Source organism: Aquila chrysaetos, chromosome 18 (genome assembly GCF_900496995.4).
Source record: "Aquila chrysaetos chrysaetos chromosome 18, bAquChr1.4, whole genome shotgun sequence".
In the NCBI taxonomy this organism is placed as follows: Eukaryota; Metazoa; Chordata; class Aves; order Accipitriformes; family Accipitridae; genus Aquila; species Aquila chrysaetos.
In genome coordinates this window covers 18,678,545-18,749,872 of record NC_044021.1, presented here as the reverse complement: position 1 = coordinate 18,749,872, position 71,328 = coordinate 18,678,545, and the positions used below count along the sequence as shown (strand labels likewise).

The 71,328-nt window shown below is 44.0% G+C and overlaps 1 protein-coding gene and 3 long non-coding RNA genes across 7 annotated transcripts in view; 1 reads left to right on the top strand and 3 right to left on the bottom strand.

Annotated features, from left to right (window-relative positions):
- Positions 1 to 21,163: 21,163 nt before the first annotated feature.
- LOC115353099 (androgen dependent TFPI regulating protein) lies at positions 21,164 to 54,019 on the top strand. 3 transcript variants are annotated; one of them, XM_030042079.2, is made up of 6 exons: positions 21,166 to 21,518; positions 28,980 to 29,114; positions 30,574 to 30,675; positions 42,115 to 42,230; positions 47,163 to 47,314; positions 53,619 to 54,019. In XM_030042079.2, the coding sequence occupies exons 1-6, from the start codon at positions 21,366 to 21,368 to the stop codon at positions 53,660 to 53,662; spliced, it is 702 nt and encodes a 233-aa protein (XP_029897939.1). In that variant the 5' UTR covers positions 21,166 to 21,365; the 3' UTR covers positions 53,663 to 54,019. The 3 variants fall into 3 exon arrangements, with proteins under 3 accessions (XP_029897941.1, XP_029897940.1, XP_029897939.1); XM_030042081.2 differs by lacking the exon at positions 28,980 to 29,114 and having other exon boundaries at positions 21,164 to 21,518; XM_030042080.2 differs by lacking the exon at positions 47,163 to 47,314 and having other exon boundaries at positions 21,165 to 21,518.
- On the bottom strand, positions 33,300 to 39,066 carry LOC115353101. Its single transcript, XR_003927420.2, has 2 exons — positions 36,002 to 39,066; positions 33,300 to 35,279 (listed from the first exon to the last, which is right to left on the bottom strand). It is a non-coding gene; the product is annotated as an uncharacterized LOC115353101 (long non-coding RNA).
- Positions 47,682 to 58,097, bottom strand: LOC115353100. Its single transcript, XR_003927419.2, has 3 exons — positions 55,794 to 58,097; positions 50,246 to 51,191; positions 47,682 to 49,703 (listed from the first exon to the last, which is right to left on the bottom strand). It is a non-coding gene; the product is annotated as an uncharacterized LOC115353100 (long non-coding RNA).
- A 4,091-nt stretch (positions 58,098 to 62,188) lies between these two features.
- The window catches only part of LOC115353102, a 13,725-nt gene continuing 4,585 nt past the window's right edge, over positions 62,189 to 71,328 (bottom strand). For both annotated transcript variants that reach the window (XR_003927421.2, XR_003927422.2), the window contains exons 2-4: positions 68,020 to 68,135; positions 66,544 to 66,634; positions 62,189 to 63,989 (exon numbers count right to left, since the gene is read on the bottom strand). This is a non-coding gene — a long non-coding RNA (uncharacterized LOC115353102). The remainder of the gene's footprint in view (positions 63,990 to 66,543; positions 66,635 to 68,019; positions 68,136 to 71,328) is intronic.

Sequence of the window (71,328 nt, the reverse complement as noted above, 5' to 3'; positions counted from 1 at the left end):
CCCTTATGTAGGAAACCTTCTTCATCATATGCACAACAATGTATTTTTTGGAATCTAGCACAGATTCCCCAGAACTTTCTCACTTTCCTGTTAGGTGCAATAATATCCCTGCCCCAGCTGAAATATTTCCCCAGTTGAAATAATTAGGAGCCATCTCTCTGGGCTTCAACAGGCTGAGAATGAAACCTCCAATTTGCTGTGTGAGACTTTCTGTAAAAGCATGCCACGACGAGCTGCCCTGCGGTGTGAGCAAGTCTTATTCAAGAAGGTAGCTGGGGCAGCAGGAGACTGAAATTGCAAGTTTCTCTTGCAGGACTGAAGCCTCCCGCTCTTATCTCTAGCAGGAAGATCTAGTACTGGGGCACTGCAGTGCCTCCACTTTTTAAACAATTTTGTCTTGTATTATAGGTTTGTTTATCCCAATTGTTACCATACTTAATTCTTCATTAGAAAGAAGGTGTGGCTTTAACAGCCCAAATAAATGGGCTAATAATAAACTGACTTGCTCAGGTTGGTAATTGAAAGTCCTATTAATAAAATTAAAAAAAAGCAAAAAGAAAAGCATGATCCATTTGGCTTGTGTCAGCTTATACTTTTTTTTTTTTTTAAATCTCAGGTTGGATAATCAAGTTGATTTCATTTTATTTACAGTTAAGTTTCACTGGTAGATTCAATTGCAAAGGCTGAAGCAGGGAGGGGACAAAGCCCTGTATGAAAACCAGCTGTTGACATCGGAATTTTTTTTTTTTTTTTTTTTGAAAGAGAGACATTTTCTGCATTTCTTTGCCTATCATTGCCTAATTTGTGGCAAATCACAAACACATTCCTATGGATGCAGATGATGACAATGTCAGAAGACTCTCATTGTTCTGGAGTTCACAGGAAGTTGATGGCAATGGGAGGACCCGGGGTCCCCCTGCAAAGAGATTTCTAGCATTTTTAGGATCTGTCCTTAACAGAAATCTAGGGTGAAATTTAATTTGGCAAAACTACTTCAAATTAATGTTCCGACAAAGATATCGTATATGTTATCATTCCCACCATATACATTTGATTGCTGTGTCAGGTTGTTTTCAGGCTTTTTCCACAAACACAAATTGTGCCGAAATACAAAATTCTCAATTAACTGTGCAGTCTATCATGTAAGCTATCCAAGTCCAAAACACACCATTACTCTTGTGCTTATCCCTATAAAATGCATTAGAAAGTCTGAATTCACATGTTTCAAATTAGCTTATACCCTAGATGGGCTTGGGCTGTGATACGTTGGTATCGCATACAAAACATCCCTCCTACGTGATGCCACCCAGCCAAGGAGCACGAGCAAAGAAGACGACAGCCATGCACGTGCGGTAAACAAGGGAATCGCAGTAAGGGGCAGGTGCAGAATTCGCCTGCTTCTACTGGGAACAAACGCTATCTACAAGCAAATCTCAGGGGTGCTAAAATGCTTCGCTCCAAGGAAAGGCCAGGACATCCCAGGGAAGGGCACCAGTCAGCCAGACTCCGTTAAAACACAGCTTGCCCAGTTTGCACAACGCAGTGAGAGCACCTCAGCCACACTTTAAAAAAAAAAACAAAAAAAAAAGCACCTTTTAACCCGACCGGCCTATGCCCTGGGTGCAGCACCATACTGTTTGCATCTTTTTTCCTGAGGACTTACATAGTGCTTTCATATTCACACTTGCTCCGTCATTCACTACTTAATTGACTCGGTTTCACATGCTGATGAAGTCCTGCATTTTACCAGCTCTTAAACTCACTCTGATTTCTCTAATCAGGCCATTGCTTCTCTCTGATTCAGCAAGCCGGTTTCTAATTCCTAGTTCCACTTGATTAACCAACAGTGTTACACAGTTAACGCTGTTTGGTTTGTTCCTGTAGGTCCGGGATGCCAATGACATTTTCGCTAGCCCTGCCTACCTCACCGGGCTGGAGTCGGCAGGAACGCGAGAAGGAGATGCAAGACACAAGCAGACCAAATAGGCCGTAGCTATGCAGCTCCTCGGAAGAACCTTTGCAACGTAGCAGCAGATACCACCTTCTGATGCCTTAGCTTCGAAGGCAGATGTGTCCCCCATAAACGTTACCCAGTAAGAACTCAGTCATACATCAACAGATACTCCGAAAAATTAAAAATTGTAGATCTTGGAATCAAACTCTGAAGTGAATAAGCTATTTATAGGAAATTATATCGTGTATTCCTTCACACCCCTCTCTTCCTCTGCTTGCAGATTGTCCACCAGCATATCCCAACTTTTAGACGTATGTGTTGTCTGACATAATTTGTCAAATAACTTAATCTACATGACAAAAGTTATGCAGATAACTTGTGAGCAGACTCCACAAGCATTTAATATTCAAAATTCAAGCTGTGGTGATTAGTCTTGATTGAACACACAAATCAGCCAGTGTCTTGCTGTAGTTGAATGATTAACTCCATTTCTTGGGGGGGAAAAAACCCCACTCATGTTTATGATGAACTCAGAATCTGCTTTTTTGGGATTACTCTGAAATTTGCTTGGGTTCCCCCCCCCCCCCTTTTTTTTTTTTTTTAATTCCACAGCACTCTCACCAGTAAATCTATTTGCAGAAAGTAAACAGAAAAGGTAGATGTATTGCAGGAGATTCTTGTAGAAATTTGGAATTTACTTTTGTAAAAGTTTTCTGCAACACTTTCTCTGACCCCTGATTTTTCAGACAAATAATGAATTCATGCTGATGAACAGTGGACAATTTGCTGACACCAAGTCAAAAGTGCTTTAGAATTACTTTCTTCCTCCTGCTCTGTCTTTCTTACCTAGGCTCAGATCAATGGATGTGCGAGACCATAGACTGGGTGTCTTCCACTTAACTATTTTCAGAGGAACACCTTGAAAGTTTCCTTTCTCCCTCTTAAGATGAAAAGTCCTTTTGAAGTCCATTGTCACTTCAGCACCAGTAATGAGATCAAAATGAAGGCTTTCTTACCCCCCCCCCCCCTCAGTGTACACCTGGAAGAATATCAGAGGCTGTCTGAATATCTGCCACGTTTCCTCTGGTGGCAGATGTTCTCTTCATCCTTGGACACTGCTGTCCTTTACCACACTTATAAGCCCAGAGCCAAGGAAGAATGCTCTAGAACAAAAAATTCAACTACTAGAATGTAAACATCAGTATAAATATCCTATTACTAGCCTCATTTGTAATCAACTGTATTATACTGTTACAGCAAAATACACAAATCGCCTACACGTGGGAGATGACTGAAGTCTCCAGTAAAGGAAAACCACCATGGGAAGAGCACAAGTTCCGTTGGAAAACAGCCTTCCAGCAAAGTCACAGAAGCATGAAGTCATGCCAAGACATCAAGTTTCACTGACATTTTGTTTTGGAAATAACATCAAAAAAGTAAATGTTGTCACTACCAAAAAGGAATCCGATAGTAGTATTTACAGTTTCAGTGTGCTAAAATTAAGTTGTTTAACTTCATTTCAAAACCACCTTTGCTTCAGTTTTCAGTCAGTCAGGTACAATTGGTCATTAGGTACAATCCCTACCCTATGCCCTCAGGAAAAAGAGTGGGCTGGAAATGCATCAGTTACTCTGAAGCATGCTGGGAGGAGGATTTGGGGTCATTTTTATTATTGTAATTATTTTGGTCAAGAATAGTGCAATTTGGGGATGTTATTTTGAATCAGCATGAAATCATACCTGGAAAAAAAATCAGAAGTGATGGTGAAAGAGCACCTCTATCCTGTACCCAGCCCCTGGTGCGACAGCAAGGGGCGAGTTGTTCAGATGCCACACGTGTTCGAGCTCTTTCCTTTGCCTGGCAGGGAAGGTCTAAGGATCTTATGGGTTTTGCAGCTTCTGCCCAAGGGGGAAGGAGATGCTCAACCTCCTACTGCCAGCAACAGAGCGACCTCGGGGCAGGGACTTCTACAACAGAAACCTCAAGGCGGCAGAAAGGGTAGCAGGAAAGTTGGTGGGTATGTGGGAGACAAAAGGGCAAACAGGGCAGCTGCTTCTGGGGATAGGGCAAAGGTGTTTTACCAAGGTTTCTGCAGGAGGGAATTCCCCAGCAGCTATTTATTGCCATTTCTGAAAAAAAAAAAAAAAAAAAAAAAAAAAAAAAAAAAGAAGGACTTGGGGAAATTCAGCACACGGGTAAATGGCACTGAGAAATACCCAACTCTCCATCTCCCATTTCGGCTTCAGATGAGGAAACTAACCGAAGCCTGCTTCTGCTCTTCAAAGCAGCTGCATCACACGTACACTTTACATGCACCTTTTCGTGTGCCCAGGAGGAGGGCAGGGTGAGGGGAGCGGTTCCATTTACAGAGACAGAAAGCCTGGATTTGTTTCCCAAGAGCAGCAAGGCAAGGTCAGACAAGGTGCAAGCTGGCAGAGCTGTGCCTGTTTATGCTGCGGGTTATTTTTGGCAGCTCCGAGGGGGAATCCCAGTTTCAAAGCGAGCCTTGTCCTACAAACAGGAGCTATCTTCTGACGAGGAGCCCATTTCACAGGCACTTGTAGGGAAGAGAGATGCCTCCAAAACCCGGGGAGGTGGGAGGAGAAGGGGGGGATTCTCTGCTTCATCTTGAGGGTTCCTGCAGGCACACGGGCTGTGGTCTACCACAGAGGACAGCTGCCTGGGAGCCACTGGTGACAGGGTACAACACGCCGAGCGACCACAACTCCAGCCTTCTCCCAGCCCCGTGGAAACACCCCAACACAGCCCAGCCATCGGAGCCCTCCCTTACCTAGAAACACACGGCCACGACGAGGACCGACCACCCACCCACCACGAGCGGGCATGGATGGGACCCTGCGCTGCCTTAAAGGACGGTGCCCAGCAGCGTTTTTAGGTTGCCAAATCCCAAACCAGCAACTTTTCACCTCCCTCAGAGGGAGGGGGCTATGCTGTGGCCAGGGATGGGGATGGGGGGCTCTCTCCCACACCAAAGCCGGACCCTTTCTCCCAGGACAGGGTCATTTCACACGCCAGATGGCAAAGCTCAAATGTTGTGCTAGCCTGTTTCAGGAAAAAAAAAAAACCCAACCCAAGACAAAACTGGCAGAGCAGGGGGAATGTACCACATGAACACATGCACCCACTCACCAAAACACAGCTGGCTGGAGTTATTTTTAGACCCACTTTGACAGGGTCCCTTTAAATTTCACTAGCTTTTGTCAGTTTGTATCACAGAGCTAACGTTGTTTAAACAGAGCACATTATTTTTGGCCGGTGAATCACAGGACTCGCTCAGCAGCCTTTTCATGCAAACCATGGAGAGGCCTCTGTTTTCTCTGTGCCAGATTATTGCAAAAAAACCCCCCTTAATCACCAGGTAGAGTGATTGGCTTCAAAGATCTGCAAATTAGGAGTAAGCTATCAAATAGCTTCCTAGGGGCTGTAAGCCACACAAATCTCATTGCCGTTAACAAGGGCTTATGCCTCTAAATAATATCTTTTCTATACACTCACATACATATATATATACACGCACACAGAGTGTATAGCGCCTTTCAGCTGACGGCACGCCTGGCTGGTTTACCCCCGTAGAGGAGCCACGTGGGATTTCCCCAGCACAGCATCCTCACTAAACCAGCAGGCAAGCGGGGAGGTCTCCGCGGGACCCCTCGCCGGGACCATCCTCTGGGAACCAGCGCCCTGGGAGCAGCGGCGGTAATTGCTCGGCTGTGGTTTTAAGGGAGATGCTGGCAGAGGAGCTGTGGGAGTGTTACGAGGGAGGGCGAAGCACCAGGGGACTTCTAAGCGTTGCAGGAGAAGGAAAAAAAAAAAAAAAAAAAGAAAAAAAAAAGGGAAGGCAGTTTGTTTTTCAGCTGTATTCCCAAAGACCTCTGTAAATACGTACGCCTCGCGCCTAACCGCTGTCAGCGGTGACGGGGATCTTCCCGGCTGGAGGAGGAACATCCCCAGCCCCGAGCTCAGCGCCTACGTAGAGCGTGGTTCCCCGGCCAGGCTGGGCTGTGGGCAGCCCTCCTCCTGCCCTGGAGCATCACCAGCACCCTGACTCACAAGCTGCCGGGGCTCGGCGCCTCGGCCAGCAGACCGCGGAACGCTTGGGGAAAGCAAAACAAAAACAAGCCACGCGCTCCCCTCCGCTCCGTCCCGGAGTTCGCCGTCCCGAGGACGGATTTACGAGAGGATTTGCAGCTGTTGCACAAGACCGTCGACCTTCGGAGGCATCAGCCCCTTCGCAGCGACGAGGGCAAAGGAAAAGCAAAGCCCGGAGGAGGGCACAGCTCTGGGAAACCCAGCTCTCCCGCTGAACCGTCCCAGTTGTTACTGGCTTTCCTCAGCTTGTGCACAGTCAAAACCACTATTTTAGAACGGCAGGAATATCCAAATCATGACATATGTGTGAAAACGAAAGGAATGCAAATGTTTGGGTTTTTTCACTTGGATCTGGAGATTCTCTTCTGCTCTAAATAAAAAATAGAGAAGGAAAAGAAAAAAAGCACATAGCTTGCGTTTCCCAGGTTGAAACAAAATAATGTGTTTGCTTTTGCAGTGGGGATTTCCAGGCTCTTCCTTCCTCCATGAGGGCCAGCCCCTCGGCACTGCCGGTCTCCCCGGCACAGCTGGAGCCTGTGGCAGGGCCCGGGCAAAGGGCAGGGCACAAGCGGGCTGTCTCCAAAATAAGACTCAGCTGCGGCCACGTTTCCTCCTCACCACCCTTTATGTGACAAGTCAAGAGCCTTGCCCAATCCTGTCTAGCCTGATTTTTCTTAGCCAAGGCAAGCTGTACTGCAGTTCGTCCGAAAGGGATAAAGAGAAGGCAGTGGGTAGGGCTGCAACAGAGCCCGAAAACCCAAGGAGGTTCGGAGGGATAAGAAGCAGGATTGAAAGAGCAACAATCTCCCAGAATAAAAATGGTAAATCCCGAGAAATGATGGCTTGGAGAGACTCCAGGCAGATGCAACACTCAAAACTTCATATTTCTATATTAAAAAAAACCACCACCACCACCAACAACAACAAAAAAAAAAACAGAAAAGAAAAACAGAAGGAGAAGCCCTGCCTAGCCCTCTCCATTTTAAAGACCACTTTCCCAACGTGGCAGCAGCAGTCGTTGCCTTCGCTGGCTGCGCAGCCCCATGGAGCGGGCACTTAACATCATGCCCCACGTCCAGGCACAGCTCCTCTCCTCCTGCATTTTCAATCAACACCATCATTTGAGCATCCCAAATTCACCCATCCCAGAAGAGCCCGAGAGGTGTGGCAGCACCTCAGCAATACCTGGGGTGGGACGCTCGGGACAGGGTGGCATCGCCGCTGCGACGTGGGGAGCCAGAGGTTGCAGGTGGGCCGCTGGCCCCGCCGCACACAGGTCGCATCACCTCGCCTTTCCTCGCCCTCCCCACCACAAATGGTGAGCAAAATAAATGCATTCAAGTCTCAGAGGAAAGTCTGTAACAAGTACTTGACAAGGGCTCGAAGCTGCAGTAAGAAGAGGTGCGTGGACACGAGGTCAAATGGTTGTTTCTCTCCCCCAGGCAAACATTTCCATTTTGTTCACCCTCCGATGACACTTTCTCACTTTGTGAGGCAATCTTGGCCCACTTCAGCATCTTCTTTGCAAGACATATCATCATCTGGGACTTGTGGATAACTTATCCACTTAAAAAATACATATTACGTACAATTACCAGTGTTGCTTAATAGGGAATGTATTCTCTCCAAAATAAACATATTGGGCCAGTGAACTCCAAGTGACTTTCAAACAAGGCTTACCAAGACAGAAGCAAAACAAATGTGAAAAACCATGCCTACTTTCTGCCCCCCCAGAAATAAAACGTGTTTGTCACCGATGGAAGATTCCACCAGAAGTAGAGGAGATACAGGATTACCTGGAGAGAACAAAGCCTCCTTCATTAGGGAGGGAATTTATTTCTATTAAGAAAGAGGAAGAGTCTGATTACTACTAGCTGCTATTTCACGTCAACAGCTGAGCGACAACAAGAAGGGAAATGAGTTACTTTTGCGATTGAGGACACACAGACCTTAGCAGGTCCCAGGGAGTAGTAACAGGAGAGATTCCCATGAGGTCCCTGAGACAAAACCGCAGCAAGTGAGGGATAAGGAATTATCACCTTAATATAGAGCAAGTGTCCGCAGAGGAAACTGCTAGGATCACCTGATTTTGGGGGCAGGTCAGGAGGTGACAGGTCAGTTCAGTGACTGGCATGGTAATCCTTTACACCGTATGTCATCCCTAAGGAGCCCAGATCCTTTCCTTCCAGTGTTTCACTTGAAATTAAAGTTGCTGGGCTATGCCTCCATTCCTTCACAGGAGACAACCAGCATTGGAAACTTCTCCCTCCTACCCCAAAAAACTAACTGGGTAGAAGATGAACAAGGTGAGAGGAAGGAGAAGGTCTGCTAATGATCTCCCACAACTTTTTGACAAAATAGCCCACACCAGCAGTGGGCAGACACCCAGCTGCAGAGGACACGTTGTGCACCAGTGGAGAAGGGATGCGTGAAATCAGTCTCCTCTACTGGTTTCCTTGAAGCACACCATTTCTGCAAGAATTGTGTAACACTAAAAAGCTGAACTACCAGAGAAAGGGCAAGACTTTGCATCACTTCCATTTAACCAGCATAAAGCATCTGTAGTTGTTAAGAGCTGCCAAACCCAACGGTTACCCCCTTCAGATAAAACTGTTTGCTGACCACATGTGCACATGGTTAGATGAACTCTGGCCACTGAAACATTGAAAGTGGGAAAAGAAGAAGAGATATTTGGGGGCCACGGGGTGGGAAACAAAAACCAGAACACAAGAAGTCTCCTTTTTAAGTAGCTCTGAGGCTGCTGAGTGATCTCAACACCAACCCGGGGGGCTGTGCAGCCCTGTTCCCCCCCCCTGCAAACTGGGGCAGCCCCAAGAGTTTCCTCTAACAGGTGGCAGCAGTGGGGCACATGGTGCTAGAGGTGAACTGGAGATCTCAGCCCGAGTCCAGCCCCAGCCTAGCATCTCTTGAGAATGGTCCTCTCCAGGTCACAGCTGTGATGCGGCCCAAAGCATCCCCAGGGAAGGGGATGAACTGGGCAGAAATGACTGTGCTTGGCTGGGTGCAGAGCCCACGGCAGCCCAGGTGGGGGGAAAAAAGAAACAGGGTGAGGGCCAGGTGACACAGACTGATTTTCATGAGGCTAGTGTATTGCCCCTGGACAAGGATGCAACTTTCTACAAACAAGAGCATGTTCGATCAATGCATCTCCTCAGCTAGAAGCAGCATGTGGCCTCAGCGGGGACTTTCAGCTGGTTCTATACGAGTCTGCTGTGGGCAGCAGAAACTCGACCAGGGCGGCTGCAACCCCAGTTCTTGTGCATTGCTTCTCTGCACATTTTGGGTGCCCTCATCTTAGTTTAAACCAGTTGCTGAAGTCACCTAGGGCCCTGGGTTTGGGGATGAGGCTGATAGACATTGATGAAAATGACAAAGCATGCACCTAAGAGCTACCAGTTACAGCTACAGATACTGAACAGCACACTGGAAATATACTGGATTTACTTAAGCTTTCAATTCATCCTGCTTTAGGTAGAGGCTTAATCACAGAATAAGCAACCTACAAGTTAAATGTGACTTCTGGCTGAAGAGTGGTTAACACACACCATGGTCTCATACAGAAGTCCAATCCAGAGACTCCTCCTTCCATCAGAGCGCTGTTCAGACAGAAACAAAGCAACCCATGTAAGGCCATTCAGCATGTTGTCACAATCATTTTACATATATATATATATATATACATATATATATATAAAAATGCACACAAACATTATATATAAATAAATACTGGGAATCCAGAAGGCAGAATCCTCCTCCCTGTGTCACCAAGCCGTTTTTTTACTCTAAAGCAACAGCCTTAGCAGTATATCCTCCTTGAAGGAATCAATACCCAAAGGTAACAAGGCCACTCCAAACTGCTGCTCCTGACATAGCTGTCTACTTGCACAGGTGATCTTCTACATTTGAAAAGCAAAGCAGTTCAAAAGAATCATACTCCTGCTTCCTGGAGACTGTTTGCTGTTTCCTCTTTCCATTCCTTTAGGCCACTTTCCCCCTTGCCCTCCTACATTCTTCCTGTAGTTCTCATGATATTTTTCATTTCTTTACCTTTTTTGCCTGCCAAACTTCTCTCCATGGCCTAAATGCAAAGCTAACCACTGAGGCTCATTCAAAGGGAAGGTGCACTCAGCGAGACCAATTACACCCAACAGAGGGCTTTTTTCTCCACTGCAGAAATACACTTCAAATAAATTTTTTAAGAGTCCATACGTGTCCCACAGAATTATGTGGCTAGCTTCAGATTTGCAACAGCAATCCTCAAACCCATCATCTAAAGATGCCCAGACCACTGTGCTACTGAGTCGGCTCAAAGAGCTCGCTTAAATGTATATTCTACATGTTTCCACATGGCGTTTCTGGCATTATTCCATATTTTGGCTATATATCTAGAACAAAAGACCAAAGAGTAAACAAGATATCCCATTTGCTGTTAACTGTGTGTATTCAAAGTCCCTGTACGTTGAAGCGCAAGGCTCCTGTTGCAGACCTAAAGAAGGGCTTTTGTTCTCAGAGCTTGTCTGCTTCTCCCCACTGTACGAGGCTTGCTGATGAAATCTGTTACCTTTTCTCTCCTGTAAGCTGGAGTCAGTATTGGAGTGGCTTCTGCAAGTCCATCCAGCATAGCCATGAATTCTGTGGAGTCACTGGGGAGCCACAAAAACTAGTTTTGGGGAAGAAACAAACTTGGGATTTTAAATGTCATGCAGCTAAGATATTGGGGGGGGGTTTAATTAACTGATTACTCCCCACAGATGTTTTCAATAATCTATAGCAAAGCCCTTCCACGCCCTGACTTTTCTGTTGTTGCAAACAAGCTCCTATCTCATGAAGGTGCAAGTCAGATCTGCTCAATATTTTCCACATTAATTTCACTCTGCTCAAAAAGATCTCCTCTGCAACAGGCTTCCAGCAAAGCAATGCAAAGCTGCACTAGCAAATCCCTCTGCCAGCTTCGGGTCCTAAACCTGCAAGCTGTCCTGGGCAGGAGCCCTTCTGGTCCTTTGCAGGACCTCTCCTAATTGACTTTTGCTGTGCTCGTGGAAACCATCTCTTGCATGATCCAGCCCTTGCTACTTCACAGGTCGTGGTCTGTCTGTTTTGTGTGCGCACACACACCATCACGCTGCATTTTCTGGCTCCACTGGAAGGAGACCGAGGCGTGCGGCCGGAGGGAAGTTCCACAGCAAACCTCATCTGGGCAGCCGGGGGAGCAGGGCTGTGGGGTGCACCACAGCTTCTACCTCCCACGCAGTACAGATGCGGCCCAGGTGGCTTACAGAGTCTTTATTACTGCACTGGTGGAGAAGCTTGAAGGAATGCAGCTTTGGACAGTCTGGAAGTCATTATCCCATGGCGCTGTGTTTGGAGTAGCTATTCTGCCTTGAACAAGGCTCTCTGAAAATGTACACAGCCTAACTTTTATGCTTTAATAAGAGAAATACAGCTTTACTTGAAAATAGCTGCCAGGGTATATAGATCGCTCTTTGAGAGGAATATGCATTTGCTAAACTAGAAGAACTGCCGTGGAAAGCAAAGATGCTCTGCTCAAGGTTGTTGCTAAATATCTGCAAAGAACCACAGAGGCCCGACTTCATTCAGCACAGACTTTTGCTGTGCTGTACAGTCAGCAATATTCACACGTGATACTTGGCCTTCCTGAACTGCATGCTTTACAGCTCAATTTAAAAAAAAACAGGCAAAAAAGGCAGTTCAAAGCATCCTCAGCATGTGCTGCAGTCACGTGCCACATCCTAGCTACAGCTAGGGGGATTGAACTAGACATTTTCAGCAGACAGTAGTTTGATCCAATCACTGGTATTCTCAGCAAAGCCTTTCTTCTAGCGTAGCATCAGCTTGCTTCAGCTCCAACACCAGGCTGGCTAGCGGATTACAAAGCTTCCAACCTTTTATATGGCAAGAGTATACTTCTCTGTTTCCCAGTCACATGCAAAGTAAAACTTGTTTTCCCTTTAAATGTCCTAAAATAACGTTAGCTTTTGAGCTTGGAAATTTACATCCCAACAGAGAGGAGAGCAAGACTGACAGAGAAAAGGGTGAGAAAGCAAAATAAGTGAAACTGGGAATGATCATCCTTTTAATGTGGCAGTCTCTGTCCCTCCCATTCTGGTGTGAACTTTAGGTCCCTTCCTTTAACTACATTTGTTATTTGGCTATTCCTTAGTTTTCGTTCATTACTACAGACAGCCTGGATTCTCCTCCATTTTGCTCCTGGTTTCATCACGAAGCATGCATAAAATACTCTCCAGCATCACCTTTCATTGCAACCACGGTAGGCTGAACAAGGGTGGTTTATTGACAGTGACTACACGTTTAATTAGAAGAGCAGTGGCGTCTGGATTCACACTTATTGCATCACCCCATCGGCAGACATAAGGAAAGAAACACAGACTGTGCTTATGTACATCTGTGGAAGTGACAGCTTCTGCCACCGAAGTCAGTGGAATAACACCAAGCTAAACCCAAGGGCACCCGCAAGCTCCAGGCTCTTAGTACCAGCGCAGGATCACCTACTTTTTCCCCTGTGCTTTCTGCATACGTGCTGGGCTGAACTCCAGGGATTAATTTACCACCCACTGCGCAGTTTTGCAGAGGAGGAAGGGATCAAACGCCGGTTCAACACCACGAAGCTGTCGCTAATGACGCAGAGGCCGATATTTCCTCTTGGCAGCCCAGGGTGCAGAGAGAGATGGTGCTGGCACCTCATTAGGTGCCACCAGCACCCCTCTCCATGCCAGAGGGGCACTGCTGGAAGGCAGCGCTACCCAGCCCCGGATACATCTGGCTGCAAGGAAAGCTTCAGGCTTTGCATCCCAGCAAGACTCCAGCTCAACTTACAGGAGGCTGGTGCTGATGGTACCCAGGAAAAGGCTCATCCAGGTCTGAGGTCCTTTCGATTGGTTTTCCACTCTTGCCCTTTTTTCCCCCATGTATTTTCCTACCTTGGTCACCAGCACTGAAAGAAGCCATCATAAGTCAGACTCCCCCTCGCAGCCACCTGCAGCGGCACCACTCAGCATCAGTGTATGTTATCGTGGGCAACGCCATTACTGTGTGAAAAATTTGGGAAGAAACAGGACTCTCTGAACTCCAAACTGTTTTTTATCTTTTCACCAACTTCCATCTAATGTATTGGGACCAGCACCCCTGCACAGCTCCTCTAGAAGCTCATGTTTCCTTCTTCAAAGTACGGGCGATGATACCCTCCCTTTTTAAAGGGTCTTGAAACTTGAAAGTAGAAAGCAGCACTGCAGATAGCAGCTGAGCGTTACAATTAAACAACAGCAGAAAGCTTCTGATGAAAACAAGCAGGCAGCGCTGTCCGGCACGCTGCAGATGAACTCGAGCTCGCTGCCAAACACAAACAGTTGTTTAGCTGTGTGAACAGTAAACAGTAGAATTAGCTGATAACCAGCATCTTGAATTTGGCAAGGGCAGGTTTCTTTTCCACCCCCACTTTTCGGAAGCAAGAACGCAAGAGAACTCCAAGCCTTCGAGATGGGCAGCTAACAGCAAACACTGCCTCCCCCCACCAGCTGATCCCAGAAGCATAAAGGTATACAAACCACCTATGTTTTCGCTAAGCAGCTAAAGCACATGACTGAGAAAGTTCAGACCCCTCAAATGCATTTAGCATTAATAAAACACACCATGTTTTCAGAGGGCAGTGAGAAGGAGGAGGTCAGCACAAGAGTTTTGTAGCAGATAGCCTTATTCCAAACTCAAATTCCTCACAAATACGTCTGATTATCTGACCAATAACCAAATGAAGTGTTGCAAAAGGTGGAGGCACTTTTCCTCACCACTGAAAATAGCTGTAAGGAAAGGAAACGTGCCAATGCGCGTCATGTAATGGAACAAACAGTGGCAGAAGGAAAGTTAAGGTGGATTTCGTCAAGAAGGATGAAAAGGATGTTGAGGGTTTTGTGGTTTTGGTTTTGTTGGGGTTTACCCCCCACCCCTTCCTTTCACCCAAGTTCATTTCTACATAGGATAACTTTTGAGGGATGACTTTTTGTTATAGGAGATAGCCTGTCTTGTAAGCAGCTATGGCAAAACACTCTGCGAGAAGCCACCACTATATCAACCCAGTCCACGAGATCGCGACCTGCTACATCAAGTAAAGAGACCCTGGCTGCAGATGCAAAGGTAAACCACAGCTGCTGCAGGAACAGCATCTCACTCCCTGGCAGAGGGCAAGCTGAAGCTGTGCCCCGAGGACAGCCTGCAAACAGAGAGAGCAGGGCTGGGGAACAGACAGAAAGTTCTCTTAATGCCCCGTCCATCACCTATAGCACTGCTACAGCACACGCAGATTGCAGATAGGTGCTATGTGTCAGAACTGGGTACTACCCAGCACAGCTGTTTGGGTAATACATGCTTTACCACAGTACCTTGGGGAGGTAGGAAAAGCCACCCAGACACGAAGGTCTGTGCAAATTAAGAACTACAGTGAGCAGGTACACACGTGAGAGCTAAGAGGAAGCTGGGGGAAGCAGACTGACCCCCTCAAAAAGATGTTGGTGTCGGGAAACATCTTTATGTGGGGGCCAGTCCTGGCGATCAGGCTAAGAAGAAATGGAGGGGAGGCAGTAGGCCACTTCAGCTTGAGGATGCAGGGCGTGATGTACACAGAGTCTTGCTCTGAACATGACCCTTTCCGATCCTATCTTCAAGAAAGGGGCAATAAAATTCAGACGTCTTCCCATGGCGAAGGGGCTGGGCGATAGGGAGCAATTTGCCAGCTCTTCACAGTGGCAGTACTCACACACTGCTGCTGAAGAACTGTAGCTGAGACACTGAGATATCACTGGTATCCCACGCAGCTCCTGCTGCAGGATTTGCTTTTCTTGTTTGAGAAGGAGATGAAAAGCAGCATTCACTTGGTAAACTGGACACTTGCCTGCTGACAGTGCCCCATTAGAGCCTGATCGCCCAGGCGATGCCTCACCCCCAGGGCTGTGCAGGCTGCACTCAGAGTCTGAGCAGCCCTCCCAGCAACCCCTGTTCCAGTAAGGAACCACCGGCAGCTGACTGCTTCTTACACAAGTAGGGTCCAGAGCCACGAGCTGTGTCAGACTCTACTGATATGTGAAGACCGTGGCAATGGTGTGACTGCTCTTAGGTAGGAAATCCACTTGTTGTCCCCATTGCTAGACAGGTAGTCTGACCAAACCACTGGTTCAAGCTTCATTGTGTTGTTGGCATCATGTTGTTAACATCACTAAAACATTGGAATCTTTGCTTTACCGTTGCCTTTGACAGACTGAAAAATTTACTTTGTTCTTCAGTGTCTAGCAGTGAGCAGGAACTGGACATTGGTTTGGTGTACAACGGCTATTAGTGCCCCCAGGGAGAGGAGATCCTTGCACTTGCCGCTCCGGCCAACTTGCAAGATCCCCAGAATCTAGCAGGGTTTGGGAGGCCCTTGGGGTTGTGGCATGTTTTATAACCTGTTGAGTCATCTGTCAAGATGATACCAGTGGTAGGGAGCGAACCAGCACCTCTTCAACATCTCTTGCAGAATTACATCCTTTCGACTTCAGGAGAACGATCATTAATTTGCATTTCAACAGAGGCTTTCAATGTGACCTTGGACGCACCATTTCACTGCTTTGGGTTGCACTTCTCCACTCATACAGTGGGGATAAGCATTTCCTTCCTCTGCCCAGCATTTGTTGCAATCTAAGTACCAAAGGTTGTGACAACAGATTTAGGTACTACACTAATACAGGCTATAGATAGGCCTTCATTATCTAATACCCATTTGTAACAATATCTGCTTTTTAAGGTAGATTTGCACATAAACTACACCATTTCAGCAAGCACTGACTGGTGGGGTCAGCGTTGGATGATTCTCTAGTGTCTCATATATGGAATAGTTATTTGTGATTATACATAGACCACAGAAAGTCAAGAATAACATGCACTAGATGTGCTAATCTTCTGAACAGCAAGTGGAAAAAAGCCACGAGTGATGACTTCTTATAATCATGAAAGAAGAGTGACTTCCCTGATTTTCCTGCTCTGCCACCTGCAATTCTTACCCCATCAGACCAGCAAGGTGCTCTCTACATCATAAATCTTTATGAAACTCTTCTGTCAAAGAGTTATTTTGTCCTGCCCTAGAAGTTGCTGAGTTTCAGTAGTAGGTGAAGAAACCCCACACAAATCAAAACATTTTGTTATGCAGTATGTTAACAAACACACATCTATTTGCAAGACCAGTTGGTACATTTTTGGCCCCCTCTAGAAAGGGCAAAGGAAAAAAATAATTAACAAACAGATTTCTTAGCTTGCCCACCACAGTTATCAGGCAGGAAGGAGTCTAATGAGAACCAGTCACACCTTGTGTATCCAAGATCTAAAAAAAAATACCCTGGCATTTCTTCCCTAGTACGCTGTGGTTTAAGTGCTTGTTTTACTCTGAACTTCAGGTTGTTTGTGCACAATCTTTCTAAATGGACAAAGATTAATTTTGCATCTCTGACAGAAAAGGGAAAAGGTGAAATTGAGAAGCAATATTATATATCTCTTCAACAAGTATATAAGTTTTTGGAAGCTGTTGAGAATCAATGAAAAACATACCTTTTATTTCTAAGCAAAATTCACCTTGCCAAGAGAGAAGACATTATTGGGGTTTGGTGATAAGGCAAACAATTCCTAGTTTCCACTACAGGTTGAAGATAATGAGACAGGCAAGCATTTTTCCAATCAAATGTTTCTTAATTTCAACATACCTACTTTTAGAACCCAAGTTGTTAGCTGAAAAGGTTTTGTTTTGATTAATGTCATCATTTTAATTCATTTAAAAGAGTCAGAAATGTCAAATCATTGTTACACAGGAAGTTTTGTTTCTGGATCAAAGTGACATTTCATTTAGCAGTCTGAATAAACATATAGTTTAAAAGCCAATAGAACTCAATGGGAAGGAGAAACTCTGAAATCTGAGCAAGTACTTCCAACTACTGAATCCAGTTTCTGCTTGTACACCAGTCATCACTCTGAGACTGAAAAATCCCTCTGAATTTTGGCATTTTGGAACAACTTTTTAAAAGCAATTCAGAACAAACATATTAAGATAAGATAAATCACTTCCTGTTTTCTCCTTAAAAATATATATTAAAAAAAAAAATCTTACACAAGATAAAGAGGAGAGGCTCATGCAGGAGGATACATAAGCTATCTTTCAACTCTCTAACTTTCCTGCTTGCCATACACAGCAAGGAGATGTTGCAGCATTGCCTGTTCTCAGATTTTTAGTGAAGTATCTCAGGATATTTTTATCGATCTTCATTAGCTGTCACTATCACTGCTGTGTCACTGGGCAAGGCCCTCAGCTTTTATTAGCAGTTAAAACATTTCTACACTTGTTGCTCACACAGCTGTGAAGAAGAGTTGGAAAACTCAGACCCCTAGGAGCTACTAAAGCCCAAGACAAATAAAACCAGAGAGAATTAAATCTTGTGAATTACAGTAACCACATGATTTTGGGGAGTTTGCCTCAGGATTTGAGGATGCCTGGAGCAGACTATGCCAGGCTTGCAATTTTGTCAATTATGTTTCATTTCATACATCAGGACCATCACAGAACGAATCGTTATTACAGACGTCCCCGAGGACATAGAGCTCAGGCAGCCTCGCACTACATGCTAAAAAGCTTTCTTGGCTAATGCTTATCAGAAAATGCTTCTTCCGCACAGACCTCTGCATTACCTGCAACTAAACCAGAACGTAGCAGAGATGGAGTCTGTTAACTGTGGACACGCTCCCATAGCGCACAGAGGATGTTGAACAAGAACAGCCCCAGGCGCTGCTTTCAAGGAATGCCACCCTTAATGCAAGCCAGCTTACAATAGCAGTAAATTAAAGATAAATAAATTATGAAATCCACGCATGAGATAATAGAACTGCATTGAGAATAGAAACAAGTGTCAGGAAACTAGAAGAAAAACATACTTACCCAGCTCCTCATATTTTCTTCACCCTGTGAAATCCCTCTGACAGACACAAGTCCCAGTTGCGCATCAGCCCCTTGTTCTTAGATTGTGCCTAGGAAAGAGAACCAGGCGCAAAGACCCAGTTTTGCTTTTGAGGCCCCCGAACTCTTTCCTGGGGCTTTGCTTGGCTTTGAATCCTTTCCTCCCACCTGGCCCTAACTGCTGTCACCTGCCAGTAATTTCCTGCGCTGCTCTCGCTTGTTCTGCCACCGCTGGATGCTGCCCTGGCAGAGAGGAAACTTTGCCAGTGCAAAAATATTGAAGAATATTTGAAAGGCGCCTAACTGGTCTCTAAACGAATTGTCAGCCCATGAGGAAGCAGGAATATTTGTTTCTACCAGCTGCCTCATTAGCAACAGGCTGAGGTTGTAACTAAACACTGTATGGTAACGACGGACTTACGGGGGAGTGCTTGATAGCCTGGAAATACCATGCCCATCAGCGGAGACACACAGTGACATTACAAACAGACATGTTGGTCTAAGATATTACCGGTTTACACTGTTTGCTGTCATCTCTGTACCTGAACCATACTAATAATATGAGTGAGTCAAGCCCATTTCGGTGCAAAGTCAGGCAAGCTGGCGTAACTCACTCCTGTAGAAGAGGGCATGAGCAGAGGACATTTTGTGTGTAGAGCGTGATTTACAGCTCCAGTTACTCGTTACTATTCTTCAGCTGACCCATGTTAATGGACTAAGTGGGAGCTCCCAGTTTGCTTCAGTACAAAGTCAGCTGTCGCTGCTCAAATCAGACGAGCCCCCGAAGCAGACTGGGAGCGTTGGCAGAGTGCGTGAATGTGGCTCAGTGCCAGGGGAGAAGCAGATGTGAGCTGGGGTGTGATACCAAGCAGACGGAAAAATGGTATTTCCCTAAACCATCCCGCTAAATCTGCAGCGGCACATCTGCCTGTGCTTCGATGTGCTCCTTCTTTCTTCCTCCTCTCCACCCCTTGCAAAAACTTTGGGGCTGAATTTCCTGTTCCACTGAACCTTGAGTAGATGTTCATACCCATGGAGAGAAGGTGTAAGATACGAGCTTTCCAGTGTATTTGCTCACTGCAGTGAAATAAGAAAGACTCCATGAACTGTGGGGTATTAGCCTTCAGATCCTATCTGGTTCTCATCCTTTCTTTGCCATTTTTCTACATCTGAACTTCATCCCTTATCTAGGCTAAAGGATAAGTATCTTGCTTCTTATATATGGGAAAACAAAGCAGATGGTCTCAGTCTGTTGGACAGGTGTCCACATCAGAAAACTGTCACCGTACTTGACACCTTCCCAGCCATACTGGCCAAGATCCTCCAGAAAAGCAAAAACATACTTTGTCATTTTCCATACATTTACATTCATTTGCATGCGTTCGGGCACCTACCGAGCAGAAGCACATGCCTTCCCATTTTTAAAGTTGCTCTACAGCAAAACCTCAGAAAGGCTGGTGTGAAGATAACTTGTTAAGTGCTGACTGCTTGGTGTCTTTGATATGCAAATCGCTAATAAAAAGGGCCCTTCCATGCCATGGTCCTATTCTGTTCCTGCCTTTTGTCACAGGGATGAGTCTTAACAAGGAGGAGCAGAGGAAGAACAGCTCATGACAGCACTGCCTCTCCCCAGAAAGTTTGTAAAGGCAACTGAAAACTATGTTTTGCTGGATTTCCTAGGAAAAGACTGGTGACATTGTCAGAGTCCAAAAAACATATTCCCATCTTTTTTTTTTTTTTTCTTTTTCTGGCAAGGGGTTTTCTCCTGCAAACTCAAACAACCACAAAAGTATCTACATCTTTATTTTTCCTAACTGAGGCAGAAATATTTCACTGGGATTGTGATGGCTGGAATGCCTGGCGAATCTGGATGCGGGTAATCTCAATTAGGGGAGAAGTCAATGAAACACAGGAGGATATTGAAGTGCCTTAGTGCAAGGGCTGTTTCCCAACATGCATCCACATTGCTGTCTGAGTTCATAGGAAATCATCCCACATGGAGCCTTATGTCTGGTACCAGGGGGAAAAAAAAATGCAAGAGAAAAACCAAAACAAACCAAAACACAGCAGATTGCTCAATGCTGCCTGTAGGCCAGTGAGAGGGGCAAAAAAAAAGAGATCCTTTAATGCAGTCTGCTTGGCCGAAGCCCAGCCCTGCCCACGGGGACAGCCTCCGCAGGGGCGAGAAGAGCATCCCCCTCTCCCCATCCTGCATGGGCAAGGTCCAGGCATGGGCTGGGGCACGGTACCCGCTCTGCAATTATGGAGACTCTGGCCCAAATAGCAAATGCCGGGTGTGTTTTCCAGTGCTAATTAGGGAGGGAAAAATGAGCATTTCCATGGGAACTTTTTTGATCGCTTCATTTTAGGGTCATTGCATGAGCATCGGCTCTTCTCTTTACCCCAGCCCCGACGGTGCGATAATGTCGCGCCAGGGAAGAGGGGCTGTCTGAAAGTGGATGGCAGCACGTAAAGAAGCAGGTAGGCGAGACGCCCTGCTCAGTGCTTAGGGTTTGTCACCCAAGGCCTTTGCCCCGTGTCTCCATCCCTGCCAGAGCTTCAGAGCGACTCGGGGTTTGGCCGACCTGCCGTGCACGGTGGTGACGGATCCCAGCTGCGTGGAGCGGCGTAAAGGCGGTGGAGCCTTTTCCCACAAAAAAATGTCAACGCTCGCACTGATTTTCAACCCCAAGGACCTTTGCCTACGAATCCTCTCAGCTTCCTTGCCACCTCCATAGCCTATCAACAAATCAACTCGTTTTTTTCTTTCACAGACCGATATGTTTCCCACTTCTTCCTTTGGCACAAGGGAAAAACAGTCACAGAGGCTTCCCAGGCTGAGCTGGAGAAATGGCTGCACCCACCACTATGAGTGAGGAAAATGCCACTCGTTTTCACTTGCTACCCAAAGCGTGACAGCCCGTTACACAAAATCAGCAGCAAAGCTCCCCCCATTTTTGCAAAAAAAAAACCCCAAAACTTATATAACTCTGCAACTAATCCGCTAATCTTGAGCAAAGCATTTAAATCTGGGGAATAAGCCTATTCTTCTTGCCCCCCCCCCCCGCCCCCAGCCTATCTGTACAGTGAAAAGGGAAACAAATAGAAGCAAAGTTCGCAGCCTTGTGATTATTTCTTTTGACGAGAGCAAAGCGGCAACGACGTGTCCCGAGTCTCCTCCGAAGTACACCCTCCTGCCCTGCCGTTTCCCATGCACAGCGACCGAGGACCTTAAGAGAAAAGCTGCTTTTGTCCCGATTATCACTTGCTCTTAGCTAAAGCATGGAAATCTCTACTCTCGCAACGTACCATTGCCTTGCTTTTGTCTGGTATTTTTTTGTTGCCTATTCAATCACACACGTAAGAACAGAAGAGCGGCCATCTGAAGTGTTTCTTTACGGTGGGCAGTGGAAATATTTGACAGTCCTCAATCTGGTAAGCAAATCATGTTGTACAGTGATACCAATTTGTCTATTTGTTTGTCTGCCATCTGTGCCTCAAGACATATGCAGCTGGTATATTTGCTGCTGTTAAACTGCTTCCTTTAACGGTTTATACCCCAAAGGAAACTAAGTAGGGATCCATGCTTGTGCTGTGAAACGTATTCACAGGTTTTATGCAGAAAGAATATTGGCTGGTGGGCTACTTGGCTTTCAGAAAGTCCTCTGAAGCTAGCTGCCTCCTTGTAAAAGAGACAAGCTACCAGTGAGGAGGTAGCATACGTCCAGCCAGGACATGTGCAAGTCTGATGCATGTTATCTAACCCTTAATTCAATACACATTATAATGCTGCTTGAAGTTTTACTTCAGTTTTTTAATAGGCTTTTCTGTCCTGTAAATTACAGAAAAAGGTAAAACAAAGCATAGCACGGTACTAATTTAGCCATTCAGAGTACATGCTTAGCTTGACAATCAGCTGAGAGCACGAGGGAAAGAAATTCCAGCCTGCAGAGAGAGGCGATTGTGACATTAGTACATGTGTTTTAACAGTGCTCTCAGCTGCTTGCTGCATTTCCTAACAGTACACAGAAAAACACAGACCGTAATGTGTTCTGCTTCGCCTAATATGCTAACATTTCACAAGACAGAAATCAAAATGAAAGCACGTGAGATACCCTGGGGGAGAAGGCTTGTTCACAGCCCGAGCGGTTCCTCACTGACTGGTGGCAGCGGGGTGGAAAGACCAGGCGTGTGGAGAGGGTTCCTACACGGGACAAAGTTCAGGGGCACTTGCTAATCTGAAGGATGACCGCAGGGACCTCCGTAGCCTTTCGTCCATTCTGTGTGACCGTCAAGAGTTAAATATCAGTGGGAGGTCTGGCCCGGGGTGTGTTTGTCTCTACTTTTACTCTTTAGAAGGAGACACCCCATGGTGGAGTTCCATGGAAATTTAAAGGCTCCCCAGCTCCAAGTGGGGCCTTTGGAGACCCTCAAGAGGCTGGGAAATTTAGGTCCCTTCCAACCTCAACCATTCTGTGACTCTGTGAAATATTTGCAACTAGGAGGCAGCGAATGGCATGTGAGGTGGCTACAACAGCCTGGGCTTCAGGGAGCCACGGTGCCCTTCTAAGTGGCCAAGCCGGCTGTGGAAGGATGAGGGCACATATATCGCTGCAGTCAGGATGGCACATGTATGGTTTGTTGCTATGTTGTCTTTGTATCAGTACATCTAGGCTTTTTGTGATGGTTTAAAAATTAATTTTTCTGAAATGCCAGCGATCAAATGGTCAGGATTCACAACCTTAAGGATATTCAGTTTGTCCTGCTGGGACATATGTCAGTAGACTAAAACACCACCAGCCAAGTCCGAGGCAAGAGGCTGTGTGCCCAGCTCCTCTCCTCTGTTTTTTGGGGGAGCTGGCCCCATTAAAGTATCAGCCATACTTTCAGGCAAAACAGCAGCTCCACCCCCATCCCCTGGCACCATTATAATGAGATCTATCACGCAGTGTATGACACAACTCTAAAGCATGAGATCAAGAGGAGAAAGCAAATAACCCATCTCCCAGTATTTTGGCATGCAGAAATACTCATTGAAATTATCATTCATCTTCCCTTAGCGACCAGCAGTGGATGATGAGGGAAAGGCTGCACAAGACAAGAGCACGTGTAAGTGTATAATGAACTTTCCGTGACTCTACCCTCACGCTGGCATACCGATGTGCCCAGTCAGAAGAGGAATCCAGAGGTAGCTAATACCCATTCAAAGCCTTCCCTTCATCTATCTAAAGGAAAAACATACCTGTTCATACTTTTGGTACCTTCCCTACCCTGTGGCAGTGAGTGCCATAAGGCAAGTGTGCCTTGTGTGAAAGAGCAGTTCATTTTGTTGGTGTAAACCGGCTTCCTGACAACTGAATTTGATGCCTCTTTAGTTCTGTGTTATAATTTAATTGTCCGCCCCTGTTCGCTTTTTCTTTGCCACTCATTAGAGACCTCCACCAGATTTTCCCCTCGGTTATTCTCTTCTGCAAGCTGGAAGTCCAAGCCTTTTTCATCTCTCTTCACAAAGGGCTGCTTCTTTCATTAAAGCATCCTTGTCACACTTTGCAGTAGTTTTTCTAGTTTCAGAAAGGGGTGAGTAGGGCAGGCTGCAGTGGTCGAGCTATGAGCACAGCACGGATTTATACAGTGGCCTAAAGGTGTTTCCTCTTCTGTTGTTTATTTCTTAACAATTCTTAACTCTCTATTTGTCTTTTTTGATTACTGGTGAGCAAGCAGCTGGCAATTTGAGAGCGCTATCCACAGTGATTTCTTTCCTGGATGGCGATAGTTAATTTAGAACCCACTGTTGAAAAATATATAATTGAAGTTGCTTTTTTTTTCTGAAATGCATTGCATTGCACTTACCAACACTGATTTTCACCTGCTATTTGATCTCTCAGGAACTCAGCATCCTGAGATTCTCTGGCAATTTTGCAGTCAGGCTTTGCTTTGACAGAGAAAAAAAAAAAAAAAAAAAGATTTACAAAGCTTTACCACCTCGGTGTTTGCTCCCTTCCCCAGCTCATTTACGGATCTGCTGAACAGCTCAGGTCTCATTAAATCTCCGTGAACAGGAGCCCTTGCTCCACTTCTCCAGTCCTTTGTCTCCCATATTTTAACCACTTATTAATCCAATCCCGACGCTAAAACAGTGCTGTCAGCCAACAGGGACATGGTTTGGGCTGAAGATGTTGCCTATCTCTCACACAGAAAATGTGGCAATGGGGCAGCATGTGCAAAATCACTCCTTCATGGCCAGTAGTCCTTCTTCTACAGAGACGTCGTTTTTTTCAAGAAAGGATCGCCAAAAAGGGAGAGGGGCACGGGGAGAGAAATGCCCTCCTGCCCCCTTCTCCCGCTGATTTGGACAGCGTTTGTTGGTATCTCCAGGTGGCAAAATTTTCCTGAGCCGCTGTCTAAGGGAGGAAGAGGGTGAGAAGACAAGGTGGTCCAGGGGACCGCGGAGCTCCCTGTGGGGCTCCCCAGGACCTAGAAGAGTCGTCCCACGGTTTGGCATTAAACCACTCCCTGCTGCTGCTGAGGGACACGAAGGGACGAGAGGCGGCTGTCAACCGCAGCCGTCCGTCAGTGCACACCCGACGCGTTACGTTTCTGTGCCTCTGGACGTAGTCCCAGGAGGCGCCTCGGGATGCCGGGAGGTACGCTCCTGGGGAAGAAGATGGGGCAAAAGCTTCTCGCTGGGCTGTGCTGGTTCGGTGGAGCCGCCGTGCCGGGCAGGGCTGGGCCGTGCCTTGGAGGCTTCCCCAGAGCCAGGCACGCAGAGCGCTTGCCCGGCTCTTCTGCCTGTCTCCTGCCGGGCTGTGACTGCCTGGCTTCTGGCACCAGCTGACTGAATCACTTGGAAATTTTCCCCCCAAAATTCCTCTTAGCTCTTTGGAATTGCATTTGAAAACTTCCTTCTGTGGAAAGCTGCTGTGGCCAGCTTGCTCTCATCCAAAATGGAAATACTGGGAAATGTGACATTTTCCGGGGATGGAAATGCAGCCTGACTCCTAGCTCTGCTGGAGGGATGCTGGAAGAATTTTTTCTAGATATGACCCTCTTTTATCACCTCATTCAATTCCTCGCTAGTCATGCAGCTCTCCCAAGAGAGCTACAGCTCTGACGTTACTTCAGATTCATTTATCTAGTTAATGATCATAGCAATCAAGATTCAGAAAGGAAATATTTTTGTAGGGGAAAAAAAAAAAGAGATAAGTGGGGTTTGTACCAGAGGAGTTCATTGACCGATTATTGAACAAGCAGAAATGACAGATAAAAACAGTTTTGTATCCATTTGTCTGTGACACAAAACAGTACAAGCTGAATCATTCATTGCCTGAAATATCCAAGCTCGTAAAAATCTGCTCACTGCTGTAAATCTATTAGTAAATCATTGCATAATGAGCACACTGCACCTTTAAAAACTATTAATTGCATTCCTGCCCCATTTTATTCCTTATGCCTTTGTCTCTCATAATTGAAATACTTTTCAATTCTCTTGAAAGCTGTTTTTTATTTATTTCAGAATAGACCCAGTATTTAGTATACATATTTTCCAGGTCTCTATCATGTGAATGGATGTGTGTCTACACTAAAAGTTGACTGTTATGTCTAATAGCCTATTTGGAATATTGGATTTATGCCCCCTTAAGGGCAGAGCTTGGAGCCCGATTTATTTGTACTAGTTGGAGATTTCAATATACACATATGGCTAGATCTTATACACGAAAGTAAATCATGTCAGGTTAGTTAAACAGAAACACCCCTTTGATCACTGCAGCAGATAAAAATTAAGGTTTGTCTTTGTCACTATGACTCTCAGTTTGGAAAATCGATCTGGCCAAATTTAGCATTTCTATAGCACCTAGTGCCATGGAGTGTTGTGGGTCTAGAGAGGAAAGCGGCATCTCTCCAACAGGGATAATCATATCCATATTCTCTTCTTTGGGTTAATTGTTAGCTTTCTGAACGCTTCCAGTCTTCCTTCTGTTTGTGTGGGAATACTTTAGGGGATCCTCTTTATTTACAGCCAGCAGATTTATATTCCATGAGTGGCTGCAATGGATTTGTGAGCGCCAGCACTGCTGTTTGGGAAACTCACAGGACATCTGGAATAATTTGATGTTTTCATGTAATTTTTTTTTTTTTTTTAATGTCAACATTTTCCCATAGTGAAGGGCTGCGAGATTTGGATGCACCTTTCTTACAGGAATAAAGCCTGGAAGAGCACGGGTTTGGAGCTCTGACTCCAGTCTACTGGTAGCGCACCCTGCCAGACTGAGCATTACTAGGGATGGTTTTAGCTAGGTTCGGTTTTCTGCCTTGAAAATTACTTGTATATTCTTCCATTGCTCCTGGAAATACAGGGTGATCACAAACTGACTGAAACGCCTTTGAACCCACAGTGACGGACAAGGGTAGAGCTATGAGCAGGGCAAAAACAAGCTCCTGAGACTGAGTTCAAACTTCTTCAGGAGTTGTTCTTCTCCATATTCAGCCAGAGAAATGGGTCAGGCTACACACTCAGATAAGCATTTTCCATACAGAAGATAACATTGTCCTCCCCTGCATATGACAGAATATTTACCAGGCTGAGAATGTGGCTGTTTTAGGACTGCTTCTTTTCAGAAATGTTTGTTTTAGTTAATTTTGAAAGTGGGGGGAAGAAGTAGCCTATCCCTGTCCCATGATTAATGTAAGGCTGACCATGAGCAAGATAATAATAGCCCCATCCTCTGGGAACCAGGCCTCTCCCTAATTGCTTTATTGGCAATTAGTCACCATGTGTCACCAGACTGTCACCATCCCCATGTTCATTTTTCATGCTTTTTACAGAAAGTTACTGTTGACTCTACAGGGTGTTACAAGAGCTTCTGTTTATTACCAGGTTTTTCTTAGTTCTTCAGGGACTTGGTTTTGGTGTCCTGGGGAGGCCGGGGACTGGGGCAGATGTTTGGGTTGAACACGCGCTTGGGTCGAAGCACGCTGCGCCCCAGTACGGACTTTTCTGAACTGGACCCGTGCCTCGGAGGTCTGAATCCCTACTGACTGAAATTGTGCCTGCAGTTACAGAGGCTAATTGTGATAATGGGGAGAGAGAGAGAGAGAGAAAACCGCATTTGAAAGAGCCGGTTTGGGTGCCTCAGAATTGAACAAAACCATATGTGGGTTCTGATGAAGCTGCTTGGGTTGTTTTTATGTAAAAACGCGGCTGTTCACCCCACGCTCTCGAGAGGAAACACGGGGCTTTGCAGCCGAACCGGGTGGTGCGCGACCTCTGATACCTCGTCCTGGGTGTCCCTGGGCCAGTCACCCAGCCCGTGCCAGCACCTCCCTGCCCCCGCCGCTGCGGGCCTGCGCCGGGGGGGCACCCGCCAGGGGCACCCCGCTGCAGTCTGCGGTGGCTGCCATCCGGACCGCAGAAAGGATAGGGAAGGAGGGATGTATCTTTCCCCTTTGCCGGGAAGCCGCAAAATGGACGGGGATGCTTGCGGATAACTGCAAGGATACTTCGGCCGTGCAAACTACGCTCATTTTGCTCCCCAGGAAGAGTCAGTCTCTGCAAACTAAAGCTTGCAGAAACCCTTGTTTGACAACGGGCACGGTGAAATCATAGTCCCCTCCTTCCCTCAGATATTTTGATGATAAAGGAATTTCTGATGGAAAAGCATTGCACTAATTCTGTCCCCTCCCAAGCACCACCCTTCTCGGCTCCTTCAGAAACCGATGAAGTAACTGGCCACAACTTCAGACGCTTTGCTCTAAATAAATATCCAGTTCAGAGTAAGATCATGGCAAAAGAGATCTCATCCTGAAAGCTGTAACGCAGCCTCTTTCCATTTAAGCATCGCTAGCTGGTCCAGCGTTTGCAGTACGCTGCATTTCCCATATTGCATCACTCTGGGACAACCTAGCCTTAAAAAGAAGAGGCCGCGCCGTGAGTTAACAGAACTGAACTAGACTCAGTGCTGAATGCAAGGTAACGGGAGAAATACTTTTCTGCAAGGCTTTGCCTTTGTGCATCTGACAAATCTCGTTTAACAAGATCCCCTGTGCAGTGTTAGGAGAGAAAATGAAGTAATCAGAAAAGCAATATTCGTTTAAACCACAATATTGTGGCAATTTCATACACAGTTTGCAGAATCCTGTTTTGTCACTGTGGACTTACCTAATTCTTTACCAAATCCTCCCAGCGCCCTCCCCAAACAACCCCATCCTCATTACTTGTAAATGATTTAAGGAAAGAAAAAAAAACCCAACCCAAAACAACACACACAGAGAGCTCCAAAATTCAATAGTTATAAATAGTTTAACTTACTCAGTTTTAGTTACTGAAGTCTGGATTTCTGCTTCTAAGCACTTGAAATCCTTTCCTGAATCCCTCTGAGTTCAGCAAAAGAGGTTCTGGTTTTGATAACTTCCACACCTAATTCTCACGTTAGAGCATTTTGAGCTACTTGACACTGAGATCAACCGCGCTGTGAGTCCCTGGAAAGAAGGCCCTGTGTTGGCTAAATGGTGGGAGAAGCTATCTAGCAATTGCTTTACAGGAAACATTTCCTGGCATATTTTGTTCTCTCCTGTTCCTACACAGATAAATTGAACATAACAATTAACATAGGAAGTGTGAAGGAGCTGGCTTTCAACATGTCCTGCCACCTCTCCCATCTGAATCACATCACACATCTCTGTTTAGTCTATTAAATAAGATACTGTTAAAGTTACCTCCCGAACAACTTTCTTTAATCAGTTTCCATTAGTAAAAAAGATTTAGCCAACAGCTATTTCCCTCACGCAGGCTTGCATCTCAGGAACAAAACAGCTCCCTGAAGAGCAAGAACAGAGTTCATTGAGGAACGTGCTAATGAAAGCTGGATGAGTTTCCCTCATTAGGTGTAATTACTTTAGGTTTTGCAGGCTGTCTTCTATGGGGTGTCCTTCCTGGCTGATGTTTTGAGACTAATTAAGAAACTGCGATGTGCTAAGTGCATAATTTCCAGCAGAGACCTTCTTTTCAGTGTCCTGGCTTTCCCAGTGTCCACAGTAAGTAACCTCTGTATGTACAAATAATGTTTGCATAAATGATGAGGGGTGTATAGCGGCATAACATACACATGTATAAAATAGATAAGAACTGTAGGCTCTCTTTTACCATTTGAAAATGGATTTGGAGCATTTAGAAGAAGAAACAGTGCTGAGCTTGTCATGGTTGAATGCAAAGCCTGTTGCACAAACTTTAGGGTTGCTGTCCCCAAGTGAATACAGGTTGACCCCAAAGGGTGAATGAGGTGTAACCTCTTCGTTAATCTCATAGTCCAAATAGCTGTGGGTTTATCGATTCAGGGCATTTCTCTAAAGGGCAGCACGGGCCAGGAGGACACGAGAGGGTACCTAAGAGGCAGCAGAATCTCCCATCTCCTTCTCTGACTCCAGTGTGGCTTTAAATAAGCGCTGGAGAGAAACAGATTCACAGGAAAATAACTGTAGTCACAGTGTATGTCAGATTCACCACGGATCACCTACTCCCTCACAGACAATGCTGTTTAGTGAAAGGCTGTTTATCTGGTCCTGTGGGTTGGACAGGAACCGGTGGGTTATATATGTAGGTACGGCTCTGCGTGAGTGAAGCCTGCAGCCACCTCTGAATCTCAAAGGACTGAGAAGTGCTGCTTAAATCTGGTCCACAAGGAGCTCAGCCAGCTAGCTCACTAAAAAAGTCCTGCCAGGGATGGAGACAGAGAGACTGCCTAATTTATCTTCCCTGCACAGCAGTATTCACGATGCTGCTGTCATATTCCCCCCAGGGATCCTCACCATGCCCGCAGGACAGAGGCACAGGGTAGTCTTATTCTTCCAGCATCTCACGTCCCTGATTTCCAACCGCAAGCACAAAGTGTGCTCAAATACAAAGCCAGACCAAAAAAGTGCAAATCAGCTTCTAGGTATCAGTAACCGATACCAGGGTTCATCTCCTGCAGTTAAGTTCTCCCACCGTAAATCCTTCTCTGTTGGGAAAAAGATGGGTGCCCACAGTGCGGCTTGCACCTGCAGTTTAGGAATTAGCCTTATGAATTCTGACGATAAGGGTAAGTTTTATGTGAACTGTCTTACCGAGATCTGTTTTTACTTTGTTACTGAGCAGAACAAATGCTGTGGCTTGACAGTCAATCCCTCGAGGAGAACTTCTGGACCATCAAAAGATCCCATCTGCAAAGGAGGCGGCGGGGGGTGGAAGTTTAAAGCTAGTATTCCACAGAAAATGTCAGTGTTGGTAGTTTATAAAGGAGGTTTTTCTCGCACTATCAACACAGAACACTGCACCTCAGAGTAAATTCCTTTCTTTATGTTGTAACATGTGAGATATGTGAGTTTATCTGGCAATATCACCACATTTCATGTAGGAGATGTTTTGCCTTCTTAGAAATGAAAGCACTAGCCAAATCCCATCAGTTAGGTTTGCCTTTCATTTTGAAATTTCTTTCATTTTGTATTTTGGTTCCAGTTTGTGTCTATATCCTTTTGGACACTCTATACCTACAATCGAGAGCTGGTTTACCCCAAAAGCCTTGATGGAATCATCCCACTCTGGTTAAATCACGCTATGGTGAGTAAGAAACACCCCTGCCTCTCACAGAGAAGAGAGACTTTGCAATGCGTGTCCCACCATTGCATTGTGTCTCTTTCCAGAAGAGTTTCACGGCTTCTTCTTTCTCACCTCCTCCTTCCTACTTATCTGAATCTGATGTTGAGCTGTACGCAGCAAACAGATGCATGTGCTTGAAGTCACCTCAAGAAGCCTTTTAGCACACAAGCAATGTCAGTGAATCGGTGCTTGTCAAACCTCTGAAGTCAATGAAGTGATGTGTAGTCATAAGGAAAAAAAAATCTCTTCTCGGTTATTGTAGCTCAAAAAGAAATTGTTTCTGCAAACAGAAGCCTATGAAATACACAATGGCTGGGAGTATAACAAAGCAGTTCTTAATTTTTAAAAAAGGTAAAAGAACCAAAGAACATCTAACGGCTCTACAGCTAACAAGCTAATGTGTGCACAGCTTTGAATAGCTGAATTGCAATGATTGTTTACAGATTTTCTATAAATACTTTCCAGATTTCTCCTTCATTTGCTCTGGCTGTTTTTATGATGTGTTGAATAATCACATATTTCTCATCAGTCAAGTGTAAGGAGGCTGACAGTAACATGGAAACCGTGGGTGGATTGTAAGGTCAGGGAGGCCTCATGGGGCTAATGGGAAGGGGGAGAGAAGGGAGAGGTTCAGCGCTAGACTGAATCAGAGAAGCCAAAAAGTATGAAATAATTGCACAGAAGACTCATTTCTCTCCAGACTTCACTTCTTAAGTACAACGCTTTGCAACCCACTGCGGCAGTTCCCGATGCGTGTTGAAGGTAAACGCGGGAGGCTTCGGGGTTTCTGGCTGAGGACACTTGCTAAAGGTTTTGAGCAGCCGCTTGATTTAGACAGGCGTATTCAGATACGTGTGCCTGGAATCCAAACACACATAGGCACGTCCGCATTACTGATATCCGAGTGATAAAACTGCAGCCATCGTGCACTTTTAACCTTATCACCTGCTCTCTGCCCACCAATTCGTCTCCACCGGGGCCTTTGTGTGGCTGTCCAAACCTCTGCACAGAAGCAAACGGGCACCACTCTCTCTCAAAACCATCGTCCACCAAAAAGAAAGATTCCTCGTGTCCTCAGCATCACGCTGGTTTCAGGTCCGGGATTTGCTATGGGCGACTGGTTGAAGCTTAAAATCCTCGTGGTAGTGGAGGTGCTGGGGACAGGGAGGGCACAGGGTGGAGCTGAGAGGAGATGGGCTTTGCTGCTTGTTTTAATCCCGGCACACAGCTGAGAATTTGCCCTTTCCATTTCCACATTTGTTTATGACATGGGAAGGTCGAGATGTGCTAGAACGTACATTTTTATTTCATGTGCAAGAGCTCTTCGCAGGAATCCCTCAAACGTATTCGTTATAACTTCTTTCTTGCCCTACCTACATCTACATTTCATAACAGAGTCATTTTGACAACAACAAAAAGCTTTTCCATTTCAGAAATGTCAAAAACAGGTGTTAAAAAAGGAAAACAATTCTTCCTCAAAATTATTTTGACGAGAGAGAAGCTTCACATAAAGCAAACCTCTACCACAACCTAGTATTTTATTCTAAAGCTCTTAATACACTGCAGACATCTTGTGCTTGACAGTTCCTGGGTGGGAAATTTTCCTTCCAGTCACTATTGAGCATAAAACATCTGCCACCAGCGCAGACCGATCCCCGCTATTGACAATCCCCACATTTTGGGACACCTTCCAACAGGTGCCTTCAGGCTTAGCTGAGGCATTTCTTTCTTTCAACCCAAAATATCCGCTGGGAACACTAGGAAGATCCAGGCAGCTACCGACGCTTTAAGGGACAATCTCCAAGTTCTGATTGCCAAGCTTTTTCTTTGGGTTCATTTCCTTGCACATTGCTATACTTTATGGCTCTGAGATTACAGACTTTTCATGGCAGATTGAGGCAGCATCTAGCTGGCTTTGGTGGGAAAAGACATCGGTGTATCAGTAGTAGACGTCAGTGCCATATCATTCGCAGTGGGAGTATATTTTTTTTTATCTCGGTCTATTTTAACATTGTAAATAGGGAAAGCATATGTTGTTATGTAACTGAAGAGTGAACCTAAAAAATAATCATGCAAAAACACTTCAGGAATACCAAGCTCCTTGCGTTCGCAGTGATGCTGCAGCACCTTCCTTGCAAAAATGAACTAGCCATTTATTTTTCTCACATTTACTGCTCTTACAGTGGGAAAGTGTCGTTGCCCACCTGGTAGCCCAGAGTTGTAGAGAGAGCATTACATTTTAGGCATGTTTTTGCACTCCGAGCAGGAACATTTTCTGTTTCGCAGAAAGGATGGCTAATGCAGAAAGGAATCTTGCTAATATTTGAAGGAGGCCAAATACTCCAGACTACCTGGGTTTCTCTCTTTGCCTTTCTACTGAGTTTAACCCAAGGGCTATGCCTCGGTTTCCTCTTCTGTTTGCCTGGGATAATTATGTTTTACCGTCTTTATACAAAGCTTTGAGCTGCATGGGTGAACACGCCACCCCTCCCCTCCCCCCCTTATGTCTCAAGCACAATTATTTTATTTGAACAAGACTTTCAAAGTGGAATATGGCTGAGACAAAAGATACACTGGCCAATTCGTCAAGTGAAATTGTTTATTTCTTTCCCAGCCATCTCTTTTCAAGCAACACCTGGACACTTTCCAGAAGGCGACTAACTGCAGGAGACAGCTTGGATTAAATCATATGCATGTATTATTCAACGTAATGGCAGCTTAGGCGAACACTACATTTTGAAGGGGCTGACAGAATTGAACGCTAAACAAAGAGGAGCAATGGTGGGTCAGAAGAGATTACTCAAAAACATTTTAGTCTGTAACAAAAAGAAAAGATACACATCAACATTGACCAGATGTGTTCACAAAAATGGTAATGGTACAATTGTCTTTTTGTAAAGGAGGTTTGTATTTTCAGTCTGTAAGGCACAGTTCTTGTAAAACGCAAATTTTCTTCAATAAGCGCGATTTTCTTTATTTTCAGGCTGCAGCTAAGTTTAGTTTAGCCGTCTCTTTTCCTAATTTATTCTGTAGCCATGTTACCCTCTCATCTTGACAAAAATCAGCATTTTAGTGTCCTGGGAACTTTACTGACACATAGTTATGAACTGTGCGTGTTCTGAAGACCTTGTAAGCTAAATAACTAAGAATAAAAAATGAGGGATGGTAAATGGAGGCACAGAAGAAAAATTACTTACCTGGCAGACTTTCAGCAAAGATGACAACAGACCCCACATGGCCTGAGCCTCTCAAGCTCCTTTGCTCTTTGCCCTGGTGTAGCTAAGCAGTACCTGAATGTAAGAAGAAAATGCAAGGGAGTGAAAGAACAACCTGGGTGCATACAAGTAATTTTCCTTCACTGAAGCAAGCCATTGATGCCCTGACAGTAAGAATACCAGCAAGACTTGTCATGTCTTCTCTCATCTTGGAGCTTCTTGGTATCTACAAGCTGCTTGTGCTCTGCCCACCTAGCTAAACCATTACCTTCCCTAGTGTGGACACAACTACATCAACAGAAATGTTATTTTGGATCAGTGTGATTTAGTTCCATCCGGAAAAGAAAGTAAGTTATATGAACACAAATTACTCTTACTCCTATGTGAGGGCATCTGTGTGAAGGATTGTATCTTCCTACAGCTTTTTTAGGAAGCTGCTGCAACACTAACTGACCAAGGGGGTGCAAAATCAGTGTGTGGAACAGAACCCGCTTGTCCAGGCCACTCTAACGGGACTCCTGCTCCAGGTTTGTGCGCAAGAGCCACCTCAGGTTCATCTTTGACCATCTTAAACGATTCTCCTTGCAATTGGTATTTAATGCTTAATAATTCTTGCATATTTACACAAGAGAGAAACATTTCCATTTGTTTGCATTTCACAGTATCTCAATTTTAAGCTGTCTGGCAACTATGGACATTCATAGGCTTCCAATTACATTCAGCTTTTGGCAAAGAAGAAGAATGTGTGTGTGAGGGATATGGCACATGAAATTAATCACCCCGCACATTTAAGAGCAAAGATGCTTAGCTTTTCCCAGCACTCCATATATATTTTTTTGAAGTTTCCATTTTTGTTGACATAAGCCCATTTCCTCAGGGAGAAAGTATGTGTTTCACAGACAAATGTTATGGCAGGGAATCCTCCCTGGCTGCTGCTACCCCGGCGCGCACAGGTGCCGTCTCTGTAACCCACCCTGCGAAGGCACAGCTGGAGACAAATATTCCACAGCGAAGGATGTGTCACTTCAGTCTCATGTCAGCTTCCAGCTGCAGTGCAACATCAGTTTCTTAGACTACGTATCTAATGTCAGGGAGAAATGCAATTAAAATTCTGGCATTGACATGGAGACAAAACATTTGCTAGTAAGCAATAGGATATTCAGCCAGGGCCTTATTTCCAAAAATGCATGCGTGCACGCAGGAAACGTTATCTCTGAAGCTCTTTTACCTTTGATCATACAATTGGTCTGACGTTTCATCCGTTTTTCACAGTAACGCTCCCAAACTACCTACACATCTCAGAAAAAGCAGGGGAAAAAAATGTTGCTTCTCAGATGAGCATGAACGGACCTGGAAAGGGCAGAAACGGATAGTAGCTGACAGTTCAGAGGGGAGTGCTGCTGGAGTTAAATTGAGCAATAGCTTCCTGACTAATTTGTCACCACACCTGCTCAGTAACAGGACTCCTTGTGCCTCCTCCTCTTTCCATAAAATAAACCTGTGGTTCCCTGAAAATGTACTGATGGCTGAGAATATAAAAGACAGGTAGTAACTCTAAGAGAGAATTATTTCTTTAACTAGATATGGCAATGTACTAGTTAAAGAAATAAAATGAACAATAATGCTTAAGCCCCTCCCACTCCAAAAACTAAAAAGAGGTTAAGAGAGGAAGCAAAATGTGTACAGACAGATTACAAAAGAAAATTTTAAAGGAGGCATTTGAATGAAAGCAGTATCATAGCAAAATAAATCAAAAGAGGGAATTTGCTCCAAAATGAAGCCAAGAAAGGAGAAAGCATACAGAGATTCAGAAAATTATGGGGAGTATAAAACTAAATAGAGGTTATAGTGACAGGAAGCCGTTTAGTTTTATTATGCTCAGATAACACGGGCTGTAATTGTTTATGAAAGCATCCAACCCAAGGAAATTTCCATAGGCAAGAGGACGTTTCCCAACCAAGAGCTGAATAACTGAGTAAACACCTCAAGGGTCAACCAATGAACGCTGGCTTCATGAGCCTCCTAAGACAGCACCAAAGTGGGTTTTTACTTTTTTCGTTGCAGTAACATACCGATGGAGAAGATACAAGCATGAGTATCGGCCACGAGTGATTGTCAGCACACAAGCTCTGCGGGGAGTTTGTCTGAAAGGAGAAACACGGGCAGTTTTTCAAAAGCACTTGATGGTGTCCAACTGTGCCCAGTGGAGTTTAGTTTGGCCAGTGGTAACTGTTTGTGAAAAATCCCCCGCTAAAGTCTCACATGTTAATGAAAAGCAGACACGGAGGGTATGTAAATGCAGACGAATTAGAAACAAACAGCTATGGTCAACCGAGGCATCATTTCCTTCACTCTGGAGTCAAACGGGGTCAAACCGAGTCAAACTGCGACACACGCGTTAGGCGTACGAGTGATCTCAGCAGCTCTGGGGAGATTATTCATGGGCTTAAAACTCAGCCTAGGCTGGAGCCTGCAGCTGAACACAAACTCTACCCAACCCTGTCTTCTCAGCCCCAGGAAACTGGCTTTTACTTACATTCTCAACAGCAAAACGAGGATATAACATTGAATAAATACACAAATTACTCAAAATATGGGAAGTAAAAATTCCATATGGTCTTACCAAACAGTGGAAACAATACCCAGACAGGACTATTTATCTCAGATTAAACTCATGAACCTGAAACGTATCCTGGGAAACATACAACATAGGGTAGGAAACAAAAAATAAAGAAGCAGGAGAATGTTATAATTTCATTCTTCTTCGCAGGAGATGAGTCAACATGCCAATATTTCAGATAAAGTTCCGCATATGTTTAAGAAACTTTCTTCCCCCTGTATTCATATGCCAGAATTTATGAGCAACAAAAAGAAATCTGCAATTTTATAACTAGTTCAGATTCACCTGAATTTGTCAGGAAAAAGGCAAAAACCCCAAACCCAAGTTAAAAATCATAATAAGTGCCAAAAAGAGCCACAGAGGATTTTTAAAGCAAATGTTTGGAATCAGAATTCGGATTGTAAGTGTGATTAGTTAACAAAATGTCTCTGATAATTTTGAAAGTCCCGTAACTTTTCTCTTTCCACTGTACAAACACATTTTTTAAAAAAAGCATTTTGAAATACTTCTGTCCTTACAACATTTGTAAGCTGAAAGCTTTCCTCAACAAACAGAGGTTATTAGACAAGTAAATGTATTAATATTTCGAAGAACGTAAAAATAACTACTAACAGGATTCCTGCCAAGAGAAGAAAAAAGCTCTCTGATTCACTTCGGTTCATTGATAGCCTGATCAGTACACACAGCTATTGTTTTAGCCTGTTTTCCTTACCTTGGAGTGAAATAGGTTTTTCCTCCCTCTGTGATAATTATTTTTGACAGTTTCACTGTTTATATGTGAAACTGAGAAACTGTTAATTGAAATAAAAATTGAGTCACTGTTTCCAGCGATTTTTGCCAATGTTTTGATCTGTGTCAATCTGAGCTTAATTATTAAGTTTTCTTTAAAGCAAGAGGCAAAACTGTATATTTTAATTTGGCCCCGTACAAATACTGCACTCTTCAGACATACATCCATTTAAGGATACAAAGTGCAGCTAAATAGGGTTGAAAGCATATTTAATGACCACGCACTAGAGACCTATGGTAAAAATCACTCGAATGAGAAAATACATCTTTTTTATTGAGAAGGATACGAGAAGTCTTTAAAGCCTTTCAGCAGATATGATTAACCATGATATATGGTCTATCACTAATGATGCTGCCAAAGTCAACGTCTATCGGCTATGAGAGGGAAATCATTTGGAAAGCCAACTGCATGTCGCAGGCAAAGGGCAGGCTTTGCACCCGTAAGCCAACCACGCGTTCCTGTATAAATACACATCCGCTCTTGCAAACATGCTCAGTTATTGGGTAGAAATTCCACCGTGATTTTATTGTTAATGGACAAACGGGGCTCAGCAGAAATACGTGAAGTCACCAGCAGACTCTGGGGTAGCAGAAGTGCAAGGGAAGATTCTCCCACATGTGCATTGGGCCTGAGGTGTATGTGTACATGAGGAGGAAGCAGGGGAAGAAAAAAAAACCAATCTTTATATCCACAAAGAAAAAATGCTAAACCAAAAGATTTTCATCCTGGGGGTGCATGAAATAGCTGAGAACTGTTGTAGAAATCTGTCTCAAGAAGGTATTTGCATGGCAAGTTTAAATGGCCCTACAAAAAGCATGTCTAGTTAATATATACAGTGATTCTCTCTAACTAGGAATAAGCTACTAATCTATTAATAAATAAAACTGAATTAATAAATGGCAAAATATTTTTTAAAAGATACAATTATTTGTACAGAAGACACAGCACACACTTTAAAAAGTCATATGCCAGTGTCATCATTGGACTTGGGAAGAAAGCAGCTTTCCTATGCCACAACAAATTTCTTCCTTTTTTTTCTTTCTTTTTTCAAATCAGGGTAGATCCAAGACCTTTAACAAACTGTTCACAAAACCAGAGGCAGACAGCCCCACTCCTGAACACTTTCGCAGCTCTTGAAGGTGGAAACACTCTTCCAGGCAGCGGGAAGCTCAGCTTCAAGCCCCTGTGAATCAGGCAGAGCAGAAATTTGAACCTACCTCTTCCACTAAGCTCTTGGCTATTTCCAAAAGCAGCCAAATTTTCCAGCTTTGCCAGTGACTTTCAAACTTCTTTTGATTTATGGGCCCCTGTGTATTTCCTCCAACTCCTCCATAAGTGGAGGAGCCCGCCAAAAAACAACTAGCTAAGCAAATCAGCATTTTCTAAATCACCTTTTCTAAATCCCAACTGTCTTTCACAACCACGACCAGTTTGCTACTCATCTGCAGTACCAATGCGTGTGTTAGAGCAGTGGGCTCTCCCTCGGCACCCCCAGCTCGCTGCTCCCCGTGACCGTACCGTGCTGGCCGCGGGTCGTCAGTCTGCTGCTGCAGGGTGCCTCCAGCCATCATCCAGCGCCCTGCCGCTCGCTCCCGTGAGGAAAAAGAGAAACTGTAAATGAGGTGCAAAGCTCTGCTTTTCTCTCCTCTTCCCCCTTTCCTGCGGGATTCAGGTACTGCAAGGTAGTGCAAAGATGTATGAACTGAGAAAGTGAAGAAGTTGGCTAAGCAAGTGGAGACGTTGGTGGTCTTAGTCATGATCGCTTGCTCCCGTCAGAAGAGGAGACCCCCTGTTTCTCCATGCTTTCATCTCTGCTTATGGACATGTGCACTTGCACCAGCTCTGGAGCCTGCACGGCCCTTGGTAGCTGGTTCAGAGGAAAACTGAGGCTGAGTCAGAGATGCCCAGAGGGTGCTTGGCAGAATCACGCTCAACTTCTAGTCTAGCTTCCCTGGAAAGGGCTTGCCCAGCTCCCATAGCTGGTTGTTTCCCTGCTTGCCCTTGCTGCATATTTCCCAGTATAAAGCTATGTCTCTCTTGAGGAAAACTGAGCCAATTGCCCTTGGTCCTACCCCCAATGGACATGGAGAACTTGCCCATCGCAGTCATCACTGTATCAAGCTTCCCAAGCCTTTGAAACCTCTCTCATTTTCCTTTTCTCTCTAGCCGCAACAATGCATTCAGTCCCGATTTCTACGCCTGTCTTTGGACTGCTTTCCTGTTCATACTTCCTTGCTGTTTGTGCTGTCCTTTTCTGGACATGCTCCAAATTACCTGCACCTTTCAAAATGGGGTGCCCTAAATCAGAGACAGAGTGCCAGCCAAAACCTCATCAGCTCAAGTGGAGCAGCATAGTTACTTCCCAGGTCTTTCTTACACACAATATTCCTGTTAATACCATCCCAGAATGCCACACGCTTTTTCTATTAAAGCAGCATCATACTGCTGACTTGTACTTATTTAACATTTACTCTGAGAACAAAAAGCCCCAAACGAAGGAAATAAGTATATAAAATAACCCCCACCTAAAAACTGTTCACTTCGACAAAGGATTATTTCACCAGGTCACTCCTACTAGATCCCTCTTAGGACAGCAATAATACAGCTGGAACAACCAGCTTATAGTTGTTAAAAGTGTTTAAATTAATTAAAAGACTAGCAAGGACATTTCATGTGTCCCAAAGGAATTTTGTAGCCCACTGGATGTCAGATGAAAACCAGGACTTATATCCACTTCACATAATGGACAAATCCACGGCAAAAGGCTAAAGCCTAGAACTGAGGACCAAGTGCAAGGTTTCCATCATTGCTGTCTTGCATGGGCATTTTGGTTTATTCAAAGACAAACTATGGACCACCTATGGAAAATAAACTTTTTTTTAATCATTCTAAAAGCAGCTTAACACATAGATTTCTAAGAGACAGCTACAGGGATTATATATGAAAACTGTGTGCACTGGAGACATTTTTCTGGTTAAATGAATCCAGGAATCACTTGTGCTGATATAACGAGACCGCTGCTATCAACCAAGCAGGTTGTAGAGCTGAAGAATATCTTTGTGAAACAGAACAGAGGAAAATCTCAGTGCCAATGAGTGAGAGGAACTGGAACATCAAATAAATCTTTTCTCTCTTTTCTCTGAAAAATGATAACTGAGGTGGGAGGGTTATTTTGGTAGTAGGACAGCCAGGTATGAATAGCAGCTCCTGGGGGTGTGCTGCGGGGCCTGAGGGAGGACATGCAGCTTCCAGCAAGCTGTCACTTGGCAGCGGCAGGCGAAAATGGCTGTCTGCCTCTTAAACAAATAGGTAAAGAACGTTTTCATGCATGCTGTATGTAGCTCAATGTGCATTTAAAGAATTTCATGTGTATTTGTGGCAGCTTGTACTATAAATATACGGCAATAAAACTTTGACACCATACTACCATATCAGATACTCAGCACAGCTTCTGACAAATATGTACATTGAAGGTACTAGAACCACTTACTTGGGACAAGAGGAAACTTCGTATCATATACCCAGCAGGTTGTGCCTTTAGGGAAAAAAACAAAAAATAATTAGTTTGGTGTTCTTTTCTGTTTAAAAGTCTATCTATCTTTCTCTGCTGCCCTCCCCCACTTCCTCCCCCCATCTACCTGCAAAACTATTTGCTTAATAGGAATTTAACCAACTAGTCAGCTATAGTTGTCGCTATAGTTTTCTCCGACTGCACCTCATTGACTGTTTTTGCTGTGTTGTCCCCCAGCGTTGTTTAGGCCTTCTGTCCTAGGTATTGCAACTTAAAACTATTGTTTGCTTGCACAGAGAATATTACAAAACTTTTAGTGGGGAAATTTCACCCCAACAAATTATTTTCTGAAGTTGCCAGAAATCGGCCAACGAGTTGAGGCGTTAGCATCCCAAGAGCCCCGCATTGTCTGTTTCACATCCGAGCCCAGAAGGAGTTCTGCTGTGCTCCCAACCTCCCCACAGTGAGGAGCATCCCTCTTGGAGGCAGCTCCCCACCACAAAACAGTCAGTGCCACCAGGCTGTCTGCCCTGTGCTGAAAATCCTCCGTGCTCAGACAGTTATCATCATAAAAGCCCTTGAAACTGAAGCTGCTTAATACAATTCAACCTCTTTGACAAAAAAAGAGAGAAGAAAAAAAAGCTTCTCCAGCAAGGTAACTCTTTACTAACTCTTGGTTAAGCTTGTTTGAAGTTCCTCGATCATCTTGAATCACAGCTAACTTAAGTCCTCTGTATGTTTACCACCACATTTTTCAGTTTACGAAGAGAAGCACAACACATTGCAATTGCACTGGAGTAAATAATAAATGACAATATATAAAATACAATAATGACTTGAAGAGAACATGAAGGCAATTCAGCAACTGCTTAATGAGTTCAAGGAGGAGACTTTTGACATCCTCATGCACACATAACAATAGACTTCAATGTCTTTTGTACTCTAATGGGAATTACCAAAAAATTTATTGCATTATAAAATGTAAAAGGAAACCTCACCTATTATGAAATAGTGCAGATCATTCTACGGGCAGACCTCATTACAGTACTTTTAACAGCATACTAACAAGAAAATTTCTGTGCTCATTACTGCAGGGGTACTTCTTCACTATAAAAAAAAATGAAGTATGTACATTTGTATACAATTGCATTCAGTATTGTTAAATAATCCTTTGTTCACGGGCAGGCTCTTGAGCTTCGTGATCAGCGATGACCAAAGGCGAGGCGCTGCGACCGGTCAGTGACGGACTCTCTTTTCTCCTCAGCACACAGCTGTATTGCCATTTGCTGTCCTGGAAATTCTTGCCACGCCGCACCGTTACCCAGCAAAGAAGAAGGGATTGATCCTATTAGGATTTGTCGCTTTTCTGTATATCAGTTGGTAAGAATTATGTACTTTAAAACATTTTCTTCAAGTGACCTACTTTGTAAAACAAGGCCAAATGCTGTACTTAGATTTAAGTTCCCTCCCAGGCACACAGGAGACAGCAGTCTGTTCTGTGGAGAAGTCATTTAAACTTCAGCTGAGACCCATGAAAACTATTTCCCGACATATGCAGAGCAGGTTTCTTCAAACACAATACAGGTCCTGAGACCGTACATACTATCTCCTGCTCTTCTAAGGCCTCTTATAGAAAAGCAACTAAATTGCCATAAGCTCTGGGGTACTTTGAGTTATTTCTGCTGGGTTGGAGTTTTTATTTCTACCAGTACCATCAAATTTACCTCCGCTCACTGTCTTGCTCACTGCAAAACCACCAAATCTCAAAGGTCTGGGGGTCGCAGGAGCGGAAGAGGAGTAAAACTCCGTTTGGTATTTGGCAGGGACACATGGCTGGGTTTAGAAACTCGAGATAGAAAATGATACTCAGAGCCAGGTGCACACTGGCGGGTAGCAAGGAGGCATCTGCCCCACTACAGCCTCCCACTCCACCGGTGGCCACCACCTACATTTCCAGCGATGTACCACAGTTGATCTCCAACCTGTTGGAGGGTGATCCTGAGAGAATAAACTATATCTAACCAGCTTCCCCCCTTGCCCCCCCAGCCCATAGCCATCCGCCCACCTCCTCTGTGTCTGTCACGCACCCCTTGGAGCTGGGTTTGCATCCGCTCCCGCTCCTTGCATCCCGGCTGCAGCGCCGGGGTCTGGAGGCACTGCCCGCTCAATCTAACCGTGGGCAGCTGCCGACACTTCACACCGCTCTCTGAAGATGCCTTATGCTGAGAATCAGCTCAGGAACGGGTCCTTGTAGTTTTGGGGTACGCTGCAATATCACTTTCCAGAGCTCGGGAAACACCCGGACCCCAGGGTGGAGGATACAGAACAACTGGTCAGCAGGGAGGGGACTTGTCCTCATGCAAAGATTTCTGAGAAATCACTGGGACTGTGAGGGAGCCCATCCTTCCCAAGCCTACCCACCAGTTCTCGCTCTCAGCTAGAGGCTACCTTCGGGCCACCGAATGAAAATCTGGAACGGAAAATAAACTGCGCAGATGAAATGCTCTTGTGACTTGAAACCCATCAGAGCGGCTGTGGAAGCAATGGACTTCACTGCTACATTACGTAACCAAGTTAGGAGACATTTATCCTAATCCAGCCCAGAGCCTAATAGGATTACGACCACGGCTTCCTAAATTCCTTTTCTATGTTCTGATACACCCAGTTGCTTAACACCAGCTTTGTTTTGCTTGTCTTCTGACAGCATTTGTTTTTTACTGTCTTTGAGACCAGACAGCTCTCCAGGCAACGACTGCAGTCATGTGTGCCATGCTTTCCCCTACAGCCCCTATCAGCTGAGCAATTCCACCCCACAGGAGACAGAGCTCATGCCAGAACCTGAGGATGAGGATCAACACAAGCATCAACACATTTGTGCCCTCCCAGTATCTTCTCTGAATCGATGTTGCATGGTGCTGCCAGGGTCCTGAGTGGAAGCCGGTCCCTTAGAGCACTTGTCCCCTGTGTCCCAGGGCCCCGATAACTGGATAAAAGATACTAGGATTTCAATACTGTTGCTTTCTGTCCTCCCGAGGCAGCAAGGAACCTCCTGTCTGCTTTCTTTTTGCCTCTTGTCTTGGTTCCCTGCAACCACAGACAACAGCTTTCAACTAACAGAAAATTTTTTTAGCCTCCGCACTGAAATCTTAACACATGGACACATTTTACTGTTGGTGCTGCAAGCCATTTGGGCACCTTATGTTTCACAAGCAACAGAGTCCTTCCTAAAAGGCTCTCCTTGAATTGTCACTGTCATTGCTGCGCTTCCCCTTCCCCAGTGTCGATGGGCTGAGAACGGACTGGTGCCTGCAAGGCAGTGGAGAAACCGGGCAGCCGGTGACGCCTTGCACCAGGTACTTGCCTCTGAGTGGGGCTTCACTACAGCTTTGAATACCCATAGTGTGCAAAAAGGAAAGGTGGCTTTCCGTTGTGAGACACCAGGGCTAAGAGAACTGTTAGGCGTATTAGTTAATTCTTGCAAGGATGGTTCTTGCATCTCCTGGTTGCATTAAGTAATGCCTTACTCCTGGAGTCATCACATTGAAAACAGTGAAGACTATATAAATTTTAGAACTTGCATTTTAGATCTTAAAAAGGAAGTAACAATAGATTGCCTTTTCCCATTTCAGTGGTAATAGATCAGTAAAAATAAATCTTAATCTTCACAATTTTGCACATGTCTTCGGAGAAAAGTTCAAACTACCTTTGCAAGGGAATCTAAATCATTATAGATTGCACTCTGTATACAAAACTAAAATACAAAAAACCCCAAACCAAATTAAATCTAGAGACTGATGGCTTTCTTGTAATATGTCCATATTCTACCTCTGTTAGGAATCAAAATATTTTTCCTTCACTGTATGCTCCTTTTCAGTTCACAACCTTTTAATTTTGAATTAACCACAGTGTCAGAGAGCTCACATGTGGCCAATATGTTCTTTTCTCCTTTCTGGATCTTCCCATTTAATAATTCCCTAGTGATACTTTCTTTTCCCTTCACTGAATGCAGTGGTCCCATAACATTAATGGACGGGTAACAAGAGGACAGGCTAAATCCCCCAGTTGCATCCAGCTGTACTATGACAGCACATCACCTCTCCCTGGTATTTATATGCTGTCCTCTATCCTACAGCAGTTTGGCAACTTTGCTTATACCCAGGACTGTTATCTCAATCTATCCCCCCCATAATTCAGGGCATTGTCTGCTTCTGACTCACTCACTGAAATCTAAGGTAAAATCTTGGTAAAAAGTTGAAATTTGGTAAAATGAAATCTTCAGCATAATAAGCCTCTGAATCCTGCATGTATATTTAACAGGTGATTACCCATGAGAAACGAGCAATATGTATTTGCAAGTTGTGGGGTGCACTTTATGAAATCCCTACCAAAAAAAAAAAAACCCCAAACTAAACCCAAAACCTGTCAACCATTCAGTGACCAAAATGAGTAAGTTCAGGAATCTGGAGGTATGCCCCAAGATAAAAAACCTGGCAACACACAGCTCCCACCAAGTCAGAAAGCTGAAAGTGCTTTAGTGGTCCTGCACAGCCATTTGTTTAGGTTTGAAAATACGGGTTGGAGTGCTTCATATGGGGCACACCAGCTGGCCAAATTGCATCAAGATAATCTAGTTCCTCATTATATAAAATAAAGGCGGTTGTCACTCTCTGTTTTACTGTTTGAGACACATTAAGGAAACAGTAGCCCTGTGCAGTGAAGAACACATGCTGACATTTGCATGGGCTCCAGTTAGCACCAGTATTTCTGCTCAGCCTCTCTGTGGCCTTTTGTACAGGCTTTTTTTTTTTTTTTTTTTAAATTACTTAGATGTTTCACAGCCCTGTTCGTTTGATGAAAGAACCTTAAATCATGACAATGAGTCTCTACACTTAACATTTCCATGCTCAGCCCAGGCAGCTCTGCTACCAACCCCCTCCATTTCTCCACTCTACCCCTTAGGTGGGGATTAGTGAATCTCTCTTTACAGGCGAGGTAAAAACCCACCTATTTTTTTATGCCTTACCTCTTCCTTCTCTAACTAGAGAAAGGAGAAATCATCTTTTCAGACTTTTTTTTTTTTTTTTTTTTTCTCTTAGCACTCTCCCATTCCTCAGTTTCGTGACACAGTTTCAGGCTGGTGGGGCAGCCTGCTTGTCACTTCTCTTTGAGGAGCGATGCTCAGTGTAAGGTGGCAGGCTGGGTGCTGTCAGAGAGAGTGGGGTTGCATTCCCATGTTAGCGCTGGTGGTGGAAAATACGGCATACTCAGATGTCTTTTTTTAATCAAGAATTAAACCTTTTAGGACTCTTTGGACCCAAACATTCTTTTTAGGGAAGTGCTGCCCATCGTTATAATGGCACATCCTCATAACAATCACTGGAGATCTACACTGTTTTTCACATTCTTTACATATTCAAGACAAATATATAGAATTTGATCCATAAAAATGTATTTTTTCCTATATTTAACATAAAAAGACCATTTTTATATTCTTAAGTCCAGGCATTTACTACCAGCCACTCTTAGGAGCCATAAACAATGAAAATATTATCAGTGAACTGACAGCCACTACAAGATGTTTTTTGAGAAAAGAAAAAGGCAGAAAGAGAGGGCTTAAGTAGAAGAAAAGAAGCCCTATAAAGCAGGCATGTTTATCCTCTTCCTTTTCCTTCTTTCCCTTTTCCAAACAGTGCTTTGCAGATGGTTCTGGCACAAAGGAGCAAAGCAGCTACATCTGCTTCCTACCTACCTGCTCTTCGTCTCCTCCTCCTCTTAGACCAAGGGAAAAGGTGCTGGAGAATTCCCCTTGCCTTCTCGCCTCCTGAAAAATTCTTTCCTCTCCCCAAAACAGTGGTCAACAGTGGCAGGATAGAGACAGTGAGAAACAGCACTTTGTCTCCACAGTCCCTCGACATCTGGGTGGGGGCTGAAAAGCTGTTGTAACTAAAGAGCAAACATATATGTGAGAGCTTATTTGAATAAGCTTCACTTAGAATAGCCAAGTGCACATCCCTATTTCTGAGCATTTTGCTATTTTACTGTTATTTTACTGCCGTTAATAGCCAATGCCACCAGGGTGACAGCAGAACATTGTGTGCATTTCAACCTGCGCTGAAACCCATCTAATTTAGCAGTGGTTCAAGTGTGCTTCACAGCAAATAGCCCAAATGCCAAAGAGATCTGTCAACAGCTGAGCTAATTTTCTCTGTATCAAGATTATTTTGGTAACTTGGCCCTTCAGGAGTTAGAAATCATGAAGTGGTTCTTCTGACTGAATGATCCTAACCAAAGGTCATTTCTCTCCTTGCCTAGGGTCCTGTGGATTTATTCTGTAACGGGAGAGTGGGTATATCCTCTCTTTGCTTTGTTCAGCCCGGCCGGGCTAGCAGCCTTTTTCGCCGGTAGCCTTGCCATCGTCATCTCTTTCTACAACTTCGGGGAGTTCCTCAACCGTATGATATGGGGTCAGTCCAAGTTTTGGTTTTCACTTCTATCCATATGAAAAAAAAATAAAAATCTAAAATTAACTCCTGTGATTGCCTAGGAAGGTGAGGAGTGGAAGGGAGCCCTTGTAGACTGGGGGGTGGCATCTGGGTGTCTGATAGAGATTGCCAGGTCCTAACCAGTTACTAACAAACAGAGAACAAATCAGAGCAAGAATCCCAACCCTACCCGATAAAAGGCTGGGCCAGGTTTCTCAAATGTGGCTCGAGAAGCTCTTCTTACCAGCATAATCACTGGATTTTGAATTCTTTCTCAAACAAGGGTCCAGAGAAGCCAAATCTCTCTGGCTAAAACTCTTTGCACCTGCATCATGCGGTGTTTGTCAGGCTAGGGAATGGCACTGTTTACTGACAATTTATAGGAAGGCATTAGTGTATCCAAGTGAAAGCAATTGCAGCAGCTCCGTGAGTAAAACAGCACTTCAGAAAGTTTTACGAACTGTTGAGAACATCTCCCGTCTGCTTTGGTAGTGGTATAATCAGTAGTGATTTAAAGAAAATGAAAGGCAGCTTCCTTGGACAAATGGGCAGTTAGAAAAAAAAAAAAAAAGTAGTTTAGGAGGACACATTCAACAGGTGGAAGAAAGAAAGAACTGATGAAGCAGCTTTGGGGTTTTGGCATGGGATATTATTATTGTTATTATTGTTGTTATTATTAGTAGTAGTATTAGTATTTTCCCTTCTGGTTTCCTCTCTTCTTTTCATTCAAGATAAAGTTTTTGAGGATGAAAGTGTTTCTGTCAGGAAAACGTGTGTATTTTATTTAGGACAAATGTGTGAGCATTTGCAATTTCCTAAACTAGCTTTCTGATGAAAGAAAAAACGCTGCAAAAACACCTCTGAAAATAAATAAGACAACCTCCCTCTGTTCTCAGGGAACGTTTGATGCCTGATCCATTTTGTGAAGTCTCACATGCCTGTCAAGCCAAAGTAGAGTGTCTGTAGCTAGTCTCTCACCATCCGTACTCAGCTACCTAAAAGCAGCAGATTGACTTTCAAATGTGCTGAATAACCAACTTCACTGCTCGATACCTTTGCAAATAAGACGCTTGCTCTACATGTCCATGTTTGGAAATTTTGGCTGAATTCTATTCTTGCATAAACATGATACAAGATGAGGATTGCTGGTAAATGAAAACAGATCTGCAGCCTTTCTGCACTAGCTCTGGTTTAAGAGGCATCACATAAACATTAACTATTACTAATCAAAGACCATATCATCGCTGCAAGACAGTATAGGTCTTTATATGAAATCCGATATCTGACACATCTAGATATCAGATTTTTTCATCACTGAGTACGTATTAGTAATTTCAGGCCTAAAGTATGCCTGATGCGTAAGTTGGAGATAATCAGAATTAAAATAATTTGATTTCCAAGGTGTTAATTGATCGGACAAAAGGTTGTGCCAAGCAGAGATCAAATTAACTGCAAAAATTAGATGCATTTTGAACAGCTGACTAAATATACTCACTTAAGAGATGTTAGAGATTTCTAAAGAAACTGGGCAAGCAGTCAACTTTCTTTTCTGTGCACACAGAAAGGCTCAAAAGCACCCCCATGAATGTAGCATGAGTGTAACCTCAGAAGATAATATATAAACACGGCATACATGATATCCTCCATTGATATCTGGTGTGATACTTGGCATTTTTCAGAGGAGCCACAAAATCATGGCCTTAACAATTACATGGTGTTTTCATCCACGTGCAGCACACTCCCCCTGAGTCACGGTTCCCCATGTTTGTGCAAACTCTTGCTACTTCGCGTGCATCCTCAGCTCTTCACCCCCAGGCCTGGCAGCATTGCCTGGATTTGCTGTACGCTGATAAAAGAAGCTGCAAGCTGCACCCCAAAAGCTGGCAGCTCTGCGGTATCTGAGGCTGCAGTTCCGATAATACGGGGGCTTTGGCAGCAATACGTTCTCAATAAGCTCCTGCCCACCACCCCTCACTCCTCCCTACTCCACCACACGCGCCTGTTTCTTGCAAGCAGGGGCTGTTTTCAACTCGGATCATTTTCCCAATCCATTTCCCAGCTGTGTCCACCCAAGAGAAGGGTAGGACTTCCTTAAGCTGGTATTGATAACAAGGTCCCAATAAGCATTGAAACACAGCCAGAGAGAAGCTATTCCAAATTACAGCGTGCCAGAGTCTTAATATGTTCCTGACTGAGACAAATCTTTGGCTCAGCATTGCCAGAGTAAAAAGAGCTGCAAACTGAATGAAGAAGTGGTTCCAACATACCTTTCTTCTCACAGCAAAAATGGCTCCACGTACTTTTTTTCATCCTACCCTTTCCTGTCTCACTTTCCCACCACAGTAAGGTCGATGATGCAGTTAAAATAACCCTGCAGGAAAAAAAAACAAAACAAAACAAAACCTCAACCAAACAAAAACCCAACACATGTAAAGCAAAACAATCTGTGGTGGTAAAGGACAGACCTCTTCACCTCTCCATACCCTCCACCCTGCCCACCTCCTCCCTCCCCCAGAAGAAAGGGTACACGGAAGGGCCCTTCTGCCCTCTCTTTTGCTTTCTGCTCAGTGCCCCAAAGGCACAGTTTGAATTACAGAGCAACGCAATTGTCCACCGGGTTCCTATAAGCACATCTGGAAACACCTTCTCCAACAACACCCGCACCCACCAAGCAATTAGACCCGGTGCTGGCGGCATCTGCCAAGGCACAGACCCCTGCCCGGGCTGCTGTCACCAGGCTTTGCCCCAAAGGGAAAGGCTCTGGGGCAGCTGCTGCTTCTTCTTTCTTTCCTGCCTGAAGGAAGAAAGCTTGCCGAGTTTGCGCCCAGATAAGTTGCGTTTATTCGAAGGTGCAAGAAGTGATTAACAAATAGCTCCACGTGAGCGGCAAGCCTGGTTTCCTTCTGGACTTACATCCTGTGGCAGACCGTAGGCTGCAAATGAAGCTTGTCTCACAGCATCCCGTGCTTCATATGGGCTCTCTTCCATGTTCCTTTATAGCTTCAGGCCACTGTCGTTTTTCCTAAAACCAGCTACATAAATATTTACTCTTTTTCACCCTTAAAACTACATTCAGTTCCAACTTATTCCGAAGTCTATGGATAGCAGCTTTCAGCTTCAAGCAAGTAATTTTTAAAGCTACATCCTGTGCTTGACCAAAAAGATGCAGTATCATTTCTGAGAGCTGGAAAATCCAGGCTGTCGAATAATATAACCTTGTTTTTCCTTTTCGGAACAACCAAAAGATGCCAGACCCTATATTTGTTTTATTATTTATAGACAAACTGTTTCATACAGTATTGGAGGTTTTAAAAATGTATTATCTCTCATGCGCCTCTTCCTCCCCTCGCACAGTTGGATTGGTGGTAACTAAGGCAACCCAGCTGCACAGCCTGAGAGGCAGAGAAAATAGTACCAGTAATGACTTTTTTTTTTGTTTTAAATCCCAGAGTTTCTAGAGTACTAGACAATGTTGAGCAATACAGAAACTCCAAAGAGGGTAACTAGAAACAATGGGCTGATTCTTTTACTGCCATAAATTTACCTCAGCCAAGAATTTGGCTGCAGGGTCTGAGTACCAAAGATGAACCGTGCAATAGCTTCTCCGGTTCCCGATGGGTAGAAAACAACACGCAGGCAACTGATCTCATGTCACTTTGACCAGCCAAACTAGAACCCTCAAAAATAAAGCAAAGCAGTTTTCCTTCAGGTTTTGCTGCCGGTGAGACAACCTTGGGATCCTTGGGAGAAATTCAGATCAAAGTTCTCCACATCAGAGAGCAACATTTCAGGTGAGGTGTCTTCTCTGGCACCAGTATTTGAAGATGGAGCAGATTCATTTGTCTTCCATCTAACACACCTGAAAAAAAAATGCAAAACAACATTAATCACCTGCTTCATTTCAATACTTTGAAATGCAGGTGGATAGAAGCTACAGGTAGCAACAGCTACCCACTCCACCAGTGATTTAAATGCCTGCTAAGAGACACTGGGCAAACCACTTGTGAGACTTTACAGCCCCAAGGCCTCTCTCTGCCAACATCCAGAGAAATGCTCATCCCCAGGTGGTGGAACTGGCCTTTGGGAGAGAAACGAGGCAGAAAGGGAGGCTGGCTGTCCGAGTGGGCAGCAGCTCCAACAGACTCACGCCTGGATGCTCACTCCCCTCCAGAAGGGAAAGCTTTGCTCAGCCGGTGGCTGAGGACCACCGCGGGGGCAAAGCCAGAATTAAAGATACTCTAAAGCAAGGGCTAAAGCTGTACAACAAGAATAAGAGCCGTTGCTCTCAAGAAAAAGAGGAAACTTACATTGCAGTAACTTCCTCGTGCCCAGTGCACGGATGGATGTGCTCCTCCGGATCTTCTACGAGCTCTTGAATATCTTGTGAAGACATTGCTGAAATGTATTCACCTAAGCCTGAGCTAAAGTTAGGTGGCAATCTTCTCTTGAATGTTTTTTTCCTCTTCTTTTTGGAGTACTTTTGCATTAAATGCATTTTCCAGAAAAATAAAACAAGCTTTAGGAACTGATTGTTTTCCCTGGGTTTTGCTTTTATATTTATGTGTTTGTGAAACCAAGCTCCCTTAATACCCTGTAGTCAGCTATTGGTAGACGCCAGCCTATGTGACTGCGCGTGAATCCGTGCATTACAAAGCAATATTATAATATGATCGAATTCTTGATGCTCTCATTCTCCTGAGCAGCTATTGAGATTGCAGAAACCAGAGTGGCAAATGAAGGGCTGCAAAGAGCATCTGTGTGGGGTACAAAGTCATTCTACTGTTGCACTGGTACAGGCTGATGAACAGCAGTTTTTGTATGAATGTTAAAATGCTTATGATCTGCAGATAATTATGGATCCAGACACAGGTTCCACCCATCGTTCTTACAGCCCTCTTACTTCTTTACTACTTTAGGGAGGGATTTTTGAACTGAGCCTCCTGTCTAGAAGATATCTTCATTTGTTCTATCACGCCTTTAAGAACAAAGAATAAGAGTCCAGGGTATATCTATTTCTTTCAGTGAACAAATAATGTTTATACCTACTATTTTACTATATTGCCAGTGACGAATGGAACTCAAATTTAAGAGGATTTACAGCCCAGAGTTTGCAAACTAAATACGAATACTTACTTTTGTCTCATCCATTCATCCTAGTTGTGCCACAAACCTGTGATGGCATATTTATATCCTTCATATTTGTCACTCCCCCAGGCTGCAGTTTACCCCTCGGGTAGAGGAGTCTAGCTATTTAAAGGAAACCTGCACCATCTGTCACACACTCTACTCTTGCTGACAAGTTTATCTGATGATCCACTGGAGGCAGACTGGATCGGAAGCTCTGGCAACCCAGGGCTTACAATTTCATCACTGAAGGCCAGACATCAACAGGTGCTTGCTAATATGCTGTCCCTGGCCTAATAGGCTAGGTGGTTTTTTGGTGGAGTTTTTTCTCCCTCATCTTTAAAATTTCTATTTGGTCAGTACAAAATACTTACAGGATCATTTGGGAAGGAAGAAATGCCAGGATTTTGTTCTGTATCAGGCCAATTGCCAAATGCTATGCAGGCTGGAGATAAATAAAATACAGCAATTAATATTTCGGAGCCTCTGAGGTCTATGGACAGGGAAAGCACCTTTAAAAGAGGGTTCCCTGTGAATAAAGGATCATCAACAGGGAAGAAGAGAGGCCGAGACAGTGCTTTAGATAAGGGTACCCAAATATATTTGGTTATTGCCACTCTTGGTGCCCCACAGTAGCACATCTGGTCTCTAGCTGGTGCTTCAGAAAGCTGTGGGTCTTTGGCAGGTCCTCTGCCACCCTGGCCAGACACGTGAGGATGCTCCAGGTACCTTAGCTGCAGGATTAATCATCTGTTGCCTTTTCAGGTGAGCTTTATTTTTACAGCTTTTCACATATTCTTGCACCAAGCTAGGCTTGTTTGGTGGCAGATACTTTTTCCCCCACCAGCAAAGCACCATGATTTTCAACGGATGTGGCCCGTGCTAGATTTCAAATCATTCCTCAGTAGTCGAGTAATCCCTTGCTTGCTGGGGACATCCCATTCGACTTCTGCAGCACTTCAGCATTAGCAGCTGGTCCAAGCCATTCACTCACAGCCTACTCCCACTCCCAGAGGGGTTCAGTTCCCCAGGGATGTTGGGAGGCTGGGGCCAGGTTCACATCCTCCTCCTCCCAACAGTGTGCTTGGTCTGTGGGAGGACTTCTCTATTGTGACTTTTTTTTTTTTTTCCCAATAATCTCTTTTCCTCTGCCTCCAAACAGGAGATTCAATAGTAATACTGGACTACAGGCGGAAAGGCAAGTGAATCCTCCTCTTCAAGCCAGACAATGTCTCCATGAATGCTGAAGCCATGAAGTAGAGGAAAATAAATGCAGCTGTGATAAATCCTTTCTCCAATGCATTGCAGCTTCTGCTGAAGCCATTTAGTCATCAGACATATGGAAAACTGGTGGAAAATATGAAATATTTGCCTCTTACATGATAACTCTGCAACTGCTATGAATAAGAAAATTGTGTTCATCTGTTTACACAGATTTCTCATCTCTTGCACAATGTATGTGAGGATGTGTCCATGGTTAAAACTCATCACTGGTAAACGAACTCCCTCATAAGCTTGGCACCACTCTGTAAAAGACCTGTGAATGCAAGCCAGCTCTTGTTTGGATTGTCCTTCATCAAGTCTGGAAAAAATTAAGATGAGGGATAAATTTAACAGTGCTGTGACTTCCAAGCTAGCTAGATAACAAATTGGGCTAACAAGGACTGTAATTAGGAATGTCTGCTCAGAAAGTTCACCATGAAGCCAAGTTCTTCTAACAAGAAACTTTCTGGAATATTAATATGCATAATATCCCCCCTCCATTTTAACAGGAAATCTGAATGCAACGTTTTCTTCCTTTTTCTTGGTTTCAGTTAATCTTGCAGCAAAAGTAACCTAATTATACTGACTGTATGATTGCTTTGACAGAAAGCATGTTAATTTAAAGCACTGTTTAACATAGCGCTGCCTGCCATATAATTACACTCCATTCACATGTTTACTAATCTTGCTCAATATAGTTGATTTCTGTTATTAGCCTCAACATTTTGTTAACATCTAAAACACTGGAGATCTGCTTTGCAAACTCCAATAAACAGGCAAAACCGACAGTAGCGTAAGTGTTTCTTAATGGTCAATGTGGAAAAGAAAGATGTCTGTTATTAACCTTGCATTTAAATGAGGATTTGAAACCAGTTGCAGTACGTAGATGTCTAACTCCATCTTCGTTGCCAAAACCCCTAGCTTAGAGCTACTGTGCACACAGTTCACCGGGGTGTTATTTTCATCTTTTGAATGCTGCTGGAGCTTAGTAAAAACGAAACACATTGTAAGCTGCCTGTGAGCAATAAAAAAATAATGTGTATACATAAGATTGCTCTTCTCACATGTTAAGCACCTGATAAAATTCCAGTCTGAAGTTAACATACTAGGGCTAGACTGTAAACTAAGTTAACTCAATGAAAGACGTGCATGCATTCAATAATTTCCAGCTTATCTAGATAACTCACTCCAGCTAACTTTGCAAGGGGAATGTAAGCAATTACACACACACCCCCCTCGCTCCTCTTCTGTCGCAGCTAAAGGAGAACATGGAAAGAATTCAGCTGAAAGATGCTGGTCAAAAGAAATATTTCAGAGAGACAGGCAGACAGAAGAAAAACCATGAAGGGAATTAGGGAAGAGGAGAAAATTCAGGAGACTCCCTGTACAGGTTTGGTGGGTATTTTTCTCTCTCTCTTTTTCAAAAAATTATTGTATTTTGTACTGACAGCCCAGTGCAGTTTAAATGTCAGAAACCTAAAACAGAGCCTGGGCCCTGACATGGAGGAGTAGTTCTTTCCATGTCCAGAGGAGCTGAATTGCAGATCTCGTCCTCAGCTCCTGCTCGTGCCGGGATTACCTTCGGGATCTGGCACGGGGACTGTGCTGCTGGACTGCAGGGGTTTGAGGAGAATCGTGGCGGGGGGTGTTTTTTCCTTCGAAAAGGGCTCAGCAGAGGCACTGCTCCGCTACGTCCTGCACGGAGGGGCTGGATCCCAGTCATGCGCTTTGGGAAAGCAATCAGGAATGCCTGTCCCCAAAACACAACTGCTGGGATCTTGGGTTTGCTTTGCTCCTTTCTCTGAGGCACACGAAGCCCCGTAAGAAAGGCGGCGTGCGTTGCTGTTCACAAACCGACATTTTCCCTGTAATTTCAAAAAGGCTTTACTGAGGCACTCTGAGTAAGGATCTGGCCTTCACATTTACGCTAGATTTCTCTTTCCAGTCTGTTTCTCTCTCTCATTTTATTTTGAGTAAGTATGCAAAGTCAGTCAGAACTGTTTATTTATAGCTGTAGATTTTCATGGCTGTATAAATTAGATGTTATTACTGAATGAGATGCCCGCCCACTCACCCAGTGCAGCTGTACAGGAATTCTTTCATGCTGCTCGACAGTACGCAGTCTCAATCGGGAGGAAAACGACATGCTCCCAGTCAGACGAAGGGACCGCTGCTTAAACCCTCAGGCGAAAAAACAGCAATTAATTTTTTCCACAGTACAATGTCCAGTATGACAACTGCAATTACCTAATACTATTTAGACCTGCCACTGTTGTTTGGCAAGGAGAGAAAATGAAGGTTTAAATTCACCAGAGCAAAAAAACCCCCAAACTAGAACCTAACCATGCACTTTTTCTTTACTAGATTAAGCAATTTTTCTTTGGAGGGAGTTAGGGGACGGGGACAGTCAGGGGAAGTAAAAGTAAAACTGGTTGTTATTTGAGACAGAGCACCATCAGAAAATAAGGACCCATCCCATACACACACACAGAGAGCTATTTCCAGCAGAAACAGCTGGAAAGCAATATCCACCACTATTAGGAGCTTTCATCTTAGCTCACACCTTTGTAACAGTTTACTCCCACAAAAAGCATAGGCAAGTGCTAATTTATTCCCTCCCCAATTTCCCACACAAATTTCTTGGTTTGGGTCTCTGCCAGGGCTTCAGGGTCACAATCTGACCTCAATAACATAACTTAGGATTGTTCCAAGCCTTCAGTGGAACTACTGAAGATTTACTTTGATGGATATGGGGCCAGGATCTGGCATGCAGAAAATATGCATTTACATTCTACCAAAGTGTCTAAAATAGTTGCCCAGAGAGGCTGAAATTCAATTTGAGACCTTGTATTCACTTGGCAGAGCACATAATTAAATATTTTGTGCCACAAAATTAACCAGAGAGTCTCTGGGGTATTGGTAAGAGGAGGTTTAGGATCAACCATGAGAGCTAAACTAAGACCCATTTCCCAGGCAAGTTATTCAGTTAGTATCAGAAAAAATAATTGCATTCATATATGGGTTCATATTTACTTTTGTTAGTATTTAACCTTACTGATTATCTGGTTACCTTGGAGGAAGAGGTTGTTGGCTGTGTGGATTCTTATGAATAACCCCAATACCAAGTTCTGCTCTTGAACTAAAGCTACTGCTTACAGCTAAGAACTGTTTGTGATTGAATTAACAATTTAGAAAAAACAGCAGATAAAACCCAAATACAATTACAAGAGGCCAGACCTCGTAACAAGTGGTCAAAAGCTCCAGAGTGAAATTTTTGCCTTTTTAAAGTCTCCAGAGGCCCTATCCAGCAAGGAGTTAAATGTTTCTAAAAAGCAAACCAAATACCTAAGGTGTTTGACGTCAATACACTTTAGTTTAAATTCCAGACATTGGCGTTTAAAAACATGGGTTTGAGTAAAACCTCTAGGACACGGCCCAGTAATAGTTCTGAGTTATAAAATCTCATAATAACACTTGGTGTTTCAAATGTCACCTTCTATCAAACGCTCTCAAAACATTTAAGCAAGCCTTCAAGTTTCTTTCACCTTGAGACAGTAATTTCCCGCTGGAGAGGAGCATGTATACAAGAGAATAATGCTTTTTTCCTACATCTGAGACAAACAGAACTATCTCCTCCTCGGAGCACACAGGACAATCTGTTTTCAATGTTGGTAAGGACTACGCTCCTCAAGGAGAAAAGACAGAATGCACCAACGCATACCTGCTTTTCGTTTTGAGATGTTAATTCGAGTTTGTGGCGCGGAACCGCCTAGTGACAATGCTGTTGCCAGCTGGCAGGTGAGAGACGCGTTCGTCACCTAGTCTGCTAAAAGTTTGCGTGCTACAACGCACCGCCACTTCTGCCCGTGTTTGGAAACACCGGTTTTCCTTTCCGCTGCTTTTCTTCCACATCAAAAGCTCCGGTAGCAGCATCCCCTGGCCCCGACGCAGCACGCAGTACCGCAAGGGTACAAGCACCCGGGGAAAGGGACCGGTTTACAAAGCGAGTGCTGCGGAGAGGTGACTGTCCCCCGGCACCCGCCTTGCCACCTTCGGAAGCGACCGTTCCGGTGGTGGCGGCGGTGACGGAGCGGGTGGCACGTGTCCCCGCCAGGCTGACGGAGCCGTCGATGGGCCCTTACCCCGCGCGCCGTGGCGGGGTTCGGCCGGCCTGAGCATCCGTGCCAAGGCGGGAAACGGGGACACGTGTACCCAAGAAAAGCAGCTCCAGGCTGAAGCCCTTGTTTCTGTCCACGCAGGAGGACCGCTTTGGAAGCGTGCCTTTGAACGGGAAGAAGAACCTCACTTTGAAGCGCGGGTATTGCTACCGGGAAAAAAAAAAAAAAAAAAAAAAAAAAAAACCGGCCCAAAACTCAGCACCTCGGTTCCATCGCGGGTCCTGACGTTTCGATTATTTTAATTTTTTTTTAATTTATTTATATATTTTTTTTAAATTTCCAGGGGAGGAGCGGGCTCCCGAGGCGCCACAGCTCCACCTGGTGGGGCGCGCCGGCGCCGCCGCCTCCGGCCCGCCCGCGGAGCAGCGCGGAGCAGCGCGGAGCAGCGCGGAGCGGGCCCGGCAAGCTCCCGAGGCTGCTCGGCCGCCCCTAAGGCGCCGAGAGGGGCCGCGTTGCAGCGTTCTACGCCGTTGTGGAAAAAGCTGCGGTTGTGGGCTGTTTCACCGTTACCCGTGGCGTCCTGGGATGCTGCAACCGGGGGTCGCTTCGGGATCGTAACCGGTGCTAATTAATACTTCGTTACAAGACACGCCACCCGAACTGCGCACAGATGTGCTAGCATTTACTCCTCAAGCACCGGTGGGGACTTGTGGCACAGGCATTATTTCACGCGCGGGTCCGAACCAGCCCCAGCCCAAAAGAAAACCCACGTTGTCCCGCTGCGTCATCTCACAACCAACCAAGACCGTGTTCTTAAGTCAAAATCACAGGGAGAATAAAGAGAAAGTTGGTCATTTTGGTCAACACATGTAACAATTGTGTGGAAGAGGCAAGAAACAAAAGCTAATAGAGCACATTATTTTTATCCATAGTCTCAGGTTTGGGGAGGTTTTGCCTTTTTTTTTTTTTTTTTTTTTTTTAAATCAGATATTGCCAAATAGTTTTGACCTTGAATCACACATACATTAAAATGGCTCACAAGCTTTTGAGGAACAACCCCCAGGCTCTAAACTGTTCCATCGCTAAAGCAGCCTCCTTGTTGCTAGCTGCCAAACAATAGCCATTGTTCCTGTAGGATCTAGCCAAAAATAATATGATGTGCAACTGCCTTCCCACTGTTGTCTTTGCAAAAGTACTTATAAGTTCCAGAGATGACTTTATGCATGGTGTACAGCACAAATAAACCCAAAATGAGCAGAATGACTTAAAACGCATGTAGAAACATTGGAAGTGGGTGGAGTAGGAATAAAAGCAGTAGGGGATGGAAGAGAAAAAAACATTATAAGGCAGAGTTTATATTAAAAGATAGTGAAGTGTTTAAGTTAAGCAGCTGTTTTTATGTTGTTGTGTGAGAACAAAACACAAATATCTGAGTACTCTGTCCATGTGCTCCTATTACTAAAACTTGTATATTATTCTTGAGCAGGGTTGTTGCATGACTGCACCTTAAATGGTGCTTTTATGCAGCTCTGATTTTAGAAAGAAAATGATTTGCAAAGAGGGAAAAAGGTACAGAAGGCTGAAGTAGTTTTCTCTTTTAGCTTCCCCCCCTCCTCCTTCTTCAGCTTTTACTTCAACTTTGCCAGCGTTGTTTCTCAAGACACAAACATCAGTTTGAATGACTATTTGTGAGGGAACATACAATGGCTACCCCCCAGGTTGGGGAAAAAAAGTTATTTGAAGATGAAATATCTGGAAATCATAGGGATGACAGACACACAGCTAAATATACATAGCCTGTGGCTTACAGGTGGTGTGTCCTGAATTCAAAACTTTGCAGAAAAGCATTGGGGGGGGGGGGGGGGGGCAAGGGAAGGGAGTTATTAACAACTGAATTTCCTATGTGTAGTTCAAAAAATACCAGTGAAGGGCTTTTCTGCTATCAATAGTCCAGGCCATGGCAGAGGCATCTTGGTCAGTGGAACTTCATGTTGTTGTTGTCTTTGCTGTACACTTCCTGATATAAAATAAAGATAATCCATCTTCCATCAGTAATACATTTATCTTATCAACAAAGAAAGCCCTGAAAGGACAAATCTGCACACATACGGTACATTGTGTGAAACTTTGACTTTCAAGTTTTCCTTCACATTTCTACTTCCAGTCATCAGCCTACTCAGTCATCCTAAGTCTCAGTTCTAGACTCTGACAGAAATTTACAGCTGAACTTTGACTTAAGTCCTGAATCATAGGTGTAGAAGAAACAAAGCAGGCCAAGAAAAGTCACCTCAAGTAATAAAAGCTAATTTTTAAGAAAAACCTTTTTTTAAAGTCCAGTTTGAATTTCTGGCAAGTATTGAAGCTGATATTTCCATGTAATGCTATCCAATTACAACATATTTACTAACCACAGCATATTTATTGCTAACAAGATGTTGCAAATGCCTGCTATAATGGGCCTCTGTTTAGCCATTACTGGCTATTTGATAAATGATCTGCAGTGTTAGAAGGTCACAGAAGAACAGTAGAGAAACACTGGGGAGGGGGGGGGGAGAAAGACAAAAACCCCCAAACCCCAAGTGGCCAGCAAGACCAGACTGTGGGAGAGACTCAGTTATGCTCTCTTTAAATATGACCATCCCTTATAAGGGAGAAAAACATTACCAATGTCAAGCACAGCCTGTAGGCAATGCCTGTGCCCTTCAGACGCATCCCCCAAGCTTTGTCCCTGGTGGTGTGTGTATATAAACTCATCGTAAAAGTATGTTCCATGGAACGTACAGCTGCAGCGACTTCCTCATCGGGGGACCCGGCATCTATATGTCTAGAGAACAAGCACGTGGGTCCAGGTCCGGCCACTCGGGTCCACACAGTGCAAGCTGCTTCCAGAGCTGAAGGAAAGGAAACGACCTGGGGGAAACGGCGCGGGATGTCCTACGGTGCGGGATGTCCTTCCATGAGTGCACTGTTGTCATCAGCTGGAAAAAAAACCCCAAACAGTCACAGTGGAAATGAGGTTGATCTCGTCATTACTCTGACAGAAAAAACGCATTTCCTTTTAGTGGTGGTGGTGCCTTTTAGGAGTTTCTGGTTTGTTTTGCTTAATTACGGGGGTTTGGAGTTTCCTAATTATCAGAGCACTCACAAAGCACTCCTACATTCTCTGTCTGTGCATGCGAGTGCCGTCTCCTATTCCCCGAAGAGAGAGACATTTTTAACAAATTGATAAGCTGGCATTTTCCCATACAGTCGCTATCAGGCAATTGGAGCACTGCGTGGCATGTTAGAAATGAAAAAATGTGCTTACGCTCTTTCTAACTTGGACTAGCCCCCCCCCAGTTCCTCCTCCCTCCTCGTCTCAGGGTCAGAGCCAGATAGAGAAACATCTCCCAGGCTACAGCACTTGCATTGCTGCACCAAATGCCAGAAGCCGTCTCGTGCCCCGGGTTTTGTCGGTTTGCACACCCGCCTTAACTGATGGGGGGTTTCAACAAAGCAGAAAAACCAGTAGCTGAAGGAATGAAAAATAAGCCATTGTACCAAACATCGGTAACAAGCTCGCAAAACCTGTGCGCTCTATCTTATTTGTATATTGCCTCGTGCGCTTTGAGGAGCAGTCGGTAAAGCATGATTTCCCTCAGATAGACTGAAAATATCTGAGACCTGGGCTTGCAATGCGAAGCACACTCACGCTGGGGTTCATATTGGGAGGGTTTTCCTGTGGGAAAGCAGCAAGGAGCAAAGGGGAATTCTCCGCTGGCTAACACACCATCCCATGAAACACCTAAAACTCCCAACGGGTTAAAGAGAAGATTTAGGCTTGGGCAAGCGGTACAGTCATAGAATAATTTCATAATTAACGGAGGGGCTCCTCCGTTTAACTCCACTTGCGGTGAGCTTTCGGTTCTCCGTGGTGTCGGGAGCGGCCAGGACTTTCCAAGGGGCGGCAGGCAGCGGGCCACATCTGTCAACAACGTGCTGCTAGAGGCGGGCAGCATGGGCCAGCTCAAGGACCTCTCTTCCTGCCATTGTTATCCCTGCAGCCCTGGAATTTCATCCAAATGGATTTGACCCCTTGCTAAACAGCCCGTGCATACTTCCCTGATTAGGGTATTCCTGTGCGCGGAGAGGACGGAGGCGGGGGTGGAGGTGGAAGGAGAGCAGCTTGCTCCGTCCCTGCCAAAGCGACACGAGCGCGCTGCTGAGCACCGGACTCCCGGCTGGCACGTGGCTTTGAGGGGCAGCAGCTCTCCTGCCCGATGGGGAGCGGATCTGCGCACCTCGGGTGTGCTCCACCAGAAAATAACGCAACGGATGCAGTTCTTCACCCATCTTGCATTTGCTTGTGAAGCGCGAAAGAAATTTAGTAGGTGCCACTTATGCCCCGTGCTTTAGGAAAAGTCTGTTACTATTTCAACTTTTCAAGTCTGAAATGCATTGTACTTTCCTACAGTGCAGCTATCAGTGTGCTGTAATGCCTCGCCATGCTTGTGTACAGTTTTTATTTCTGCACATTACATTGATTTTGCACAGCATTCCCCTATGCAAGCACTGGCTTTGGTTTCTGCCTGGGAGAAACCCTCTCTTTGCAGGAGAGCTGATTCTTTTTTTGTCTTTTTTTTTTTAATATTTTCTATCCATAGGATGATTTTCATAACAGTTCATTGCCACTAAGCCTCTGACATCTCAGATGATGCTCCAGTTCCACATCACAAGAATATATTCTGGGTGGTCTTTGCCTTGCAATTTGATGGGTATAGCTGCCCCAAGGTTGACTGCTGTTTTTATCTTTTTCTGATCCTCCCAATCCTAAAAAGCTTCATCTTGTTCTCAAACCTTCCCATCTGTTTTTCCCCTCATATTTGTACCACAGTGTGACCTGCTAAAATTCCCTTTACCTTACTAGACCTCAAAATGTATGACAACATTTCATATAACACAGAATAATGACCAATTAGTAGCACAATCTGCTTCCAGCTGCCCTACTTTGCTCTTCTCCATTCTATTCCCCCAGCCTTCCTACAAAAGAAACTTCACAATTTCTTCCATGACAACGCTGCTGATGTCCAAGGACAGGTCACTGCCAGCACTTCAACCTCTATCACCCAATCTATCCCTCTGCCCATTCATGAAAGCATTTCCAAAATCCAAATATTGAAGAAAGCACTTAAATTTGAATCCAAGTTTTGCCTTTGTACCTGGTTCTCAATTTCTATTCCAGGGCATCCCCTTGTCCCCTGGAGGGGTTGGAAACAGTAGGACCCCCTCTCTTCTCTCCTGTCATTCAAACTTTCCATGTCTGTCTTAAACAACAGATTGAGTTAACAGGAAGCCTTCCTACCTCTTTTTTTCTCTCCTTTCTTCTTCCTCCATCCCAGACTTGACTCCCTAGCAGATGCCAGTCACTCACCCTCTACAAAAAGCCATATTCCCTCTCAAAGTTTCCCTCCTCCTTCCCCTCAGGATCTCCCAGAAGAACTGTTCCTCTTCGTTCTTCTGTTCCAAACTTCTGCCCCGAGGCAGATATGGAAACATTAAAACATGTATAAAACATTATTAACCCTAGACAATGAAGAGTTATTCAGGAAAAGGTCCATAGTTTGCCATATATTAATAGAGTTTTTGGTATCCCAGGGCCATGGCTTCCTTGTAGCTTTAAGGAAGAGTGAATGTCAGAGGATAATAATCAGAAATCCTGTTTCAGCAGATTGACCTTCTTCCTAAGAGGATATTAAACAATCTTTCGTTTGAACAGATCTCCAGGTACTTTGGGTAGGAACTTCAGCTGGGTGTCAGCGTAGCTCTATCTGAAATTAGTGGGATCATGTCAGTTTATGGCTGGAGTTGCTGACCTGGCATAACGTAACTGTATTGTGGCTCTTTCATCTAAGAAAATCTAAATATCCCCAAAATATTAATTAAGCCTAAAAATAGGATAAATACTTTAATACCACATTTACAAGCAGGGAAACTGAGTCTCGAGAAGACAAGACCCAGGTAATCCATGATATCCACTGCTTCTGTCTAGGTGCACATGAAAAGTGCACCTAGACTGGATTTTCAGTACAGTTCAGCACAACAGAAGTCAGGGGAAATGGTTGCCTGACAGTACTTCTGATGGCCAGGTCATAGGGCTCTCATCCTGGATTACCCTGAAACAGAAAAGCACATAAACCAAAAGCTACTTTTAAAACACATGAAGCCAGAATGCTCCAGACTTATCAGAAGAGGATCTGGGTCTTCTGGCTCCTTCCACAAGACCCTCATTTCATTCCCTTTGTCTTTGCTGAGCTTTGGATCAATGCATGCAAAAAATGTTTCCACTGGGCTTTAACTTTGGCCATCCACTCAACTATGCACTCCTGTACAGTCACATGCTATTATTATGGTTTTAATCAGTAAAGGTTACACAGCTATACCTATTGTTTCAGTAAAGTTTTGGCCACAAAGTTCACATGGTCATACTGAGCCGAAAACTGAGGTTATCGAGTAATCAAGCCAAGTACATTTGTTGTAATTACAGCTCCTTATTTGTTTTATTCACACACACTCACCTTCCTCTCCTGCCCTCCCTTCTCCCAAGCCCTACTGCCAGCTTACCAGCTTGGAGCAGTATTGTTGCTTTGTTTTGAGCAGCGACCCTGCATCATGTAGACAGCTGAATTAAGTCCTATCGCTGTACCGATCTAAACTGACATTTTGACAGGGGCAACATGGGTGTGCCTTGGCAACAACGCAGCAGTAAATGATGTTACAGCAAAGAGACACCATTTGAATAGGCAAAGAACATTGTTTGTAGCTCTGCTGCATTGATTTCAACCTCAGGCCAGGCTGCTCTTAGCCAGTGGATTCAAATACCATAATTGATTGAGTTCTTCTTGTGCCAAAATAATGAGAGATAAAAAGGGATTTGGACGTTCTTCCCCTTTCACTCTCATCTAAACTCTAAAGAAACAAACAGCTTCATCACACATGCATGCAATCAGGTATTTTGAAACGAAGGTGCACGTAGAAGACAAATTGTGGAATGAATTCTGTTCTTAGTTGCACTGGCAATAGTCCCATGTAAACTACATCAAAATTTTGGCCCCTGCAATTTGACAGAACTTTCACATTCTACTAGTAAAAAAGGTTATGTCTGATAATCTACATAAAGTGATTATTACCTGATACATCACTCCATATGGCTGTTTTCTTATTTACATTTCACCCATCTTGGACTGTCATTGAGCGAGCCCATTTTACTTTAATATTCAGCCTGTCATTTTTTGGTTCTTAGGAATTAGCATGAGGTAGTTATGTTTGGGTCACTGTGATGAATGCTGATATTCAAAATTTGCAATAGGTTAGCTTAAGATGGCTTATTAATTGATTTAATTCAGTACCTGGAAACTCTGATATAGATAGTCTTACCTATTCAAGCCTTGCTTGGTTCAGTTTAATTATGCCTCTAAGAGATTCAGCTCACTGATAATTGTAGTTTGCCACCCTGCTCTGCTTTTCACTGTCTTTAAATGCCAATGTTGAAAAACCATGACATTAAGAGTACTTCAGCTGGGGTTCTTTTTGTTTGTATTCTGTCCAGCAATCCATCAAGTCCTACACTTTTCTCAGAAGCAAAATGAAGACTAGAATCTCTTTCTGCCTTTTGTGCTTTATTTATGAGTAATCAGATTTTCTCATAATTAAGCGACACTGGAACAGTGGAGCCTAAACCATGCTGCGACCATGATTCACAGCAAAAAAAGCAGGGGTTTGCAACACAGCTATTGTACTCCATAAAAACAGTCTGGTACACAGCCCACAATCATCTCTCATGCTTGCATGGTCAAGGATGTGTAAGCCCACGTCTGAGCTTAGTTCAGTGGCAGGCTAAGACTTACGCACGTGGTTAGGTATTCAGGTGACACAGGGCTGTTGTTAAAGCCCTTGAGGGTCTCTGGAAGGGAATCAAACCAGGTGACCCAAAGGTGCTACGCAGAGAGTGCTGGTGTCCTCCTGGAACAATAGCCTCTTCCCAGAGACCAGCTTTTGTTCTTTAACTTCTCCCACTAGTTTATTCCTCAACAGCTTCTCCATACAGAGGAGCCTTGAGTAGGTCGTCTTGAGCTCTTTAGCTTGAGAGAAAAGGATGCCAGCTATCCTCAAATCCAGCAGTGACCCCTCCATCAAAACCTCTTTAACACGAGGTTTATTCATGGGCCACACAGGTCTACTGTTAGCAAAACACTCCATGCCTGTAGCGGAGTGGTTACCTTCTTTTCCATAAATGCAACCACAGAAAAATCACATTCAGTTTAATTAAACAGTAAGATCGATTCTTTTCTCAAGAATTAAAGGGGTTTCAAATATGGTGGCAAAACCAGACTTTTCTAGATCTCAGAACAAATGAAACCGAGTCCTTGGGGACTACTATTCTCAGAATCCCCCCCAAAAAATTAAGGAAAAAGATATAGGCAATTCTCTGATAAGAGATCAGAGGTCAGATCCAATAGAGCAAACAGACAATTTTTGTTCTTGCTCAAAAAATAAGGGGAGCAGTCTGTTTGGGATTCCTCAAAAAATTTGTGCAAGAACTAATTTACTTTGGAAACAGAATGGTAATTAGTATCCCTCTTCTCAAGCATCTGTTTTGCTTTCCCAGGTAATGTATTTTTAAGCACAGTATTGATTAGCTTAATGCAAGTTTTTCCTGTGACTACTCACCCATAACGATGAAGATTTTTCCTCCTCAAATGCAAATAAGCAGCAATATCATTTTAGAGCAGTAGGTATCAAACCATACGGTGACTTGTACCTGAAATTTAACAGTTCAAAAATTAAAAGAAAAAATATTATTTTTCTTAATAAAACCAAATTTAAATATTCCTTTTATTATACCTACTTTTTTAATTCCCTCCCCAACTTTCATACTAATAAGGCTGTAGGTATCTAAACTGGGCAGCTCATGGAGACACAAAGTACATTCAGAACCAAGTTACAGTAGTAAATATCAACCATATTTCATTTGACTCTGTGTGAGGCAAACACCTACTTTGCCTGTCCCAAGCAACCTTTTGTGCTTCTTTTAGAGCACAGAGCAGTTTGCATTTTCTTAAAACTGGTGCCACTAACGGAAAGAAATGAGTGCTACTCACTGAGCACGATTTCTAATATAATTTGCCTGTCACTGTATCAAATTCATATCACAATGAAAAGTAAGTGGCATAGATTAGTTTTGCACTGGAGACTTTTCGCTAGCTGTTTCGTTCCTGTGCTCTGAAAATGCTTGTAATTAAATCTGGCAGACACAAGAAATTACTTAACTTTAGGCTCGCACAACACAGAGCTCCTGAGAAAGGCCAGAACAGCAGATACTCCCGTTTCAGGCTTCTTTTTCTTCCCAATAAACAGTGACAAGAGTACGTTATTGCACGAGTACTGTTTATTTAATGAATCCAGACTCTGGCTCAGTCTGTCCTCACATGAGGCATCCAGGCATTGCGAGGCTGCGTGGCACCGGGGAAGGTGATACAGGAGGTAGGATGCTCTCGCTGTGCCAGCTCGTTAGCGCTAGGATACTCTACAGCTGAAATACCGGCGATAAAAGATCACGTCCACTTTCTGCCCCTTCTGGCAACGACCCTTATGAGACTAGGTCCTGTTCGTTTTCTGTTTAGCTGGCTTGCTGTTAACACACTCAGCAAGCAGAAGAAAGAGTCAGCAAAGCCTTGGTTGATATTTTGGAAAAGTCTTTTGTTCGGTTGGTTTTGTTCCCCCTCCCTCCCCACCCAAGAATAGCACACTCTTTCTGCCTCTGCCATTCAGTTTCTCCATCTCTTTCTTTAATGCCAACCACAGAGTAAGAAAGGAGTGTAACGGAGAGATATTTGGAAGTTCCTACAAACTAAATCCTTTTGCTAAATCTGTCTCAGCGTCCCCAAATTCTATGAGCACATGGTGAGACCAACATGAGGACTAAGAGTCATCTAGAAAGCACAATGTTACTTCACAGACTTTTGAGTCAGCTTTTCAATTCTTTTCTCTCTCTGTGTGTGAAAGAGTTCAATGAACCTAAAAGACCATTTCTTATTAGAAATTTTAAGTTCTTAAAAAAAATGCAGATGTGTAGGGACAGAAATCAGGACTCTGTGTAATGGATACAAAAATATTTTAACACTGGAGCTGGTGACACAGACTTACTTTTATTCCACAGCTTGCCTTTGCTTTCTTCCCTTACGATCTCCTGTATGTCGTACATATTCATAGTACTCTTCCAGCGGTGAGGTTGCAAAGGCAGTACAGACAGCAGCCCTCGCCTGCAACAGAAAGTGAGCTTTTATTTATGCCATGAATATCCTATGCCACTTAAAGACGTCAAGTTGTTTGGTTGTGTGGGGATTTTGTTTTGTTGGTTTTTTTTTTTTTTTTTTTTTTGAGGGATATGTGTTTCAGAAAACATTCTTGCTTGCTCAGAATGCTAAGCAACTTCACAGTGTCTCACAGGGAGGAAATACAACTGATCGTCATCTTTTAAAAAGTGACAACTGCCACATGAGTAGCAATAGTGCCTCATGCAGTATAATTGCTGGTATTTCAAAGGTGACTGTGTAAGTATGGATGTCTATAATGCACGCTGCTGTCTGTGTGCTATTTGAAAGTTGCTGTGGTTTTGTGTGATTTTTTTTTTTTTTTAAAGCTTTTATCTTCTCTGTAAAAGCAACAGTTTGACTGTAAAGCAGAGCTTGGCATGCGATTTAGCTTACCAGTGACAAAACTGTGGTCTCTTACAGGGATATCAGAGAAGACCAAAGAAAACATGGAGATAAATTCTAAGAATTATAAAAAAACCTAATTCTAAAATCCTGTGGCTCTTTGTGAAAACATAGCTATGCAAGAGAGAAGCAGACAATGAATTTCTACCAAATCATTTTTTACTGAAATTTCCTCAAGCAATGTATCTAAATTATGCACTGTTATCTCAAAGAGGTTCATAGGATCACGGGTTAACCCAGGTTGGAAGGAACCTAAGGAGATCATCCAGCCCAGCCTCCTGCCAAAGCAGAGGCAGCTATGAACATGGGTTTTTTTAAAAAAAAAAAAAACACCTCCCAATTCTTCCTGTTTATATCTTAAACACCACTTACAACTAGAAAGCAGCCTCGTTCTCATCAAGCTTTTGAAAACAATTACATCTTAATTTTTTTTTCCTTTTTTAAATACAAGGGTATTTATTTAAAGATGACAGAACATGAAGCTTTCGCATCATCCAGTACCCAGTGAAGAAAGCAGGGAAAGAAAAACCTCTCTTGGTAAATAGATACATTAACACACACAAGAGGGGACACGTGGTGACAATACAAATGCCGACATCTGACTTATACCAGTTAACTCCAGGAAAAACAGGTAAAAACTGCTAGTGCCTTCAACAGAGTTATGGTTTTACCATATGGAATTACAATGATATAAGCCCAGACTAAGTGAGCTCTAAATCAATCTTTTAAATCTAGTTGAAAGAGGTGTTGGGGAGAGGTGGTGTTGACCAGTAATTATAGTTTAACTCAGACAGTATTATGAACAAGAAGCAGCAGCAGAACTCAGAAAAAACATTTCTCCCCCAACCCAAACCTCCCTTAAACCAAAATCTTCACTTGCAGGTCTGACTTTGTTTGACATGCTGTTGTTCACATGTAGCAAACTTGACTTTAAGCCCAGAAGAGATGAAGAGTCCCAGAAAAGAAAGTGGCTCAACAGCAGAGTAGTAAAAAGCTAAGAAAGTCCACGTCATGTGCTGAGCTCTGAACCAAATGTCTACTCAGGGAGCGAGCTAATGCACGACATGATGAAGTAGGAAGTTGCTAATGACAGACAAGCTCCCAATTAAATTGTTACTGGAGATTCTCAGGTGCCTATCAGATGAAAAAATAATTGCAGCAAAGCAAAATATAAGAAAACATCAGAAAAAAGGACTATTCTTATGATCTATTGGATGTGGAACAGTCTCCCTAGCGAAGAGCATTTGTCGCAACTCGAGTCACTTGTCCAAAGCTTTGTTAAATCAATTATAAATACACCTCCTAAAAACCCCAGAATTGCATTGGCAGGTGGAAAGACATGGTATCCAGAGGGTCTTTTCTACCTCGAAGTACCATGACCTCAACTGGACATGCCCAAAAACTTTTAGAGAGGAATGTGTGTTAATGCTTACATGAGGACATGAGCCCCTGGGGAGATGAATGCATAATTGCTCCAGCAAAGAAACATCATCTAACTAGTCAGGAATGGAAAGCTGTTGTACACAGAGCCAGTATTAGTCCAGCTGGGCAATTTCTTATCTTTTTTTTTTTTTTTTTAATTACCATCAGCAGTCTCCCAATGTAATCCAGGTGATTGATTTCAACTGGGTTTTCTATCCCAGTTAGCAATGAACCACCCAGATTTCAAATATTTTTAAAGTTCAGATTAACAGTTTAATTCAGCAGTATTTTATAATAATTTTTTAAAAATTTGTATCATTACCAGATAAGCAAAAAGTTGTTTTGGGAAGAAATTGCAGCATGTTTCAGATATTCTCTTCACTGAGCACACCTGCCCTCCAAAAATCAATGACTGTAGTAGTAATTAGGGCTGATTGAACTCCTATTGTTGACACTACTTAAATCAAAAAGAAAATTTCAAGCAGCATTATAAATATTTATGTGCTGTCTGCTGGAAAGTTTTTAGCTGCAAAAAACAATTTTGGAAAAAAATTTCAATTTTTTCTTAGTTTTCAAATAATAAAGACTTTTTTTTTAAATATAAAATTGTAACCAAAGGTTTTCAGCAACATTATATGTAAGTTTTTTGTTTACAGCTTTCTATTCAACAGGCACATAAAAATGTCATAAGAGATTAAAAAAAACCAACAACAAACTTCAAACCACATCCATTAAACATTTCCGGAGAGGGAAAAGGAGTTACTGACATTTTTATTGTTTTATTTTTAATAAGAAGAAAGCACAACTGCTGCTTTGTTTCAATAGCAAGTTCTGAGGACTTGTCAGAACAAACATTACTAAGTACTAAAATGGTGATAGTTGACTGCAATTAGATTCAGCATTCCTACCTGAAGAGCTTATTGTATAATCAATGTAAACCTATGTGGTTAAACCAAATCAAAGGAGTAACATAAAAATCAGCATGGGAGCACATAACCGTGTCACAGACCATAGGCATACTACATCACCGGCTTTTAGTATCTGAGGCAAAGACCTGGGAATAATATCAAGAATGGAGTTATTGAGAAAGGTGAGGAAACCTCCTTGGCCTCAGCTTGACATGGAGCAGCAACAGGATGCCCTCTAAGTCTGAAATCAGGGAAAGATTTTGTAGTTTTAAGGTCTTTCCCACCCCAAAACCTGCCCACCACCATCATCAAGGTAGCATTCAGCCCTAAAACTTGCTGAGACTGAGAGGACTAGAAAAGCACATACCTGGGGACATAAGCCTCTGGCTCTCGGTGTTAGCTTTGTC

Excerpts from the sequence above, each read along its gene's own strand:
- LOC115353099 (XM_030042079.2), top strand. The coding sequence starts at position 21,366 with ATGGAAATCTCTACTCTCGCAACGTACCATTGCCTTGCTTTTGTCTGG. Across the intron at positions 21,519-28,979 it reads ATTTGACAGTCCTCAATCTG|GTTTTGCAGGCTGTCTTCTA; the intron begins GTAAGCAAATCA and ends TAATTACTTTAG. Across the intron at positions 47,315-53,618 it reads CCTCAACCGTATGATATGGG|GAGATTCAATAGTAATACTG; the intron begins GTCAGTCCAAGT and ends GCCTCCAAACAG.